The sequence below is a fragment of the Ursus maritimus genome, unplaced genomic scaffold (genome assembly GCF_017311325.1).
Source record: "Ursus maritimus isolate PB19 unplaced genomic scaffold, ASM1731132v1 scaffold_26, whole genome shotgun sequence".
In the NCBI taxonomy this organism is placed as follows: Eukaryota; Metazoa; Chordata; class Mammalia; order Carnivora; family Ursidae; genus Ursus; species Ursus maritimus.
Genome location: NW_024425119.1, coordinates 2,209,656 through 2,280,361, shown reverse-complemented (window position 1 = coordinate 2,280,361; position 70,706 = coordinate 2,209,656). Strand labels below are relative to the sequence as shown.

The 70,706-nt window shown below is 47.4% G+C and overlaps 1 protein-coding gene, 1 long non-coding RNA gene and 2 pseudogenes across 4 annotated transcripts; 1 reads left to right on the top strand and 3 right to left on the bottom strand.

Annotated features, from left to right (window-relative positions):
- Positions 1 to 40,334: 40,334 nt before the first annotated feature.
- On the bottom strand, positions 40,335 to 46,941 carry FBXL14 (F-box and leucine rich repeat protein 14). 3 transcript variants are annotated; one of them, XM_008704900.2, is made up of 2 exons: positions 45,597 to 46,941; positions 40,335 to 40,536 (listed from the first exon to the last, which is right to left on the bottom strand). In XM_008704900.2, exons 1-2 carry the CDS (start codon positions 46,793 to 46,795, stop codon positions 40,473 to 40,475), a joined length of 1,263 nt encoding a protein of 420 aa, XP_008703122.2. In that variant the 5' UTR covers positions 46,796 to 46,941; the 3' UTR covers positions 40,335 to 40,472. The 3 variants fall into 3 exon arrangements, with proteins under 3 accessions (XP_008703122.2, XP_040497938.1, XP_040497939.1); XM_040642004.1 differs by having other exon boundaries at positions 45,602 to 46,941; XM_040642005.1 differs by having other exon boundaries at positions 45,644 to 46,941.
- A 105-nt stretch (positions 46,942 to 47,046) lies between these two features.
- On the bottom strand, positions 47,047 to 51,018 carry LOC103675762 (annotated as a pseudogene).
- Positions 51,019 to 53,402: 2,384 nt separating this feature from the next.
- Positions 53,403 to 55,518, bottom strand: LOC121105446 (annotated as a pseudogene).
- A 418-nt stretch (positions 55,519 to 55,936) lies between these two features.
- LOC121105348 lies at positions 55,937 to 62,354 on the top strand. The gene is made up of 3 exons (XR_005837797.1): positions 55,937 to 56,250; positions 56,897 to 57,080; positions 62,028 to 62,354. It is a non-coding gene; the product is annotated as an uncharacterized LOC121105348 (long non-coding RNA).
- The last annotated feature ends 8,352 nt before the right edge of the window (positions 62,355 to 70,706 follow it).

The following is a 70,706-nucleotide window of genomic DNA, read 5'->3' as shown; positions in this document are numbered from 1 at the left end:
CACCCCAAGCATAGATATTTTGATCATCACATCAATGGGAATTGAGGGTCCCGGTTTGTGGAATGATCCAGGACGGGAGAGCACACATGTTCAGGGTTGGCTGTCATGAAGGGAGGGAAAAGTGGGACAGTCTCAGGAGGAGAGTGGATTCTGATGGGGTCCTGCAGGTTGAGATAGGATCAAGTCCCTGGCTGGGAGGGATGGGGTCTTGCTGATCCCATCTCAAGCAAGTCCGTTGGTTTAACTAAGCAGATGTTGGTATAGTCCCTGTGTTTGGAAACCACTCAAATTCTTGACATGTTGTATTTTCTTATTCTTAAAAGGGTAACCTCTGTGGTATCAAATCTAAACTAAGTTTTAACTATAAAGGGGAAGATGAGAGTTGAGAGTTTTCCTTTCTCTCCTGGGCCAGGTCTGGCTCGCACCGTATGGCCGCGGAAGGAAACACTCCGGGGTCTCCCGCTCACACGTCCCCGTCCCAGTCCCCGGGGGCCAGCAGGTAGCCAGATTGAGTGAGGGAGGAGGGGAGCGTTTATAACAAGTAGTGGGTAAAGGAGAGCTCCCTCAAGAGTGCCTTCCCATTTACAGGCCTTCCGGTTCAGACAGTTAAAAACTTACTGTCAGCCCTCCCAGGCACGTCTGCCCTTGCAGGGACCCACTCGCTTTCCCAGCTAAGAGCCCTTCTCCAGAAGGGAGGTGAGGCTGCCTCTAGGGGCTTGGAGTGGGTCCTCTCCTTTGTCAAAACCCAGAGATTACCCAGCCTCGATCCTAAAGTAGTTGTTCCTGACCTAATCTTCCGGTTTCTCTGAGAGAAAGGCGTCTCTCTCAGAAGTGTCAGAAACAGAGCCATTACGAAACACGGTTTCCTACAGATTTTGTGTACACTTCCTGAAATTCACAGAGAGCTTTCACATTTCCCAGAGAACATCCTCTTTAGCTCCACTGCGACTTCAAAGACAGCCCAGCCCTGGGGCGCCTGGGTGGCTCAGTCGGTTAAGCATCCAACTCATGATTTTGGCTCAGGTCATGATCTGAGTCTCTGACTCAGGTCTTGAGATCGAGCCCTGTGTCGGGCTCGGTGCTGAGCAGGGAGTCTGCTTGAGATTCTCTCTCCCTCTCCCTCTGCCCCTCCCCAGCACCCACAGGCGCACATGCTCTCGCTCTCAAAAAAATTTTAAAACAAAACAAAAACCCAGCCCTGCACGAAAGCCTACAAAGCCCCCTGCAGCCTGGCTCCTGCCTCTCCAGCCTCATCTTGCACTTCTCTCTGTCACGCCCAGTTCCTGCCACACGTGCGTGGGCATGATGCGGCTCAAACCCTCTGAGCTCATTCGGGGCCTCTGCACCTGCTGTTCCCTCTGCCTGGACTACGCCTGCTCTCTCTGCACCCGATGGCTCCTCCCCACCCATTCAGGTCTCCGCTTCTCAGGGAGGTCCTGCCAAGCAGAATTGCCACCTGCCCCCTGGCACTCTCTGTTTCCTCCAGAGCCCTTCCCACCGTCTGCAGTCTCCTGTTCATCTATTAGTTCTTGTTAAAAGTCTGTCCCTGCCCCATGTTTGTCTGGCTCTGCACTGCATCCTCAGAGCTAAAACAGCATCTGAACAGTGTCTGAGCTTAAAAGATGTCCAATGTATATTGTTATTGCTGATGGAATTTTATAGCATGTTCATTGCAAGAAACTGGTCCGTTTTGCCTAATAAGTACGCCATCCTGTACTGATTTTCTGATGACGATTGAATTATTCATATAACAAATATTGATCCAGGCATGCCCCAGGTGCTGGAGATGGAAGATACAGTTTCTGAACTTCAGTAGCTTTCCTTCTGGTAACTTCTACAACATGCAAGCAGCAAAAGTGCGGTATTCCAAAACCTCTCAAGTCTTTTATCCTCTCATATCCTGTGCTTCAGACCCATCCTGTGATCGTGGACGTCACAGGCAGTTTGGGCATGCGGTGTAGGGAGGGAATGCGGAAAGAATGGGGAAGCCGGAGGAAACCATCCAGGCCCAGGGGTAGATCCGTGACATGAAGCCCCGACCTGACCTGTGGCTCAGGCTGGGTCCTCAGCTGCTCTCGAGGGGAGCTGGCGCATTCCTGCGTGCTGCCGTTACTGCTAGGACAGTCTCCACCCCGTCTGTGACCACTCTGGGAGATGGCGAAGGCGCTGGTTTAGGAGTTCCCTGGGTGCCTCACATCCCAGGCACTCAGTCATGCCCCTTGCTAGGCTGTCATTCCAGACGGCTGGCACCATCTAGAAGTTACTAGATCTCATCTCTCTGGTCCCAGGTTGCCTCGCACAAGCACCCAAGAAAGACACATCGAGTATAACTTGAAAAGAACTGGTAGGGAAAGATCTCCAGTTCGCCGCGGGCAGTTGCCCCCTCTGATGCGTGATCTCCGAGTTCCCCGTCTCTCTCACTGGCAGCGGCTTTCCTGGTTTCCTCAACCCCCTCCGACTTCTCCGCACCCACACTGGTGGCTGTAAACAGCATCTGGGCGCTTACCCATCCCACATTTTCATCCCCTGCCTGCTCATCCCTCCTGACCTTCACGCTGCTGTGCCCAGTTGCGCAAGCAGCGTCTCCTCCAGGATCGAAGACGCGTCTCGGCCTCCCTTCTGGCCTCTTCCCACAGCCTTCTCGGCCTCATCCTTCTCGTGCCATAAACCCCGGACTCATTCTTTTTTTTTTCCCCCAAGATTTTATTTATTTGGGGCACCTGGGTGGCTCACTTGTTAAGCATCTGCCTTCGGCTCAGGGCGTGATCCCGGCGCTCTGGGATCAAGCCCCACATCGGGCTTCTCTGCTGGGAGCCTGCTTCTTCCTCTCCCACTCCCCTTGCTTATGTTCTCTCTCTCACTGGATGTCTCTCTCTCTCTGTCAAATAAATAAATAAAATCTTTTTTTTTAAAGATTTTATTTATTTACTTGACAAAGAGAGCATGGCCAGGGGGGCAGAGGGAGAAGCAGACTCCCCGCTAAGCAGGGAGCCCAACATGGGGCTCGATCCGAGGACCCTGGTATCCTGACCTGAGCCGAAGGCAGATGCTTAACGACTGAGCCACCCNCCCCGATTCATTCTTTCTCTCACCACCCACATCCAACCATCAGGGAATCTTGCCATGTCTAATTTCAGGAGATACCCAAATCCCTGCCCACTCCTCACCTCCCCCACCTCGCTCCTGGCTCATTCCACCAGCAACTCTCAGGGATTACAGGGATGCACTCCTTACTGGTCTCCCTGACGAACCACCTCAGATCCTGCCACTCCCTCCCTCAGAGCCCTCTGATGGCCTTCCGTCTGGTACAGGGAGAAGGCAAAGTCCTTACAATGGCTCGCTAGCCTGGGCGACCTGACCCTCGCTTCCCTCTACGACCTCATCTATTCTCTCCCTTCACTCCAGCACAGTGGCCTTCTTGCTGGTCTGTGAGCCCAGCAGGCACGCTCCTGCCTCCTGCCTCCTGCCTCCTGCCTCCTGCCTCCTGCCTGGGCTTTGCTGTTCTTCTGCCCGCGCTGCCCCTCCCTCCTCTCCCTGCTCCCTCTTCCCCCTTCTCCCTCCTCTGGCCCTCCATAATGTCTCCTCAGCAAGGGTCTTCCTTGGCTTCTCTGTATAAACTACAACCCTCGTACCTATTTCTGACCCTCTTCTCTGTGTGTTTTTTCTCCATAGCACTTATAACCACTGAACATGCATAGTTTTATACATTTTATGTATTTGTTCTCTTGTCTGCTCCCTCTCACTAGAATACCGACATCCCAAGGGCAGGGATTTTGTCTGTTTCGTCCAGTGCTGTATCTTGGGCACTTAAAACCATGCCCCACACAGAGTGGGTGAAGGGACTGAAGGAACGATGGGGGTCTCCTGCATTGACGTGCAAGAGTCTGCAAGTGGAAGAGGGGGTCCTGCCTCTGCTCTGTGGCTCCCCATTCTTCTTCCCCTGTCCCTCACCAGATCCCAGAGGCAGGGCACCCCGGGGGAATGTGTGGCCCCAGGACATACCTCTCTTTGTTCTGATGAGATTAAGATGTGCTCACTGAAAAATACGGAGCTGTTTTCATTTTTTCATTCCATCCATATTTTCATGGAAAAACAGGGAGAAAAATAAAAATGTGAATTCCAAGTTAGAGATAATCACTGATAATATTTTGGAACATTCCTTTTCAGTCTTTTCTGCACACATGTGCAGGCACATCTGTGTTCACAGACGTGCGTGCTTCTGATGTGCTTTCTCCCCTCCCGATGGCGAGGCCTAGCGGACAAGGATGGGGCCCGTTCCCATCTTCAGTGCCTCTCGGGGCCTGGCCTGTAGCAGGTGCACACACCTGGATGAGAGGAATGACGAACAGGTGCGTGGTCTGTGTGGAGCCATCCCCGGGGTTTCTTTGCCTTTTCGTCTCATGAGCGGCAGGCCCAGCGTCCCATCTTTACCAGTTCTGTTGCCTTGTGGTTCTGAAACAGTGTTTCTGAACCTCTCCGCTGTGGGTTATTTTGGACCTGATCATTGGTTGAGGAGGACTGCCCTGTGCATCATAGAAGCGTTAACAGCATTCCTGACCGCTCCCCACGAGATGCCAGGGGAACTGCCCTCCCAGGGCTGTAAGTAAAAGTGTCCTGTGGGGGCCAAACCTCCCTTGGTTAAGCACCATTGCTCTAAAGTGTCTCTACTGTTTCCCTAGTTTTCGTGTCCCCTAAATCCTTTGGAGTTGATATCCATCTGTGCCGCTGCCCGAGTGCGAGTTTTTATGCATCAGATGTGAATTATGGCCCCAGCTTTCCCACCAGCTCTTTGTCCCTGGTCCACACCCCGCAAGGACACCTGTCACCTTGCTCCCACACGAATCATGCTGTTGCCTCTCCTGCTTACAGTTCATTTCCCTGCTGAAGAGATGCCTTTACTCTGTTTTCCAGTGCCCTTGGCAATCCTACCCTGACCCACCTCTCCAGATCTCTCCTGTCCCTCCCCTATATCGCAGCCGAGCTGGAAGCCCTGCTTCTTAGTGTTTGCTCGTGGCCCTGGCTCCTCTCAGATCCCTTCCCCTACTTCTCTTCCTGTTCATACCTACCTGTTCCTTACGGTGCAGCTCAGATGTCACCTCCCTGGTCCCCTCGGCCAGCAGTGATCTCCCTGTGGCTCGGAGCTGGCTCCCCAAAGAGCTGTTACGGTTCAGGGAATGTTCGTGACCATGGCCCTTTCCACTCTTTGCCCTACATTGTAATTACCTGTGTTCACACCTTTTTTCATCACCCCTAGCTGTGTGGTTGGCTAAGCTGTCTTCCCGCACACAGCTAGGACTGTACGCAAATCACCTCCGAAAGGTGAACAGCCATCCTGCTGATCAAACGGTCCCCAGGTTGCGTGAGGTGACCCGTAGCGGAAGGGGCTTTGTTGTTTACTGGTCGTTGTTTAGCTAGAACACCAGCCGTCTAGACTTCACCTTCGAGCAGCGGTGATTTTCAAACTTTGAAAAGCCTTCATCCTCCCTGCTTTCTGTCCCCTGTCCAGTAGAAAGCACATGGCCTTTGGGGGGGCAAAATGAGCCGGGGTTTGAACCCTGACCAACCTCACGCTGGCTATTTAGTTTTTCTGAGCTCCCCGTTCTTCATCCTTTAAACAGTATTAAAGGGTTAATAACGCCCAACTCGTACTGTTATTGTGGAAATTCGGTGTGATAACGTATGTGCATCGGGGCGATTCCTGGCACTTAGGATGTAGTCGGTGTTAGTACCTTTCTTAATTCCTCACTGAAAAAGAAAAACGGGTGCAAGAAATTGTCACTGAGATGCTCCAAATACTGGCCAGAGTTTGGTCCGGAAGAACTGGGTGTTTCATCATTTGATTGGTCTTGACCTTGAGGAGACAAAGGAGACCTTAAAAACACTGTTCAAAGCTCTGTAGCTCCTGGCTCTTGGAATCCTCCTTGAGGATCTGATCTAAGAGGTGGGTTCTGAACGCTGGAGATGATGCCTTTACTCACCTTTGCTGCTCTCTTCTCACTGATGGGCCCAGCACTTGGCATTGTTATTGCTTAATAATACTGATAAATTAATGAGCGGGAGGCTTCTACCGAGGTCATAATCCCCAGTTTGAGAAAGCTGGTCTTGAATTGTCGTATTTCATCAATACTAAGATACATTTTCATAGATCTGAGATTAGGAACCTTAAAATCAGTAGGTGTCATAGTTTAATGCGAGAACTTTTCTTTCTTAATGGTACAAAATAATGGCACGTTTTAGAATCTGTAGCATCTAATAAGTAAGATGATGTCATCGATCACTATTTACCAAGCTGACCTGTTGTCATTTCCTGGTGCCTGCCTTAGCATTCCTTTGGAAATGTGCTTCTGTAATTTTGCCAGATAGGATAGTTTGAGTGTCGCCTTGTGTTGAACATCTCCCCACTGAAAGCTGAAATTGAGATAGGAGATGGTAGGCAAAGAGCAGGTGTCCCATAGGGCCTGAGGCCTGGTGCTCCAGGACGTTCAGCCCCGCAGTCACTGGGGGTCCGAAGTCTGTGCTTTCTGCCCCTGTGTTATCAGGGAGTTGGGCAGAAGACACCTTGGACAGGTCTCCTTGTTCTTCTTCGTCAGTGGGTTCCCAACACAGCCCCACCCTGCCTAGCCACAGACTAGCTGTTAGGGTTGAGATGGTGTGTACGAAAGTGGTTTATAACCAGTGTAAGGCACTGTTCCTACCTGTAGAAATGGAAACGTGCAGAGTAGAAATGTGACCCAGACAGAGACTTTTTAAATCCACCGACAAGACACAGCCCCGGGTGACTCAACAGTGATTCATATCTGGCACTTGTCTTCTTATTTCTTTATTTCTAGGAAAGAGTCTTTGAAACTTTGTAGAAGCCTGTCTGGTGAGGTGAAATAGTATCCCAAAGGATCAAAGACAAGTTACGTCCTATAACTAGACTGCACGCTTTTTTCCTTTTCTTCCATTTTGTTTTTTCCTGTTTCACCGCCTTGGCATTGGAAACTTTGTCAGACAAAGTATCATTAACATTAACACAAATCTGGGGCGTCTGGGTGGCTCAGTCGGTTAAGCGTCTGCCTTCGGCTCAGGTCCTGATCCCAGGGTCCTGAGATCGTGTCCTGCTCGAGTCCTGCATCGGGCTCGCTGCTCATCGGGGAGTCTGCTTCTCCCCCCCTCCTGCTTGCACACATACACTCTCGCTCCCAAAAATAAATAAATAAATCTAAAAAAGAAACCATTAACACAAATATCTTTCTCATGAAAGAGTAGGTCTGATCTCTTACGTACGTGCTGAAGAAATCAGGCAGGTTCTGCAGCCCAGCAGGTGCTGCCTCAATCCCGGCCCCGAAACTCACCGGCGGTGTGAGAAGCACACGGGGGTGACCTTGAGCAAGTTAGCCCCAAACCCGCTTGACCTCTGTTTTCACGCCTGTTAAAACCCGTAAGAGGCCCTGGTGAGGATTTCACAGAATGCATGGAAAGCACTTCGCAGGGCCTTGTGCACAGAAGTCCCGGAGTAGCTGTTCGCTCTAATTATGCTCCTGGACAAGGTTGAAACACGCTGTTGCGCAGTCGCCAGCGACTTCTCCTGCTGACATCATCCAAAGCTTGGTTGTGTCTGGAAGGAAGGGACGGAGTTGGTGTTATTTTCATAGTTAGGCACGGCTTTAACGAGCTACCCAAGCATGTCAGTTCAGCAGTCATCGGACCTCCGCACCATCGCATCACGGGCTGTAACCAAATCAAGGGAATCCGGTCCAGAGCTTACCAGACAGCTTTAAATACTTTCTTTCCAGTGAGATTCTTGAAGCGTACCGTTCACCATCCCTGTGCTGAGGACTGGTCTTCAGTGGCATCCTCCTTTTATCCATAAACATTTGCGCTGGCTGCCCTCGGGGGAGCTGTGGGGAGATGGTGTGCCACTGTTAACTCTGGTCCAGGAGGGAGCGAGCTTCTGAGAAAATACCCTGAACTTCCTTCCACAGTCCGTCTGTGTTAGGGTCAGCCTAAGTCTCAGGGCCCAGACTCATACGCTTTATACATTGTGTCCTGTTTCTTCACACGCCGCCCTATATTGCCACAGCCGAGCGGTGGGGATGCTTCCTACGTTTCCTTTTTAATCAACTCTATTGAAATATAATTGGCATACAGTAAAATTCACTGGTTAAAATTCACTGGTTGTAAGTGCACACTTAGTGAATTGGGACACCTTTGCAACCACCACCCCAATCCTATTTCTCCTTCCTGAGAGAGCCCCCTGGACCCCTGTACAGTCTCCACAGGCCAAGCCTTCCCCCACCTGAGGCAAACGCTGATCTCATTTATGTCATTCTAGATTACTTTTACCTGTTCTAGAATTTCACATACATAGAACTGTACCAGAATTCTCAATTTTTTAGCTCTTTGGTGCCTGGTTTCAGCACAGTATCTGTGAAATGGGTCCATGTCGTTGAGGTATTAGTAGTTTGTTCCTTTTTATTGCTGAGTAGTATTCCATCAAATGGATATGAGATAATTTGTTCATTCCCTTTTGATGGATATTTGGATTATTCTAGATATTTGCTTAATATAACAATCTGTCTTTTATTTATTTTTTTGAAGATTTGCTTATTTATTTTAGAGAGAGAGTACACGAGTGGGAGGGGCAGAGGGAGAAAGGGAGAGAATCTCGAGCAGACTCCCAACTGAGCGTGGAGCCCGATGCGGGGCTCGCTCCAAGGACCCTAGATCATGACCTGAGCTGAACCCAAGAATCGGATGCTTAACCAACTACGTCACCCAAGTGCCCCAACAATCTGTCTTTTAATTGAGAGTCTATTTATATTTAGTACCATCTTTTAACTTTTTATTTTGAAATCATTTTAGGCTTACAGAAATGCTGCAGTCGTAGTTCAGAGAATAACTCCATGCCCCTCCCTTAATTTCCTCTCGCGATGACAATTTAGACAACCGTAGAACAGTGATCAGCAATAAGAAAGTCACATTGCACTATTAAGTCATTCGCAGATCTTATTCCAATTTTGCCTTTTTCCTATTGTCTTTCTCTGTCCCCAAATCTAATCCAGTGTCTCACCTCCAGTCAGTGACACTCCCTCAATGTCTCTTATGTCTTTCATGACCTTGACGTTTTTGATGTGCCCATTTATAGAATGTTCCTCCCTTGGTTTGGGTTTGGGCTTTTCTGATGTTTTCCCAGGATTAGATGGTGGCTACACATTTCTGGCAGGAATACTACAAACACGATGTTGTGTCCTTCTCAAAGCATCGTATCACAGGATACATAATGCTGGTATTTCTTACTACTAACGATGTTAACATTTGATCATGTAATGTAATTTTTGATATGGTTTGGGTAAAGTCTACCATGTTGCTATTTTCCATTCATCCCCTTCCATTTTGTTGTCGTTTGTTTGTTTTTGGTGGGCCTCTAAGGCTAACCACAAGCATCCTTAACTTATCAGGGTCTATCTAAATCCCAGTTGTACGTCTTCGTAGTCCACAGATGTGATAAAGTTACAACAGTGTAATTCCATTTACCTGCTCCCATCCCTTAGTATATTGTTGTATCTTTGCCCTCGATATATGTTATAAACTCCTATTTACAGAGTTAGTACTTTTTCCTTAAATAGTCAGTTGTCTTTTGGATAAATTGTGGGAAGAAGGAAAACAAGTTTTTTATACTTATACTATAATTTATCATTTCAGGTGCTCTTCATTCTTCCCTGCAGATCCACATTTCCCGTCTGATGGATATCCTTTAGCAATTTTTGTAGTGCTGGTCTGCTGAAAGTGAATTCTCTCAGCTTTCATTTATCTGAAAATGCCTTTATTTCATTCATACTTGCTTTTGAAGAATAGTTTTTCTGGTTATAATTTTTTTTTCTCCTTCGGCACCTTAAAGATGTTTCGTTGTGTTCTATCCTCTGTACTTTTTAATGAAACGTTGGCTATCTTTTTAAAACATTTTGTTCCGTACATAATGTGTCTCCCCTACCATTCCCCACTACTTTCAAGATTTTATCTTTATCTTTCAGAATTTTGACTGTGATATGCCTAGACATGGCTCTTTTTATGTTTATCCTTCTTGCAGTCTGGTGAGCTTCTTTAAGCTATCAGTTAGTGGTTTTTATCAAATTTAGGAAATTTTTGGTCATTCTTTCTTCCGACATTTTTTTTATATGTGTGCCCCTTTATCATCCTTTTATGGTGATATTTTAATTACTTTTGTATTAGACTGATTGATAGTATCACTCAGGTTCCTGAAATTTAGTTCATTTCTCTTTAATCCTCTTTTCTCTCTGTTCTTCAGATTAGGTAGTTTCTATTGATGTGTCTTAACATTCACTGACTCTTTCTTCTACCATCTCCAATTTGATGTTAAGATTATCCAGTGAATTTTTCATTTTAGTTACTGCTCTTTTTAGTCCTTAAATTTTCACTTGGTTCTTTTTATAATTTCCATTTCTCTGCTGAGATTCCCTTATTTCTGTATGACGACCATATTTTTATTAAGTTCTTTGAACACACTTTCCTTTAATTATTTAAATATAGTTGTAATAGCTGCCTCAGAGCCTTTTTCAGCTAAGTTCAACATCGAGGCAGGTCAAATTTGATTTTTTTCTTTGAAGATTTTATTTATTTGTTTGAGAGAAAGAGAGAGCATGATTGAGGTTGGGGAGGAGCAGAAGGAGAGGGAGAAGCAGACCCCTGCTGAGCAGGGAGCCAATGCTGGGCTCAATCCCAGGACACTGAGATCATGATCTGAGCCAAAGGCAGACGCTTAACGACTGAGCCACCCAGGCACCCCTCAAATTTGATTTATTTTGACTATTTTGTCTCAGCTTTTTCCTGTTTATTTATTTTTGTCTAGTGGTTTTTTGACTGGATATTAGGTGATCATATGTTTTAAAAACTCTGGATTTTGTTAGCGTTCTCTGAAGTGTGCTGGTTCTTGTTTTGGCAGATGGTTAAATTGCTGGGTGATCACTTTGTGCCAGTGTGGGTTTGGTTGAACACTTGGCTAGTGCAGATCTGTAGAAAGCACACACTTTAACTTGGCAGCACTCAAACCCGAACTTCATCTGTCCTGCAGATCTTGTTAGGGCTTGGTTTTAGACTTTATTAGATTGGGTGTAGAGGAGGCCTCCCTGTAGGGCATGGCCCTTACTCCTAGGGCATGTGTCAGCTGCATTCTAGGGGTGTTAAATACATATATATAAAGTTTTATTGAGATATAATTCATATACCATAAGATTCAATGATTTAAAGTGTACACTTCAATGGTTTTTATTACATTCACGGAGTAGTGCAACCATCACCACAGTCAGTTCTAGAACATTTTCATGTTTCCCAAAAGAAACCCATACCCCTTAGCAGTCACTCCATTTTTCCGGTGTCCCCTATCAGTCCCAGGCCGCCACAGTCTGCTTTCAGTCTCTATAGATTTGTCTCTTCTGGACATTCCATAAAAATGGAATATGCAATATTGTGGTGTTTTGTACTGGATTCTGTTGGTTAGCATAATGATTCCAAGGCTAACCAATGTTGCAGCATGTCTCAGTACTTCATTTCTTCACGCAGTGAACACTATGCCATTGTACACATTTTCCACCTTTTCTTCTTTCATCAGTTGTTGGACATTAGGGTTGTTTTTACGTTTTAGCTCAAATGGATAATGTTGTTGCCAACATTTGTGCACCAGTTTTCGAGTTTCTCGGGCAGATACCTAGCAGTGGAATCGCTGGGTCGTTTGGCAACTCCGTGTTTAACCTTTTGAGAAACCGGCAGACTACTTTTCAAAGTGGCTCTACCATTCTGTGGTGCCACCAGCAGTGGGTAAGTATTCCGGTTTCTTCACATCCTCATCAGCACCTGTTATTATCTGACTTTTTTATTGTAGCCATCCTAGTAGGTATTGGTATAGACTGACTTACGTTCTCCTCAGATTCACATGTTGAAGCCATACCTTCCAATGTGATGGCTGTGGGGCCTTTGGGAAATGATTAGAGCCAGATGAGGTTGTAAGGGCAGAGTTCTCATGATGGGATTAGCATCCTTATAAGAAGAGACAAGAGAATACACACACTCTCTCTTTGCCTTGTTGAGGACACGGTGAGAAGGTGGCTGTCTGCAAAATAGGAAGGGAGCCTTCACCAGAACTTGACCATGCTTGCACCTTGATCTTGGACTGCCAGACTCCAGAATGGTGGGAAAATCATTTTCTGTTGTTTAAGCCTCCCAGTCTATGGTAACACTAAGACATGCATGAAGTGGCATTTCATTGTGGTTTTAATTTGCATTATTGGCCATTAGCATATCTTCTTTGGAGAAATGTCTATTCATCCTTTGCCCATTCAAAAAAATTGGATTTTTCGTCTTTTAATTATTGAGTTGTGAGTGTTCTTAGTACCTCATAGCTTACCAAATATTATATTTGCAAATATGTTCTCCTGTTTTGTGGGTTACTTTCTCTTGGCTGCGTTGTTTGCACCACTGAAGATGAAACTTTGAAACATACTGAGTAGCTAATACAGGTCTCTGAGGCATCCTGTGTTAGTTATTGATAGAGGAAGCGACCTGAATGTCTTTAGAGAAGCCAGTTAAGCTGTGATAAATTGCCAAAATATAAATCTCTTATAGAGAGAGAGTATTTTATGTTATTTTCTTGTATAATAAGTAGAAAATCCTGTAATCGTCACTAACTGAAATTGTTAGGGGTCCAGGAGTTCAGAAGCCTAGGGACTTTCCTGGAACTGATGACTTGTGCGTGAAAGCCCCATCTGACAGTTGGCTTGTTGAAAGGGAGTGTTGGCTGAGTGAGGCACCTAGCGGTTAGAGCTCAGGGATCTTAGGAATGTCCAAATTCCACAGTAACTTGAGCTTTATATCCATAGCGTCTTTTCATAATTTTAGACGTTTATAGGAGAGTGAAGGTCCCCTGAAAATAAAAGCAAACTTTTTGGAATGGAAACATGTGTCATTACGTGTTGTGAGAACTCTTCCCTCTCTTCTCCCAAAATACTACATGCGGTGTGTCTTTTAAACGTGAATTGAAATTAACTTCATTTTGTGTTTCACGATACCTCTTAAGATAATTATCTTAAGATAATTGGAGCGAATTCGAGATAACACAAAATTCTAATCAAGTATTACCATCTTGTTAAATATCCTGAAAAGCATTTCCAGGAGTCGTATTTCAACAGCATGGCCGTCCGTGGGGATGAGTCAAGTCTCCCACACCGGCCTGTTCTTTCCGTCCGCCAGCACGCTTGTCGTTCACGGGAGTCATTTTCCCAGAGCAGGTGATAACATGATAATGCTTCACATGTGTGTGTGACCTCAGGCGAGTCACGTCACTCTGCCGCTTGCCCCTCCGTGGGGTGCTAGGAATGCTTTGCGGGGTGGGGACTGAAGATGAGGCACACGGGTCCTGACTTGGAGAGGTCTGGCCGTGGGAGCTCGCCATCTGACCTCAGGCCGCTCCTTGCCTTTCTGAGTAAGAGCTGCTTGAGGAGCTCTGTGGGCTCCACGTCCCTGCAGTGCCGGGAGGATCGAGGACGGGGTATGTGCGAGGGGACCTTGAAAACGGCCCTCCCGGCCTCGGCTGTGGGGGATCGTCGGAGGGGCGGTGAGGGCTGGTTCTGGGGGGTGGGGGAGGCCCCCTTGTTGCGCAGATGGCCCACGCGGGAAGGGGCGGTTCGAGAACCGGGAGGCCCCGGAGGAGGAATGTGGGAACTTCCCGCTTGGGGGCTTCCACGAGGTCTCCACGCTGATGGACGACGTGGCCCCGGATTGCTTCTGTCCAGCCCTGTCCCCCGAGCGCTCGGTCTCACGCGCGGCTTGCACCGGATGGCTTCTGCGGCCTCGGGAGGTCTATGAATCCTGCGTTCTTAACTCGCTGTCATCTCCGCCGCGGGGGCTTGTCAGCATCTCGGCGTGGCAGATCCCTTTAATCCTGACGGACGTTCTCCTCGGCTCTTGCCCCGGGACACATTTCCTGCCAGCCACCCCGTAGGAAACCGACGTACATGCCTCGGGCTGGGGATTCGGGAGGGTAGGCGAGGTGAGGGAATGAAATGAATTCCTGCGGACAGCCGGCTTCCCTCCGACATACTCTGCGCTTTCTTCAGAGGAGATCTTTCTCCAGCGGGGAAATAAAAACCCTTTTGAGGACAGATAACGGGGAACTGTGGCCCCCCGCTGCGCCAGGCTGAGCGTGTCTTCTGGAAGGGCTCCTGCTGGGCGCGCACAGCCGCCGAGAGCGGGGGTGGAGCTCTGCGCCCGCAGAGTCGTCCCCGCCCCCCGCGCAGGGCCCCGCGCTGTCCCCGCGGAGAGGCCGGCCTCGGGCTGGGCTCCAGTTCGGGGACCAAGAGCCCCTGCCTGCCCAGATGCTCACCTGCCTCTGGGGCGCCACCCTGGGTCCCCTGGTGTCCTGGTTTTGGCACACACACGATTAACCCTTGGTGGTCACAAGGCCTTCGTCTTACAATGCAAGTGTTCACGCGTGGGTGGCTGGGGACCAGTGGTGTTCAGAGCCGTCCATGCTGGCACCCCGGAGCCGAGCGGCCACCGCACGTCAGAGTCTGAGCAGGCCGTCCAGCCCTCCAGTGGCTTCTGACTTCCCAGGCAGACCTGCTGCCGGCCAGGAGGGTCGCCACTTGGGTAACTCTTGGCACCTCTGTGTGGGCCATACAATCAACCCTTCTTTCTTCTTTCTGTGCCCTTTGGTTCCTTTTCCTCACCATCCTCTTCAACGTGGCAAGCACAGTTGGCTACTAAAAATGCCAAAGGTATTATAACAAGAGGGTTTCTTTTGATGAGGATTATTTAATCCAAGAACTGTTTATTCACTGTCTATTTGTGGCATGGTGCTCTGCTAACTTGGGCCGACTAGAAACATGACTGAGACATGTCTCTAAGGAGCTTATGTTCTTTCTTTTTTTTTTAAGATTTTATTTTTTTATTTATTTGAGAGAGAGAGAGTGAGCACAAGCCAGGGGGAGGGGCAGAGGGAGAAGCAGACTTCCCATTGGGCAGGGAGCCTGTCGCAGGGTTCGATCCCAGGACCGTGAGATCATGACCTGAGCCAAAGGCAGACACTTAACTGAGCCACCCTGGCGTCCGTAAGGAGTTTAAGTTCTAAAGGAGGACTTTTTTTTTTTTAAGTCACAAATTACTATATCAAGAGGCAGAACTATCTATTAACTCTGAGACCTTGGGAATGTCACCCAACTCTGAGCTTCAGCTTCCCCATCTCTAAAGGGAGTTATGAAATTTCACCTCCAGGAATTATTGTGAAGTGATTTAAGAATGAAAGAAAATATTTTTCTTTCAATTTATGTGTATCATCGTTCCAAATGGCTGCTAAGTTGTTGGAACATAAAAGCTTATTATGTTCTTTGGATTTAACTACTTAAGAAATGGAACTATTAGGTCTTTTCTTTTTTTATAAAAATGATTTTATTTATTTGAGAGAGAGAGTGTGGGAGCATGAGCAGGGGAAGCGTCAGAGGGAGAGAGAATCTCAAGCAGACACCCTGCTGAGCTGGGAGACCAACGCGGTGCTCAGGGACTCGATCCCAGGACCCCAAGATCATGACCCAAGCCAAAGGCAGTCACGTAACCAACTGAGCCACCCAGGCGCCCCTGCTATTGGGTATTTCTTTTGGCCCAGGCACCCCACGAAAACGTACTGAGATGCTAAGCTTGACATGAATCAAGAGCTTATCGACTCTGAGATGCCTTTGGTCTTACCCTCTCGTTTTCTTCCTGTGTCGCAGAGAAAGACAAACACTGCCAGTAACCTAGGATGCAATGCCTCTCAGATAATCCTGTGGAACACAGGAAATGGTCCAGCCTCTCCTGCTTTGCAGTTTCTTTTGTATTTTCCATATGATCTGACGGATTCGTCCATTTCTCTTGCCTCCAGGTGCATTGTTTGGGCTGTAATCAGCATAACTTTGTAGGAAGTAACTTAACTTTTCCTACCTGTGGGTATCCTTCTTAGGTCCCCCAAAGTTTTAGATTATTGTTTTGCAGTAAAATTTGGAATTTTGGTCATTCCTCCAGTGGCAAACATTTAATGTAAAATTTATATTCTGTTGTTATGTTTCCATGCCTTTCTATGTACCAGTAACTTTGGGTTTCAGTGCTGAATCACGGTGTCATCGTTTTGAAGACATTTAAAACGGCAGTTAAACTCAGAGTGGGTGGTACCAACAATGCGTATTACTCAGGCCAAGTGACAACAACATAAAAACCATGACCAAGTTCTGCCATTCAGAGGCAGCAACGATGATGTCACGACTGCATAATTGCAGCGTTGAAATGTGTATGGTTGGCAGCATTGACATTTGCGTTCAGATTTCAGAGTTGTTCGACTGTGATAAAATGTACGCGAGAGTGTCATCTTGAGTGTGGACTTTCTTTGACTGATGCTGGCTTCCTTGGCTTGTATACTTTGTTAAGAAGGATCTCGAGGCCAAGGGTGGGTTCGGCAGGAAAGAATGCCGTGATCCTTTACTGATGTCTTCTGATCGGTGTCTGGGCAAGGTCACAGGAAAGGGGCCTGTGTGGGACGATTTGCCCTCCCAGGGTTTGGGGATGGAGAACATTTAGAAGGGCCGCTATGATAGGGGTCAGGTGGCACAGTGAGGCTCCAGAGGGGGGCACAGAGGCAGATTTGACGAGACTCGCCACCTGCGTAGTCGCGGGCAGTGACTTGCTGAGCTTGAGGTCTGGCTGACTGGAACATGGCTGGGCACTCATGTGAGTGACTGCATTAAGGGCTGGATCAAGGGGGCGGGGGCGGAGTCACTTTCACAGGCTGAACCGGAGGTGGTTAGTCTATCCAGGAAGTCGTAACTATGGCCCTGGCTCTCCTTTCAAGAAGTTGGCCAACGAAGGCCAGGACCTGAGGGTAACTGGAGGGGGCAACAGAGGTAAGGAGAAGGTGCCAGTGGGTGGGGAAGAGTCATAAGATGCTCAGAGACCAGTGGGGGCGGCGGAGCAAGGTCCCGGAGGCCTCGGGAGGGAAGGGGTGAACCTGTGACTGTTCACACCAGCGGAGCGCGGGTTCCAGGTAACGGCAGCTCGCTGTTCCTTCTGTTTTCTTCCTTCTCACCCCAAGGTTATCCGAGTCTCCCCATCCTTCCTGTGGTCACTCTGTGCTTTCTTCCTGGACTCTCCTTCCGCTTCCTCGGGCTGCTCGGCCTCCCTCTCACCTGCCCGTGGTCCCCGAGGACACAACTTCTCTTACTTGGAGGCTGAGTGTTCCCCTGAAGGCCCCCAGAGCACCCTCTTGACCTTTCTTGGCACCCAAAGAATCTCTGTGTGACCCTCAGACGTTTCCAAACTTTCCTAATTGATTGGGTCCTTTTTTCCTTCTAATTGAGGTTTTCCTGGCGTTAGCTTTCCACTAGGTTGTTTTCCCCCTGGGACTTTTTCAAGCTTTCTGACCTCCCTCTGGGCCGCCCGCATGACCCTCCCCGTTAGCGTCCCACCCTTTCACAGAGTCACACCTGCTTCCGGAGCCATTATCTTCTCAGAATAACTGTTAGTGTGTATAAAGCCCAGTTACATTTCAGTTACTCTAGTTCCAGCCCAACGACTCATTCTCAGTCCCTACGGCAGTGGACTTTAATGGCTGAAAGGCAGGCAGGAAACCATCACATCCAGCACTTTCCCACATGTGTTTCTCCCTAGAGGTTAAGAGATATTTGGTGGGGAAAAAAAAAAAGAATTGTGTGATTAAATAAGTTTGAGAAATGCTGGTTTTGACGAAATTAAACACTTCCCCCCCCACCACAGAACTTTAATGTGTTCATATGTAATATGAATCCCTCAGGCGGGGGAGTGTTTCCCATATTTATTTGACTATGAAACCCTCTTGTCCCAGCACATCACTGCCCCAGTCCATTGCCATATTTAGTAGATGAGCAAACTCACACGGACTGAGCATGTGACATCACTGAGACACCACATCGTCTTCAGTGGACTCCAGTGACTAATTCATGGCCACTTGGTGTGATGTTTACGAACCTGTATGCATTCAGTGAAGGTTTGCACGCCGCTGGGACACCTGCAGAAAACTGTTCTGAACTTTCCCAACTGAAAATGAGAATTCGCTACAGAATCTGGCGAGCTCATAGCCAGTGTAAGACCTTTCACTAGGGACCCAGGAGCGGCTGGACCTTCACTCCTGAGTGTGGAATTCCATGCCCTTCCTGCCCTTGGGCCTTTGCACATTCCCGCCCCACTGTTGGCAGTGCCCTTTTGCACCTTCTAAGCCCATCAGACGACCACGTTTACCACTGGAGTCCTTCAGAGGGCCCCTCTTTTCATGCCTCCCTGAGCTCCCTGGGCAAGGTTGCTTTCTCCTCAGAGCTACCGAAATCCTAACAAAATTGTCCCCCCAAATTCTAACACACAATCTAGCACATTCGTTTAAGGCTTTGGTTTTCATTTGGTCCTTCACCAGACTGGGGCCCTTGAGGGCAGAGACCCCTTCCCATTCACTGCTGCGTCCGTAGCAGCTCACCGTGCTTGACCCAGAGTAGATCTTGGTGAACTTGGTTAGACGAATGACGCTTCTCTCGTGAGGCTCACCAGTCAGAGGAAGTAGCAGGAAAGCCGCCAGCGTGGGAAATCCATGGGAGCATTTCAGAGACAAATAGCTTTCGAGGAGACCCTTGGAGGAAACCATCAGACTGGCAAACAAGAGAGGGAAACGCTCTTCCAGGCGCAGGGGAGAGTGGAAAAGGAAGACGGTGGAGGTGTGGCAGGGAAAAGGAACAAAGAAGGCCGAACAAATTCTTCTCCTGGATAGAGTGGGGAAGTGAGGTAGGGCCGAGGAGCAAAGAAGAGCTGTGATCTGGCAAAAGAGAGGGTGGGGGGCTGTGAAGGCCCACCTCGCAGTGCGGGGAGGTGGTGGGAGGCCTTGTCAGGTGGGGAGGCTGGTGCCCATATGGCCTGCAGCTGCCGGCTGGTTCTCTGGCCAGTGTTTCACCCAGATGTTCGCTCAGTGCCCAGGCCAGACTCTGGCCGGCTCTCAAACATTCAAGTAACGGAAACCATCTCAGAGGATGGTGTATTTTTAGCCGGGGACTCTGGCTGTGGTAGGCGATGACTCTGTCATCAGATAGTTACTGCAGCAGCACGGAGGCTTGGATGGCCGAGTTAGATTTGAATTCTAATTCTGACCTCCCTCCTGACAGACCGCGAGGTGCTGGGAAAGTCACCTGACCCTTTCTCCTAGATCACACTTTGCCGTTTGTACCGAGGGAGAATAGCAAATGCCCATACAAAGGATTGAACTTTAAAAAAAACGAATAGAGGACATTTTCCAGCTAAAAGAGGCTACAGCAGAGTGTTAATAGTAGTTCTCTCTAGGTGATAGAGTTTGAAGTGTTATTTCTTCCCATTTCTTATTTTCTAACATTTCTAAAAGTAAACAGGTAATAAAGTAAAACCCAAAAGTTACCTTTAAATATGGAAATGCTAATTAATTATAATAAAAAACTTTAAGACATGTAGTACGTACTGGAACAGCAGCTAAGACCTGCTTTTTACCTGACTTTGACATTGACTTAGTATTCGACTGTCACTTAACGTCTCCATAGCTTTTCTGTGTATTACAATTTAGACTGCCAGCTACTGGGGCTCCGGGGTGTCTCCGTCCGTTGAGCGCCTGACTCTACACTTACCTGACAGGTTCACAAACCTTATTGTGTTGTTGTTTTCTTTTTTAGACACAACAACGAAATTGTTAACATGCACAACATAAAATTCACCACTGAGAAGTCTATGGTTTTGTGGCTTTAAGTACATGCACGCTGCCGTGCCACCGTCCAGCCCCGGAACTCTTTTGTCTTCCCCAGCTGCAACTCTACCCATTCCACACTAACTCTCCAGTCCCCTCTCCTCCCTCCAGCCCCTGGCCACCACCATTTTGCTGTCCGCCTCTGTGAATTTGACAACGCTGGGTGCTTCATAGAAGCGGGTCTTTACAAGAATGGTCCTTTTGTGTCTGCATCAGTTCACTTCGCATCGCGTCTTCCGAGTCTGTCTGTGTGTCGTCGCATGCACGCGCCACGTTTTGTTTATCCAGTCATCCATCGTTGAACGTGATTGTTTTTAAAGTTTCTCTAGTTAAGGTTTTAACACCTGATAGCGTTTCTCTTCCCCATTGGACTGTGAGCTCCTCGGTGATTTTATTCATCTCTGTGCCCCTGGTGCAGCGCGGTGGTCAGTAACGTGCCGAATGAACGCATAAACGGTGAGCCGGCTGGTGCTTGGATTTGAATATCTGCCCAAGAATCAGATCCAGCTCTTCCCCTGAACCTGATGTTCTGGATGAAGGGAGTTACAGACCCTTACTTCTCTGAGCTTCGTATCTATGACACTGGGACGTTATACTTGCTACTCGATCATTTGCCTGATTCAGCACTCTTTGAGCTTTTCAGGTTAAAGTTGCTATTGAAACACCCGGGAAATTAACACTAACACTTCCCACGCCCCCCCAGAACTCTTCTTGAATTTAAGAAATTCAAAAGCGGTTCCATTTGAAACTACTCAAGACTTGCCATGGATTTATGTTTTAAAAAAAATCTATTGTTATATGAAAAGAAAATAGCTTGGAATACGCCCAAGCCCATGTCTTTCTTTCCGCTTCTGTCGTAGCAAGGGACTCCCCCGTGACAACTCCTCTCCTGGTTCATGTGCCACCAGACTCGCCTATGACCTCTTGTCTCTCTGAGCCCATCCTGTGCTGAGATCCTAACTTACATCGAGTCTGCCTTCATCTCTCTTTTCTTTTCCTAGACGATGTTTTCTCACTGCATCTAACCTGTTGTCACTATCAGGGTGATTCCCAAAACATAATCTCTGCCCAGACTTCTCTCCCGAGCTTCGCTTCTGCACTCCAGCTGCATCTAGATATTTCTATCTGAGGAGGTTCATGTGTCTGACACGAAACCTACGTTTCTTCCCATGTGCCACCATCCTCCCCAAGAATTCATCTTTCCTCCTCCTTGACCCCCAACATCTCATTACTTACTCAGCAGATCTCTGTTGCACCAGATGGAACTAAATGACAGGTGCCAGGCACCATTCTCCGCACATAATTAGCAGGTTTGTCCAACAATTCACAAAAGGAAATGCCAAGGCTCTATTCAGTTCTCTGGCCTCTATTTCCTCGGCTGTTCCGTCGTATTTGTTTCTAGGGCTGCAGGAACAAAGTATCACAAAGTAGGTGGCTTAAAACTGCAGAAATGTATTGTCTCACGGTTCTCGAGGCCACAAGTCTGAAACCAAGGCATCAGCAGCATTGGTCCCTCTGAGGCCTGAGAGGAAGAATGTGTTCTGTGCCTGGGTCCCAGCTGCCAGTGGCTTAGCGACCATCTTTGGCGTCCTCGGTCTGTAGACACACCCCACTCCTCCACCTTCATATGGCAGTCTCCCTGTGTCTCTGCACACAGCCTTCTCTCAGTGCATGTCTCTCCGTCTGAATTCCCCCCCAACCTTTTTTAAAGGTTTTATTTATTTATTTGAGCGAGAGAGAGCGCGCGGCACACATGCATGTGGGTGGGGGAGGGGCAGAAGCAGGTTCCCCGATGAGCAAGAAGCCTGATGTGGGGCTCCATCCCAGGACCCTGGGCTCATGACCTGAGCTGAAGGCAGACACTTAACCCATTGAGCCACCCAGGTGCCTCTGAATATCCTCTTTTTATAAACATACTGGTCATATTGGATTAGGACCCACCCTAATGATCTCAGTTTAACTTGATTACCTCTGTAAAGATCCTATTTCCAAATAAGATCACATTATGAATGAATAAATGGATGGATGGATGGATGGATGGATGAGTTGGTCTCAGTCTGCCTTTCCAACCTCCATGCCATCATTCCCATCCAAGCACTTTGTCCTCTGGCCCGGTGTTTGGCTTCTGTTCTCCCTGCTATTTCCTTTCCAGCCCCCTCGAGTTCAGGTTCTAGCCCTTGGCTAAAGCCCATCTCAAGTTCATGTCCTCGCTGCCCCTGCCACACTAATGTCTGCCTTCTCACCCTGGTAGTGCCCTGCTGGTGCCTCGTCCAGCGCTGTTAGCTTCAGCTTCGTGCGACAGTGACGTATCACAGAACGCTGCCCCTGTTAGAAGCCCTCGTGCAGAGGGGCCAAGACCAGGATGTCTGCATTTGACCACTTGGGGGCCTTTTAAAACCCGTGACCGATCCCTGAGCCCCACACTTCGAGAGTCTGACCAGCAGGTGTGGGTGGGGGCCTGGAATCTATACTTCCAAAACTGCTCTACGAGATTCTGATACCCAGTCAAGTTTGAGAACCACGAATCCAGTCCAACCTCCTTATTTTACTGACAGGGAAACTGAGCTCCCAAATTGTTGTACGACTTGCCCAAGGTCGCGTAATGAGCCGCGGAGCCTCCAGTGATAGGGTTCTCTTACCTTCTCAAACAGACTGACGCTGCTGAGGAACAGTCTGCACCTCTCTTGTGTTTGTAACCAACGTGCTACCGTCAGCGTACGTAAGCCAAGGAATTCACAGTGATGCTATCATCGAGTGCCAGACTAGTGGCCATCCCGGACGCTCCGAGAGGATGGCTACCAGCTCTGTCTCGGCTTACCTGGCATAGTGCCTGGCACATAGTAGGGTGCTCAGTTAATACTGGTTGGGTGCCGGGAGCATCTACCAGGTACCGGGTACTGTCGTAGAGGTTTGCACACATCGTCTCATTTCACGGATCTCAACTATGACCCTGTGAAGTCGGTTTTAATACTCCCATTTTACAGACGAGGAAACTGAGGGCCAGAGGTTGGATAACTTGTTCAGGGTCGTGCAGCCAATAATTGACGTAACTGAGTTTTAAACCCCAGCTCTGTCTTCAGTGCTCAGCTCTTTTCAGAAGCTGTAAGTCACCCCAAACAATGTGCAAAGGTATTTCAAAGCCCCCAGATGTTTAGAAACCTCAGCTTAGTTTTCAGCTCTAACTCAGCCTTCCTGCCCCACTTGTACGCTTCTATGAGCGTGACTCAGCGCTATCAAAAGCTTTTACAAGTGTTTCATCCGCTTTCCCTTGCTTTTCTAAAAATGCTTTTAGAATACCCCTCCCTTTGTAGGGCAGAAGTGGCAGGACCAGGGCAAGCAGAGTTCAGAGAGTGTCCCAGCATGACCTATTCTAATACCAGGTTTCAAATAGGAGCTGATGACTGGGAAACCCGAGGAGGGGTGCGAGTGGGCCCCACACACCCAGTCCCCGGCCCAGATCACATGAGCGGTGAGCAGGTTTCATCTGTACCAGAGGCATCGCGTGTCAGAGACCCTATGTCTAGAAATGGCAGGGCTCTGATCCAAGCTGTCAGGCATGAGAGGGAAACCTAAGTAGCCACATCCCGGAGATAGTTTCAGCTTTGTCATCTGAAATGTTTCTGTTATTTTTTTCTTTCCAGTTTGATGTTTTACTTGGATCTTGGCCTTGAATCTATTCTCCATGTCGACAATTTCCTCGTTCTTTGTGGCCTCCTTTCCATTGCTTCCGAGACCAGTCCTTTCTGGGACTGTAAGGTCACCCCTCCCCGACCCAGCCTCAGGGGCGTAGGAGTGAGTGAGGGGGTGGGGGCTGCACCCACAGGCTCTTTCTCAGAGCGGCCGCCCTCCACTCTAAGAGCCTATGTCCTCCTACTTCCAAGCACACTTCCACCCTGTCCTTGAATTTTTCAAATATGTACATACATTTGTTTCAAATTCTTACTTATCCTTATGTCTTTTAAAGGGCCTTGAACATAATTACTTTAAGGACTCTGGTCTTGTAAATAACCAAGGAGGAAGCTGGGATGGAGAGCCCACTCCAAGAGGGGTCCCAAGAGGCCATGGATGGGCCTGGGGAGTGCTGACGGTTCTTTGCACGAGGGTAACAAATTGCCTGACTACTTGGGGAAACCAAATGAAGTGAGGGGGTCCCAGGGAGTGGTGTTTCAGCGTCCAGTTGTGTAATACGCAGCTACTTTTATGGTGAGGGACTGGGAAGCCATCGGCTGTCCGAATTATCAGATCTACCACCACGAGGCCAATATATATACACTATAGACAAAATCTTTTTTTTTTAAGATTTTATTTATTTCGCGAGAGAGCAAGCAAGCAGGGAGAGGGCCAGAGGGAGAGGGAGGGAGAATCCCAAGCAGGCTCCACGCTCAGCACAGAGTCCGATGTGGAGCTCAATCTCACGACCCTGAGATCATGACCTGAGGGGAAATCAAGAGTCAGATGCTTAACGGACTGAGCCACCCAGGAGCCCCTGTAGGCAGTCTTTTTACAGTAAAACCGAAAACACCATCCAAATTCCTTGGTAATACAGCACTAAACTCTTGCTGATTAAATCTTACTGGAGTTTGTAGACCATGAGCTGGATTCTAATTTATTTTTATTGTAGTGATATGTGTTTAATGGAATCTGACCTATATTACTTCTGCCAAGAGGGAATTCAGAATTACCAATTGGAGTTAATGTGGTACAAAGAACCCCAAACTTCTCATTCTCAGGATGTGAACAGGAGTGAGTCTTTAATGAAAGCATTGAGTCAGTAATTTTTGTGGCTTAATATTGCCACATGCAGTTCCGTAGGCTCAGCATAGATTCTCTGAGACAGGATGCTGCAGTAGAAAGCAAGAGTTAAGCACCCAGAAAGTAGATTGGCCCCTAACGCTGCAACCCAGGGCAGTTTCCCTGACTTCTCTGCGCACCCATTCTGTTGCCTAGAAGATGAGGGGCCAGGCTAGACAGGTGGTTTTCGAGAGAATTCTCACTCAGGAACTAGTGTGGAAATCCTTTCCCTCTCCAAGTTTCACCTGCATAAATGTCTTTATTTCTTGAGCTTCAACATGCAATTTTAGTAGAAAAGCAGAGTTCTAGCTCTTAAAAAAAAAAGTTTAAAACCACTGGACTAGGGGCGCCTGGGTGGCTCAGTCGTTAAGCGTCTGCCTTCGGCTCAGGTCATGATCCCAGTGTTCTGGGATCGAGCCCCGCATGAGGCTCCCTGCTCGGCAGGAAGCCTGCTTCTCCCTCTCCCACTCCCCCCGCTTGTGTTTTCTCTCTCGCTGCCTTTCTCTCTGTCAAATAAACAAATAAAATCTTTAAAAAAAAAAGTTTAAAACCACCGGACTAGATCGTCACCATCTCTGTATCTTTGTGGCGCGCTGCAAGGTCTACCTGGTAAACTGTCTTCCACCGTGGACGGCACTCTCGTGTTTTTAGGAAGGTTCTCTACGCCAAAAGCATGAGTCAGTCAGGTTCAGCACGTAGGCAAGCTCATGTCTTGGGACCCTACTACCAGAGTCCAAGCCAGAAGGTTCTTTTGGACAGCAGAGAGAGGGTTCTTAGCACTGCCCTAGACAGGGCATAGGCAGCAGTTTCTAGAACAATCAGAAGAGACAAAGTTCTTTAACACCTCAACCATCCTGGTTGGACTAAGGCAAGCCCAGTGCAGAGCTTTGGAAGAGAACACGAGGTTCCACGTCTCCAGACTTCCTAAGCTGCATAGTACAGAAGTCAGTCACTGTGGCCCTGAAATGGGGACCAAGAGAATTGAGTCCCATCAAGTTGAAAGGTAATTTGAGAAAAGGCAATGTGGGGTGTGATGATGGGACAATTGTTTCTTGTTACCATCATGGCCTCCTCTTGATGTATGCTCTTTCCGCCCCCAGTGATTCTTCCTTGACCCCTGCATATGACGACCCTGCCCTTGGGAACCTTCCCCCATGCTGAGTGGCCATCACTGCTCATTTGCCTGTTCCTTTCGCCTCGACTCCGGCTCCTTCCAGCCCTTATCCCCAGTCCTCTCAAATGTTCATGATAGATTCCCCAACTCATGGATGTGAAATGATCCAGCTTAGATTGTAAACCAGGAACTTATTCCTTTGGACCAGAGAGAGAGAAGAGAGAAAAACAGGAAACAACAAACCCAAATGGAGTATGTGAGAGGCAGACATACATGTTCCATAGTTTCCATTAAAACGAAAGCTCCATGGGGAAGGGAATTGCAACTGTGAAACGTGCAGTGGATTTCTTTCACATATGGGCACTCAGGAAACATTAGTAATGGATGATAATGATTTGTCAAGTGACAAAATGTTTCAGGGAAGGAACAGGGAAGGAAAAATAGAGACATTCTTATATCTCAGTGGGGAATTGCCAGGCAGGCCATCCAGATGCTTTTTCTTTGGGGGGTTGTGAATTCCTTGTGTGTCCGGCCATCACTGTGTAACCTTAGTGTGTTCTCTCAGAAATATATGCAGTCGGGACGCCTGGGTGGCTCAGTCGGTTATGTGTCTGCCTTCGGCTCAGGTTGTGATCCCAGAGTCCTGGGATCGAGTCCCGCGTCAGGTTCCTTGCTCAGCAGGGAGCCAGTTTCTCCCTCTGCCTGCTGCTCCCCCTGCTTGTGCTCGCTTGCTCTCTGTCAAATAAATAAATAAAATCGTAAAAAAAAAAAAAAAAAGTCCCTTGCACTGGACCACCAAATCCAGGGGTCCTGCCCCCTTCCCAGAGGAGGGCGCCAAGGCATGAGAGGTTAGGAGAGCCACCACCTCAGAGGCGAAGGGCTGCTGGCATATACAGGTTGGGGGCAGGTGGCGGTGGAGAGGAAAGGTGGGGGCCAGATCACCGAGGGTCATGGGTGCCTCACAGAGTTTAGAGTTTAACGTAGAGGCAAGAGTCATTGCAGAATTGTGACTGAGGAAGTGATAAAATCAGATTTGTACATTAGAAAAATCACTGTTGGAAATTGGCTCAAAGTTACAAATGAGAAGGACTGATTTAGGGTAGAGGTGGTGGGGGTGGGGGTGGGGGGACAAACACGTGGAATCTAGAAAGTAGGACTGACAGGCTGGGATGCTCCAGTTGGGCACAGGGTTTAATAAGAGAGCGAGAGGAATCGTACATACCTCCCAGGCTCATTGCTTGGCCAGCAAGGGTGCCTTTTATGGAGGCTGCAGGTTATTTGGGCAGGTAGAGTATGTTTGGTAAGAAGATGTTTAGTTTCATTTATTTACTTTCAAAGATTTTATTTATTTGTCAGAGAGAGTGTGTAAGCAGGGGGAGGCGCAGAGGGAGAAGCAGGCTCCCTGCAGGGAGCCCGATGTGGGGCTGGATCCCAAGACCCTGGGATCATGACCTGAGCCGAAGGCAGACGCTTAACCGACTGAGCCCCCCAGGTGCCCCAAGAAGACGTGTAGTTTTTGATGTGCTGGGTTGAGATGTCTGCTGAGTAGAGATGTCTAATAGTCAGGCCTGTGGGTCCAGAGGTCCAGACTGACTATTTCAGGATCATCCTCATTCAAATGACACTTAAGAAAATGGTTTGGAACCTCCCAGTCCGCAAGCAAGAGCTAGGATAGCAAAGGTAAGTTCTGGCTGTGTCTGGGAGGCAGTCTCTGACTCCTGGGCCAGGTTAGGTCCTTTGGATTTGAGTCCCTCAGATTTGGGTCCCTCCTCCCTCAACCTGTACTGGGTTCTTTTCCTATCAAAACATTCATCCCCATTATGGTAACTACTTACTAATTGTTTCTTTTCCCCACAAGGCTGTAGCGTGCGAGACTGGCACCAAGCTTGGTTCATTGCTGTGTACTCAGCCCCTCTTGCAATCTGGGCAGCTAGCAGAAACTCAACACGTACTTTCATGCCTGTCAATTGAATGCCATCCCAACCACCTGCCACTAGGAGATCCTTCTAGGGAGAGGAAGTGAGGCAAGACAGAGCCAGACGTGCTGAACCAGAACCTCATACAACATGGTGTGGGGATGCACAGGAGAAAGTGGAAGGCTCTACAAAGTTCATTGGAGCCAGGCCTTGAAAGGTGAGGAAGAGTTCTCTAATTAAGCTGGGAAGGAAGCACATTCTAGGCCTGGGGGTAGAAAATATGTAAGGGCACAAAAGAGTGAAGAGGTTGCATGTGGCCAACATAAGATGCTAGGATTTGGAAGGATGAGGACTGGCAGGAGCTGGATCTTGAGGAGTCACTGGAGACCCTGCAGGCTTATGGTTCTGTAGCAAGGACTTGGGACTTGACTCTTTAAGCAACAGGAAGCTAGTGGAGGTTTCTAAGCAGGATAACACTATGGGCAGATTATAGTTTTAGGAAGAAATCTCTGGGATAGAGTAGAGAGATTGCGAACCCTTCCCCGAGAAATGCATTTTTGGCAAGCACCCAGGTGATTCTTCCACGGGTCTTCCTGAGACCACCCCTGAAGAAACAGTGGCAAGTTAAGGCTGGGGGCAGAAGAGGTGCCTTGGAGACAGGCACAGCGAGTCTGCTGGGAGCTACTGGGGGCCATCCCAGCTAGTCAGCCAAAGGAGTCTTCAGAATCTTCTTCTGTGGGGCGCCTGGTGTCTCAGTTGGTTAGGGGTCTGCCTTTGGCTCCGGTCATGATCTCAGGGTCTTGGGATTGAGCCCTGTGTGGGGCTCCCTGCTCAGTGGGGAGTCTGCTTCTTCCTCTCCCTCTGCCCCTCCCCCCCACTCATGTGCTTGTTCTCTCTCTCTCTCTCAAATAAAATCTTTTTAAAAAGAAAAAAAAAAAGAAACTTCTTCTGAGGCATCCAAAACTCAGGACCTCAGAGGTCCCAGAGCATCAGTGATAATAAGCCATGTGAAGCTTTGGAGTCCTGCCACGTGGATGCTTTTGTGGTTGGATGTGGGCAGAAACTTTGGGGACATGGCCAGTAGGACCCTACCTTACTTCAGATGTAATCTGATCACAGCCCCTGGTGCCCTGATGACCATTTGGGTCCTAATGTGAGCATTATTATGCCTGGAGGAAAGGTTTTGGTAGGAATTCATTGGAAAAGCCAAGGGCCTTCTTTACCAGTCATCTTTGATGAACTTAAGAGTGTACTTCAAAAGTACTTTTTGTCCAGTGATGACAAACAAATTGCTTCTGAACTAGATGGGAAAGATCTAAACACATCCTCTAAGCACAACAGTGTCAAAAGTATCTCTGCTTGTCTTTATTTGCCCTAAAAAATCTGTTCAAACAAACATGAACAGACTTGGACTCTAAGAATAATATTTTCTGTGGACATATATGGACAGATAAGAAAAACCCCAAGGGAGAAAAAACTTCTATTAAAATAAAAATAAAGATCCCCCCACAGCTTTATCCTTTGCTTACTGGGGTTTCTTTATTCCGCTTTGAGATAAAAGTACTTCAGTTTCTCAGGAGATGCTGATTAGGCGTTGAAAAAAAGAAAGTATTTTTCCCCGTCTATCTATCTATCTATCTATCTATCTATCTATCTATCTATCTTCCTTCCTACCTTCCTTCCTACCTACCTACTTACCTATCTCCGGCCCTGAATCTGCCAGCCATAAGCGTAGACCTTTCTGCATGGCGTGGGTTGTGCTACTTTGAATAAACACTAACCCTGCTGCTCAGGATCCCTGGGAGAAAAGCCCTCCTCCTCATTGGTCAGTGAGAATACTGTGCTCACAGCTTCTACCCCGCTGAAAAGCCCCATCTGAAGCTCGTGGAAGGCTCTCTGGGACCCGAATCTCTCTCTCTCTCACACGCACACAAGCACACGCACGCCACCCCCGCCGTCTGGCACACTGTGATCCTTGCTCCTGGGTTGCTTTTGGCTGCTGTCCATGCTCTGTGTCAGCATCTGGAGCTGACAGTCGTGGGAGCGCGCGGAGGCACCTGGCGGTTGGTCGGCGGGAACACGAGGAGTGGAGAGTGCACACTGGAGGAAGGGCACAGTGTTACCGTCTCCGCGGCAGTATCTTTGGGGAACTGTCTGTGCTTCGATCCTGTGCAATTATCACAAAGTGGTATGCAGGTTGGGGGGAGCGCCTGGTGGGCTCAGTCAGCAGAGCATGTGACTCTTGATCTCAGGTTGTGAGTTCGAGCCCCACGTTGGGCATGGAGATTACCTTTTTTTCCCCAAGATTTTTTATTTATTTGAGAGAGAGAGAGAGATCGTGAGAGAGAACATGAGAGAAAGCACAGGCACGGTGAGGGATAGAGGGAGAAGCAGACTCCCCGCGGAGCAGAGAGCCTGAGGTGGGACTGGATCCCAGGACCCCGGGGATCATGCATGACCTGAGCCAAAGGGAGCTGCTTAACTGGCTGAGCCACCCAGGCGCCCCCCCCAAAGAAAAACTTTTTTAAATAAAAAATAATAAGATGGGCACCTGGATGGCTCGGTTGAGCGTCCAACTCCTGGTTTTGGCTCAGGTGGTGATCTCGGGGTTGTGGGATCGAGCCCCAGGATGGGCTCTGCCCTCAGTAGGCACTCTGCTTAGGATTCGCTTTCCCTCTCCTTCTGACCCTCCCCCCCGCTTGCACTCTTAATCTCTCTAATAAATAAATCTTAAAATAATAAATAAATAAATAAATAAATAAATAGGGGCACCTGGGTGGCCTTTGGCTCAAGTCACGATCCCAGGGTCCTGGGACTGAGCCCCATATTGGGCTCCTTGCTCAGCAGGGAGCCTGCTTCTCCTCTCCTTCTGCTGCCACTTCTACTCCTTGTGCTTGTGTTTGTCTCACTCTCTCTCTCTGTCAAATAAATAAATGAAATCTTAAAAAAAATTTTTTTAATAATAAATAAAGTTTTCTGCAAGTTGGGCAGGAACTCTGGACTTCCTCCCTTCGCAGGGTCTTCTGGAGAGAAGGTCCCATCCTAAGAAAGCCGCTCAGCGGACGGTCGCCTTGCCTGTGGAGCCCGCGGGCATGTGTGTTTGTGTCCACACCGAGCTGCACACATGACAAACTGTACACAGTGCCTCAACACAGCCCAACAGGTGTTTTCTGTTTACATTTAACTAGCTTTAACAGCAGGAGGAAACCTTAAATACTTCCTTTCTTCTCACAAACCCTTTCTCTAATAAAACAAAATTACTGGAGATGAAGCAGAGAATAATTCAAGTAGTCATTTAAATCAAGGACCTGGTTTGGCTTGGCCTCCCTTGGAGACTTTTTAGCTTGTGCTAATAAAGGCCAGGCAGGCTAAGCTGACCTGAGCGGAAGGCCCAGAGGCTGGGGGGGAGGGGGCAGTGTAGGCCACTGGGGCTCCTGGAGCCCCTCACTCAGTATTTTTGTCCCAGTGAAATCAAGCTGAAACAGACATGGAGGGCAGTCTGGAGGAGGTGGGGGGGAGACCAGGAGGAGAGCAGTTCTGGTGTGGACTAGGATCAGGCGGCCACTCTCTGGGGAAGCTGGAAGGAATTTAGTGTCGTCTGTACACAAACCTCAGTGTGGCCTCCTTATCTGCCGCTGGCTGGTTCCTCCTGGACTGAGGACTCTGCAGAGCAGCAACCCCCAACTTACTTTTTTTCTTTTCTTTTTCCTAAAACGCACACGAGGCACACTCCCGTGGGCATACCAGATTACAGGCTGCGGCACAGATAAATCAGGCTGTGGGTTGGGAGCAGTTCCCAGTGAAACTCCACTTCGTTCTGTCCCACTCAAGAAAGCAGACCTCCGTACAAACGAGGGTAAGATGTTGCTCTGTATCCTGAGCCCTGGGTGCAGGATTCCGGCCAATAGTAGCTGCCAAATAAATACTAAGTGAAAGACAGCCTTGAATCCACACTAATTTGTATTTTTGAAAAGTCATTCATAAATTCTAGCATTTTAACTATTAGTTAGCAATTAATCCCAATAAACCAGCAGGATCTTGTGATTGTGAACGACTGTTACGTGGGTTGGTCAGAAGGAATATTTGTTAGCATTTTTATAGGCTCTTAAAGTGGTTTTAGCTCTATAACTGATAAAGCCAAGCACAAGCTTTATCAGTCCTGCCACTTGCCTGTCAGCACTATGTAGATAAACTCATAATAGTTCCCAGGGAGGAACTTTTTAAGAGATTCTTCANNNAGACCAGGAGAGAGAGATTCTTAATGTTGCCTGATTAGCACAGACCCTTTGGGGGCTTAACGTAGGCTGGCAAAAGGTTAATTTCAAGATCATATACAAATCAAAGATAAGATTCTGTATCAGATCCAAAGCTGGGGCATTTGTCACCTCGCTGGTGTTGGCAACTCTGAAAGCTGGAGTTGGGTCCAGAAGGATACAGCCCACTCTGTCCCCTCATACATCTCAGGGGAGGGAAATGGCATTAGATGAGGGACCGATGAGTGACTTTGCCTTGTCATCCAAATGTTTTTATTCCAGATGATATTTTTAATAAGGATTTTTTTGAAATAAGGATTTATGTATCCCTTTAAAGAATGGCCTTAAATTGGCAGGCATACTTTAGTAAAAATAATACTTAAACTGTGGCGTAGAGATTGCCATCACCAGTCTGGATGATTCTGGGGAGTTCCACAGCTATTGGGAGGTACCGGGGCAGACAGAACAGGGCAAGCAGGGGAAGCCAGGGTCAGGTGCACGGCGATCCCAGGCAGAGACTGTGGTTGCTGAGTGGAGACTGTTAGGCATAGAAGTGGTGATTTAGGGAGTTAGGGGAGCCAGATGATAAGTGTGCCCATAATAATGGAAAAGGAGTGAAGAGGAAGAGTTTCAGAAACATGAAGCAATACAACACAGGTGACCTGAGTAGGAGTCAAGTGTAGACTTCAGTTATTAAGAGTGTTGAGAGAAGGAGCTAGGGAAGACACTAGAGAAGGAAGGCTCCATTTCTGCCTGTAGGTTACCCTGCCTGGTGCAATCTGGAGAATATTTCCTCCCTTCTCCCTGGATTCAGGGGCACTTCCCAACAATTTTAGGAATGCCAGCTAGACACAATGAACTTTGGACCAATAACATTTCGACCTCAAGATATAATTTCCTTTTCTCTTTAGGCCTTAAACATAATTTTCTTTTCATTAATTTGAAAGCCCATACTTTATACTTCTTTTTTTTTTTTTAAGATTTTTTATTTATTTATTTGACAGAGAGAGAGACAGCCAGCGAGAGAGGGAACACAAGCAGGGGGAGTGGGAGAGGAAGAAGCAGGCTCCTAGCGGAGGAGCCCGACGTGGGGCTCGATCCCAGGTCCCTGGGATCACACCCTGAGCCGAAGGCACACACTTAACGACGGAGCCACTCAGGCGCCCCCCATACTTTGTACTTCTTACTTCTAATTATAGTAATCTTGTTTTTTGAGTGGAAAATGAAGAAAGTTGGTCTTAGGTTGGTTTTTACATACCTTTCTGATCTAATGAGAGTCTGAAAGATGTTTGCATCCCAATGTACTAAAATCTTCAACCGCCCTGAAAAATCTGAGACGCATTGTCATCACTGTTTTATCAAATTGTTGCTTTCAAATTGCTATTTTACTCTTCCCCAAACTGGTTTGGTAGGAAGAACGACTTCTAAAACAACTGATACTTTGTTCGATACAGTATGTTAAAAGAGTGGGGAAGTATAAGAATAATGATGAGTATTAAACTAATGTTGGGGCGCCTGGGGGGCTCAATCGGTTAAGCATCCAACTCTTGATTTTGGCTCAGGTCATGATCTCAGGATCCTGGGTTCGAGCCCCGCGCTGGGCTCTGCGCTGGGCATGGAGCCTGCTTAAGAGTCTCTCTCTGACCCTCCCCCCTCAAAAAACTTAAATAAATAAAATAAAACAAAATGAAATAATACTAATAAGCCAAGGAAAGAAGCAAACAGGCATTCTGGGTAATGATTCAGGAAGGGTATCTGGGAGAGGAAGCTTGGGAACAACTCACCTTGTAAGGCAGACCTAGCTCACGGTTTGCTCCTCGTTTAAAGAGTCAGGCCCCCTTAGACTCTTTAGAGTTAGTCCACTGTCCCCGCCGATGCCCTTGAATGTATCACTTCACCTTGCTGAACAAGTTCATCTTCATCTAAAGCAGGCTGAAGATTATTCACTCCTGGAGAAAGCTGTCACAACATTTTGATAACCAGCAGAAGTGATCCGGCAAGGCTGTCTGTTGTTATTTGGGGAGACGGGCCACCCTTACTTGCTGTCTTTAGGGACACTGGATGGGCCCCTCCTCCCACAACACCCAGCAGAAGAAGCGCGAAGGGCCACGTAGAGTACCAGGATGGTGTTAGTATGAAGTGTTAAATGTGATGTAGCCAGCGTAACAATTGTGCTTTTATCCATCTGGTTCTCACTTGCTTAAGGTTTTTCTGCAGGAAAACTGAAAAATCAGTAAGGCAAAATACATCAAGAAGGCATTTATACTGACAAAAGCAGACCAGAGTTGGTTTTTTTGTGGTGGTGTTTTGTTTTTGTTTTTGTTTTTGACCAAAGGTATTTTAGGGACTTTGAAGAAAGGACCTAAAAATTATTACTCAGCCTGGCGCTTATTTTGCAATATGTGCTGACTTCTAACTTTCAAAGCTGAACAGCCTAATCCTTGATCATCCCAGAATGAGTTTAGGAATTTGTAATCATTTCCTTTTTACTGGGTATTTGCATACATCACTAACCAGCTCAGTTGAGAAAGAGGAGCAGTCCCTCTGCTGAAACAGAGTGATGAGAATTTAGGGCCAACCTGAAATGTTCATTTATCAATTAGTCCTTAATGAGCATTTGTATAAATGACTATGCAGAGAAGAAACTCCCTTCCATAGCATACACTTTCAAAGAGGCTAATAAGAATGGTTAGGGTTTTATATTTTTATCCATGGTTTGCATTAGGGCTCTGTGTTGAGGGGAAGGGTCAATGTATATAAATAAGAAGAAGGATATCTGGCAAGATTGGGAACATGACCTCTTGCCCTCCAAAGCCTGGGAAGCCCTAGTGAATGCTCCCAATCTAAGGAGTGTATGGACACGGTGTGAACTCTCCCCTCTGCATACAGAGTGGGGGTTAGAGGTTAATGAATGAGTGCTCTCCTCACACACGAGATCCTGTTCGATAGTGGTTTTATAAATAAGGGCTTAAATGGGGTCAGAATAGGACCTGCATATCGCTTCCAAACTCTCTAAATCTTTTTGAAGTGATGGCGTTCAGAGATGACACCCTTCCACCAGGGAAGGGAGACGTGAAGCTCTCGTGCTTGGGCAACTGGACGCTGCTACTGGTTCAATATGTCTAAAAGCAGGACCAAATGGAAAACAAAGCGGGGGTGGGGGGGTCCTTGCTGCCCCCTATTCTTCTCTAGTAATCCCTTAAAAAATAATTGCAGACCCAAACCTCTGGCCTCCAGCACATTTTCCACTTGATTAGAGGCCTTTGTGAGGTAGGGAAAGGGACCTGCAGCCTTGTACATTGTGCTAAGGCCTGAAATGTCCAGCTGGGATTTTTTTCCATCAAAAGGGGATTTTAGTAAAACCATTATCAGGGGCTTAAGAAGAAAAGCTGTTGAGCTGCAAGTGAGGGGGGATTAGCATTAGCAGGCTTGTTTTGGGCAACTGGTGGAAGGGTGGGAAGGTGTTTGCAGCCCTGCACACAAGTGCTCTAGTTTCGCTGCAAGTTCCTGGCAGGTGCAGAGGCAGGAATGAGTAGGGGAGTGGGAGCTCAGGGCTTGGGAATGATACATGGGGGGCTTCCCCTCTGGGGATCAAGTGCAAGGCACCCCCAATCCAGGAGGATTGCAAGAGAATGCAGGAACCCTGCCAGATGGTGTGTCAGAGGCTGGAGCCGGGCTTCCTTACAGGCCGTGTACATCCCTGTCACCTGGCACACACCCCACCCCCACCCCCACCGCTCTCGGTGTCCCTCTGCACTGTCGGAACTCGAGGAACCGGGACGTGGCTGTGCTGGATTAACTTGGATGTCTGTGTGGACACCTTTACTTTTGTGTGGCCGGGACTGAGGGCACGTTAGGAAAGCAGCAACCATGGCGGCCCGGTGGGCAGATCGGTTGTCAGTCTGGGTGGGCTGGCGAGATCTGCCCTGGGAGCCCTCTACAAGCAGGCTTTCGGGGGGTTCTCTAAAAGCATCTTCTGGGGATCACTAGAGCTGTGGGCTACACCTTCTTTGCCCAAAGAGTCCAGAAGCCTGAGCCAAGTGGAGCTGGTGGGCAGTGGCCACTGGAGCCAGCTGCTGCCTGAAGGGCCTGTGTGAGGGATGTCACCCCACAGCGGCTCTGGAAACGCCTGTTTTCTGTGTCTCCCTGGGTGCACTGTCGTCCTAGCTTGTTTTCCCTGTGCAACCAGGACGGTGGCTGGAACGTACAGTTCGTCCTGCCTGCTGGAAGCACGCAGCGGGGGCGTGCAGGGGGGCGTGCAGCGGGACCGTGCAGCAGGAGCATACAGGGGAGCGTGCGGGGGAGGTGGGGCGTGCAGGGGGAGCGTGCAGCGGGGGCGTGCAGCAGGAGACTAGGATGGCTGTGGGGGATGCGCAGCAAACAGCTACCTGTCTGAGCAGGACAGGGTCACGCACTCGGTGCTGTCACCTTCCATCACGTCCTCAGTCACACCGCAGGCCAGCGTGGTGGCCTGTGAGTTGTAAGTTTTGTCTCAAGTCAGACGCCAACAACCAAAGCAAGAGGCCTGTCTTCTTGGAGACATGTGCTGGTTCAGGAGAGCTGCTCCTGGAGGCCGCCGATCGGTCCTTCTAACCGCCATCTGTAGGAGCCGCTGGTCGTTAAACAGGTCATGCTTTCCCTCAGTGTTAGGTCATCTGCCTTGACCGTTCTGAGCCCTCAGCCTGCCCCGTGTCTTCTCCTCCTCGGCTCCGTGTGCGGGGATACAGGCTCTCTATTCCGGCTGCTACGACCTCTTTTCCTCACTTGGGTTGCCGCCCCTGAATCTGGATTGGGTCTGGTCACTCACAGTGGCATCTTGGAGCTACGATGCCCATAAAGCTGCCTGGGAAGATTTTCTGCGTTCGTAAGACCTTCCTGAATGGTGCCGGGAACGGTACTTTGCTTCCTGGATGGGCCCCGAGTTCCAGAAGGTTTTCCTTTCTTTTGTCTCATTCTCTAACCAATGACCTCTGTATGACTGAGCTAATAAAGCTGTGCCCTGTCCGGTGACGACTGCGTGGTAGCAGTAGCCATAGGGGACATCCGCCTTTCACGTTCCACATGTGTATCCCGCGCCTGCGCCAACCTCAGATCCAGGCGTGGATTCCCTGAGGCCAGACTGTTGAGCACCAGAGGGCAAGACCCCGAGGCCTGGCCTCGCAGCCCTCAGCCTGCCCTTATTGTGTCATTTTATGGAATCTGGCCAAGTTGGCTTAGAAGTTCTTCCTCTTTAATTTCTCCCTTTTCCTAATGTCTGTTTTCCATAGGAGGAATTTAGACATGTCAGTGACTTTACTTCTCTATCAGGCTCTTAAACATCTTCAATTTCAAAGACTCCTTTAGATTTTATGAAGATGTCTTCATCTGGGCAATAAAGATGCTCATTTTATAATAAAAATAGGTACTCCTAAAATTTTTTAAATATTTTTGTTTTTCCCGAAATGCGCTCTAGAATTTTTCATTACAGATGATATGCTTTCTATTTTTTTGCAATAAGAAAAGCCTGAACCTTTATTCTTGCTGTTCAAATTATCTTCGTGTAGGATTGTAAAATTTCACCCCATTTGTTCTCCCAAACTTCCCAAATATGGCAATGTAACAGGATTTGTACGAGATGGTCTTTAAGAAAAATTAGAAATTGATGCTTGATTCCCACAGCCTCCAAAAGCAAAGCCCTCACAGTGAGCTAAATCAGGGAACCTTTATGAGGTCACATCTGTTACCTTGCACCTGGGCTCCTTCGAATAGCTTCTCTGCTGTTTTAAAATTCAATTTCATCTTTTTGGCAACATGAGATTCCTCCTTTGTCAACTCTCAGACCCTGGGGAAATTCTTTGGGTCGGGGAAGGTGGTGTGGGAGGTGACCAGAGGGCATTTGTCTGAGGGGAGGCGGTCTGGGCGCCCCACTAGAAATAGCCTCCAATTGGTAGACAATGCTGCCGCCTGCTGACAAAACACAGGGCTTGCAGACTTCGAGGATAAATGACTTTCATCTTGCCACTTTCCCTCTTCCACATTGGAGAACAAATACCCCTCGTTTGCATTAACAGTACTTTCTCGTTCTGCCTTATAGTGGGTCTTAACATCGTCCTCGTAAGCTTGGGGGAAAGAAAAACACAAGGTTGGACTCCCAGCTAGACCTGATTCATAGCTGCATCACAGTGGGGAAGGTCAGTCTTGTGTGAGTGGGAAATGTTTGTTGTTTTTGGTTTTTGTGGGGATGGGAAAGGTCAAGGAATGATCTAGAAGGAGTCAAAATTGATTTTCCACCCCTGCTTTTCAATACAGGATAGTGCTTGACTTCTGTCTCCTAACTTGCATATACACATTTTTCTTTCTTTTCTAAGTTTTATTTAAGTAATCCCTACACCCAACATGGAGCTCGAACTCACGACCCTGAGATCAAAAGTTGCATGCTCTTCCTGCTGAGCCAGCCAGGTGCCCCTACATGATTTTATTTCTAAAGTAAGCAACAATGAGGCTCTTACTCAAGTGAATTTCTGCAGTTCCTCTTGTGATTCCACTGAAATTTAGACCCTTGTGTGTGGGAAAAAGATGGGGCAGCTGTCTTCCTTTGGACCACGCTGTTCTGACTGCCGCAGTTGACTCTGAGCACAATGGGAGAGCATCTGGCTCAAGTGCACAGACGTCAGTGAGGACTGGAAGAGCCAGTCATCCATCGATTCCGGACTCAGAGAATGTGGAGACCTTCCCTGCTTCCTACAACCGCAAACTCTGAGCCTGATAGAGCTTCGGAGATCGGAGACGCTGGCCATACCGTCTTCACAGATTCCTGAAACTCACTAAATTGTATGCATGTGAAATGACGTAGAAGAGCTAGAAATTGTCACTTTTTGTCTTTTCCATATTGTTCGCTTAGGACACACCTACCGGTCTTTTTTTTTTTTTTTTTTTTTGGTTCACAGCAGTGAGCTTTTGAGCTATGAAGCTAAGGTTTGAAACAGTCACAATGGAAGTACAAAGTAGGTGTCTTCCATCTCAGAACATTAAGAATCTGAGGAGCTTAACAGTTGCGATTCCTCCCTTATTTTATCCATCTGTCCAATTTTAGCCTCGGTGATTTTACTAAAGATTCTAGGAGTATTATGACTAATTTTTATGGTTCCTCCCTATTTAGAGACGATTTCTCAAAAAGCAAAACGGTAGCAGGTAGCTATTCCTACACAAATGTGTACATAGAAATGCCAGCTTAAGGGTAAGGATCTCCTAAGGAGAAATATTATTTCCATATTCATTTCAGATGAGGAAAACAGTTCTTTCCAAGCCATGTTGAGTTATCCTGTGCTATTTATAAGAAGTTCATCTGGTCTCCAAGAGTGGTTTTCCCACAGTCCAGTTCCAGGGACTTGCATCCACGATAGGAGCAGTAACTATTGAACAGACAGCTGGGGCCTGGGCCCCATCCTTCTGGAGTGTGGATTACATAAACTCAGGAGTAATAAACACTAACAGCGTGCCTGATATTAACAAATTAGACCCTTGTACTCTTTCTGGACAAGAGGGATTTTTGTAACTAAAACATCTGTTAAGTCAAGCCTTTTTACCTTTGAATGGAGAGGTGATCCTGCAACTCGATTCTGCTTGAGGAGGTTTGGGTGACAGACATTTGCAGTGCGCTGAACACCGTAGGTCCTTAGCTTCGAGACTGCTGCAAGCACAGACTTACAGCATCCGTGCTTTGCGTCACTATTTGTGACAAAGCAGTGCTTGGGAAACTTGCTCAAGTCCTCTGAGGACAGCAGGTGATAGGTTTGACACTGCTGGCTGCTTCCGTACCCTATAGCCCATTTACAAAACTGCTTCTTGAATAATCCTATACATATGCTTGCAAAACATATCTAAGTTTACATAAAGTGATGCATATTAAGTAGCAGTAGTAACTTTCAGCACTTGGGTTTTGTTTTGTTTTTTTCTACTCCCAGTGAAAATAGGCTCTGGTTTAGCTAAACCTTTCTGAAGCCAAGGGGTCAGGGTGGTGTTTTGCAGTGTCTCAGGGGAAGATCAGAGAGCTACCTGCGTGTTTATCCCCCTCTGATGTGGTCATGAAAGTCTGAAGCAGTCCTCATTCTGATATGTGCTCCTCACATCACCGAGGCAAAAGCCTCTTTCCCCATTTACAAAATTAAATGTACAACATCAACCAGATTTGTGAAAACAAACATTGTGAGACAGAAATTGAACACTACGTCATGACTCAGTTCTTCCAGCAGATTGCGTTTGCGTCCCTAACACGGTCTCACCCGGGTTTCTTTGAGGCTGCAGAAGGACCTCGTTCTTCTCTTCTTTGTAACAGACACTATTTTCCACCACCACAAATAAAAACGAGCTTACAAGGATATGTGACATTTGTCCTTTAAACAATTAAAGCCGAAGAGTAATGAGAGAATAAAAACGTAAGACTTCTTTTTTTTTTTTAAGAAAATAACGTGCACTTTTCTGGTTAACAAACAGCAAGCAGAGGAACTCCACTTCTGTTTTGTTTTATTTGCAGGGCTGTTGAGCACAGCCCACGCTAGTGCTGCACAGCTCGGATCTCAAGCTTACTTTCTCTGGCACCTTAACTGGAAGACTTGACTTTACATGGTACCAAATGTTCTGGGTTGGTACAGGCAGCTCCACCCGGCAAAGTCAGAGCAATCCCTGGAAAAGAGGAAAAGACTGGAACTGATCATTTGTGGACATTTAAATGTACTCACTGTCTAGAAACGATTCGTTTTCTCTCCAAGCCCTAAGAGTACATGCTTTTATTCTAGCTGTGCACTTACCTTTGCTAAGTTCTAAATTATTAATAGTTGCCAGTGATCCAAATAGGAGTGCCTTATCTGTTTGATACCATTCACTTAGCAAAATACTTTAACTTGCTACATCACATTTGAACAAAAAGTGAGAAAGGTGGCCTAAGCATAGGCCTGGTTCTGAACATAGCTTTCTGGTGTCCGATTCTGTGCTCCGCAATAGGTCATCAGAAGGCCTCACCCCTGCCTCCCCAGGGGTCCCGTGGGGCACAAAATTTAGGTGTTGCCCTCTGCTAAATGGACAGAATGACCTGGAAGGGGAGTGAGGTGAGCTGCAGGGAAGAGAAGGGCAACAGAGAGGACGAGCAGTGTGTGACTTACTGGAGCCCCCTCTCCAGCAGGGCGGCGGAAGCAGAGGCCAGGGGACCCCCTCACAGGGGACTGGCAAGAGACCGTTGTCAGAAGCTGCTTGAGGCCTCCGTTTTGTTTTACAAATCCGATCTTTTAATCAAGATGTGCTTGTTCTTTGGAAACACAGTGGTCCCTGGGGGCCACTACCTTTCCCTTCTGAGAACTCGAGTTCACATTTCCTAAGTCAGAAGTGAAAAAGGTTTTGCTTATTCCAAGACCAGCACGTCTCTAGTAAGCACAGCAGGAAAGCACCAGGACTTAGGGGGGAGGCCATGCTTCAACTTCAATTTACACATCAAGTGTCCTTTCTTCAGAGAAAGTTCTTACCTTTAAAAGGAAACTCCAATAAAAAGAAACATTTGCTTTTTCAGATCTTTGTTGTTGATTTGAATCATGAAAGAGTATGATTAATTTGAATTTTCTTAACTATTTAAAGACATACTGTAAGTTAGGCAAGCATCCCTATCCCTGTTGCCAAATGTAGGGTACATGGGGCGGGCCCTCCCCTGCCTTAGGCCTGAGGAATCCCACTGGAGGGAGTCCACAGCAGGGAGACTCAGCCAGCACCGGCCAGCACTTCTGGCGGAGGCCTGTCAGGGTCCTGAGGGGACTGCAGAAACTGAACCCCACTGTGGCATTTACCATCTTTTCCAGACAGGCTTTAAGGGCTACCGCCCAAAGAAAGGTATACAGAGCCCTCCCCCCACCACCACCCAAACCGTTTCCATGAGGTTTATTACTTCTAGGTGATAAAGTTTACACTAAGCTCCCATTTTGGTTTTTCACTTCTGAAGTTGCAGCAAATACCCGAACCAGGTTTTTTCCTGCTATTCTAAAAACTGCCCTGAAGTGCCGTTTAACTTCTGTAGCACCCGCCAAATATTATCATTTTCTTTAGTGCTTTTAGTCTTTAAAAGCTTTTCTTTCCATTCCAGTAGGTATGGTGGAGACTGGATCCACCCATATTCCTTTAAGTGGTGCCCTGCGGCCTGTGCTTGTCCACACGCTGCTCAGACAGCTACCACTCATTTCTGTGAGGTCACCTCACTGGAACTCAAGGTATGATCAGTAACTGAACCTTCTCAGAGTACAGAAGGGAGCTGGACTTTGGAGCTGGCCCTGGTGTGCGTCCTGGTTTCCCTCCGTTAGTGGCTGGCTGGCTTCAGGAGAGTACTGCCAATCAGGATACCTGTTTCAACAGGTTGCTTTGAGGACCGAGAGGAGAAATTCACAGGTACCGTGCAAAGCACACCCCAGGTTCTCAACACATATTCATTTCTTTCCATCCACAAAGGTTGAGAGATAAACAGTTAACCTTGGCTGATGAAAGTAAATGGTTTATTCATTGCTTCCAGAGACACTCCAGATAATATTCTTAAGTATACCCAGTTCAGGATGAGGACAGTAGGCCCGTGATCTTAACTTTCAAACATTAATTTATCGACCTTTAGTCAAGCTTATTAATTTAGCTTTCCAAGTAAAAAACAAAACCAAACAGAAAAGTGGAAACCCCTTCCCGTTAGTTGGTAGGATTATTTTGTGTATTAAAATGAAGAATGTGAGCACAGAGGTTAAGACTTAGGAGGTGCTCAGATTTTATTGACTGAATCCGTACAGTCATGCAGTCTTTTGGAGGAAGAAAAACAGTCCAAGAACTTACAGCTTGTGGAACCTTCATGCGGTATAGTGCCAAATGCTAAATTAGAAAGCTGGCCCTAATTCCAAGTCCCGACTTCTTACTACGGTTCACACATTTTTTTTTCCAGGCAATAAGCACTGTAACCTAAAAGGGAAGAAAGAGATCCACACCTTCCCCAAAGAAAAGGAAGATGGATCTAGTGTCAGGCTCAATTAGACCCAATTGTGCTGGCTCTCCAAAAAGGAACAATGCAGCTTTTGTGATATGCTCCAGCAGAAAGCTTGGAAATTTTACAAAACAATCTTACCCCAAGAAAACTTGGGTTCTAGCTCTTCCTGGAAAGAGGTGTCTTTGCAGGAAAGTTTTTACCGCTCTTATTAGCTCTTGCTGGGTATCTGTAATTTTTTTTTTTGGTTAAAAAAAAATCTCAGAAACAACTAAGACCTATGTGAAACCAGGAATGTGAATTACTCCACTGTTTTGAGTACTTATAGCCTGCCACTTCCGCAGCCAGCCACAGGGGTGTCGATTAGTTAGTTATTGTCTACCAGAGGGAACTCCGCTAGAATTGTTGGTATTCATTTATCTGCCCCGAATTCAGCCTAAGAGCCCTCACCACAGTGGATCTGAGTGGCGAGCTTCAGCACTGGAAGTGCTTAAAATGCAAATGTGCAAGAACTCCTGGCCAACCTCCCCATCCCCCAGGAAAGTGCTTAAATACAGCGGGGCCTGGAGGAGAATGTTAAAAAGAGGGGCCGAACTGCCTTCCTCCTTTCCACCAGGACCCTCACTCACACTGTGAGATTCAGCACGCATGACTGAGCAAGTGAGCGAGCAGGCAAGGACAGCGCTCTTTTAACTTTCCTGAACAATGGCTTCAGTTCCCTCCACCCTTCACCATTTCACATCCTCCCCACACCCACTCAAAGTGGAAGAAACCCGTCTTTTCTTCCCCACTTCCACATCTCATGACCCATTTTTCAACAGGACCCCTGGATCTCATTTCCACCCTGGGGAAACTGTGACTCTTACAGATCTAGTTTTTTAAAAAGTTCCATTTTGTTCGGTTTCTTTCAATTTCCATGTTGTTGACAGTTTAAGACCAAAAATTATATAAATCTCCAGTCCAGTCACATTTCTAGCAACAAAACATTTAGATGTCAGTGGTAAACCTTATACAGAATAAATTTATAACCATGAGCTTAACTCACACCACACAGGATGCACCGAACTCTATACCTTATCTCCTCTTAGAGTAACAAACAGCACCTCCTACTTTGGCGTGCACCCAAACACACACTGCCTTCAAAATAATTCACAGATACAAGGTTTTTTGTTTTTGTTTTGTTTTTTTTTTTCAAAAACATACTTCATATTTCCTCTTTTATTATATAAATATCAGTTTAACCTTTTACTGTAAGAATATAAACGTTTTAAGAGGATCTTTGTTATTATTTATACAAATTCACAAACAGTACAATTAATTGATAAAGGTCTCTGGGTTTCTTTAACTCCATGGTCTCGCATGTTGCTGTGGAGGATTCTAAAAAAATAAACAAAAACTCCAACAAAAATATACATCCTACTCAAAAGCGATTTTTTTTAAAGCCACAAGTCCCAACCCCCACCAAAATAAAGAAAGCCATCTATTCCTCCATTTAAAAACAGATTTTTGTAAAACCCACAAACTCCCATTTTATTAACAGAACAGAGATAAGACATGAGTTTCAGTCTCCTCCCCTTCACGTTACAGCCCCAGGGGCTCCGTAGGCCAACTCTGCTCCTCTGCTTCCAACAGGAAGCCTCACCGTGTGACCTTTTTGTGGGGAAACTAGGAAGAGGGTGAGGGTAGGGCAGAATTTGCATATATAATAATCATTTTCAAGACACAATCTGCATCTCAAACAAACAGAAGTTCAACTCTCATTTCTTCCACACATTTGTGCTATAAATTAAGTCAAGATTTACGAACCCCGTTGGGCCCCCAAGTCCCAATGGGCAAGGAGAAAAAATTATAGCCAGAATGTGGAAGTGGGACACACTGGATGGATGGGGTTTGGGAAGAAGCCAAAACAAAAAAGACGTACAAACCCAATGGGCATCTTTCCAGTCTAGGCACAAAAATGTTTCAGTCTCAAAATATCTCTCTTGTAGAATTCCAGGGCTTCAGAGAAAAAAGTAAACTAAAACGAGGTAGCCAGACATATATATATGTATATATATATAATTTATATATATATAATATATAGACTATATTCAGCAGAAAAAAAAAAGGACCGTGATTTCAAATTTCTTCAAAAAATAAAAACACGAAAAAAAAAAAAGACAATTAAAAGGAAATGAGCGTGAACAGCAGAGCACTGTAGGAGAAGTGATGAGAAGAGCCTGGGACTAGTTACAAAGAGGAAGGAAGAAGGGTGGAAAGGCCGTGCTAGTTGGGTTTGCTCTTTATACAAAATAAAAACCAGATCACAGTATTCAAATGAAAGCTTAAGTGAAGGCAGGCATTTTCCTCAACTCCCCAGGGTTTTAAGGACTAGTCACTCCCCACCCCCTCCCCCATTTCCAAATGTAAAGCAGTGGGGATACAGTAGCTCAAACAGTCCTCCATCCCCCTGCAGAGAGGAGTGGGTGGGTAAGTAGCTGAATCCATCTCTCCATCGTCAGGGGAAATAAGAGAGGGGAGCAAGGGAGGGGCAGCAGAGGAACCCCAGATGCAATGGGAATGGGCGTGTAGTGGGCCGAGGTGCAGGAGGAGGGAGAAAATGAGCTGAGGCTTCGTTTCACTGCCCCCATCTCATCCGCTACAATGATCTATGTGTAAGTGTGCATGTCGAGCGAGGGGGGCGGGGGTTGTGGTGGGGACCGGAGGATGAACAGGGCGGGACAAGGGGAGCAGGTGCTGCTGCCCTCACCTGACCTTCTCACTGTCCGTCATCTGCCAGAGTCCCAGGTTGAGTACCTTGAGGCAGGGCAGCTGCGTGATGCGCTCCAGGCCGCGCTTGGTGATGCGGGTACAGCCGTACAGGTCTATGCCAGTGAGCTGGCTCAGGTGCTCCGCGATCAGCTCCAGGCCCTTGTCTGTGATGCGCACACACTGGCCGATGTTGAGCGTGCGCAGCCCGTGCATCTGCCGCACCATGCGGTTAATGCCATCATCGCTGATGTGGCAGGAGCAGAGGGACAGGGACTTGAGGCCGTCCAGGCCCTGGGCTATGTAGGCCAGGCTCTGGTCCCCCACCTTGTCACAGAACGACACATCCAGTCCTGAGAGGCGCAGGCTGCCCATAGCCAGATGCATGATGCCCGTGTCACTGATGTTATCGCAGGAGCGCAGGTTAAGGCTGCGTAGGCTGCCCATGTGCGACAGGTGCAGGAGGCCCGCGTCCGAGATGCCCCCGCAGAAGCTGAGGTTGAGGAGCCTCAGGCCCGTCAGCCCGCGGGAGATGTGCTTTAGAGAAAGGTCAGTGAGCTTCTGGCAGTCCTGCAGCGTGAGCTGCTCCAGGCCCAGGCAGCCCTCGGCCGCGCTGCGCGTCATGCCGGCCAGGTGCCCGATGCCCACGTCCGAGAGGTGGCGGCAGCTGCGGAGATTAAGGCTCTTGAGGCGCTGCAGGCCCCAGGCGATGAGCAGGAGGCCGGTGTTGGTGATGTTGCTGCAACCCCCCAGCTCCAGCACCTCCAGGCCCTTGAGGTACTGGGCTATGCGGCCCAGGCTGCTGTCGGTGATCTGCTTGCAGAGGCTCAGGTTGAGGGCACGCAGGGAGCCGATCTCCTGCACAAACGCGTGGCCCAGCCCGTTGTCAGTGAGGTTGTAGCAGCCGCTTAGGTTGAGGCTCTCGATGTTGGCCATGCCCTGGATCACGTAGCTGAGGCTGCGGCGGAGGCTCAGGATCTGCACACGGCGGATACCCCGGGCCTGCAGGCTGGGGAACAGCGACGGGTTGGCCCGGCGCAGGTGCAGCTTGGCCTCCACCCCCCGCCACACCGACTTGTGGTAGGCAGCGTCCCGCCAGGCCGTGCACACCTGCGCCGCGCGCCCCTTATCCCGGACGTCCAGGTAGCCGAAGATCATGGCCAGCAGCTCGGGAAACAAGCACGAGATGTGGGTCTCCATCTTCCTCCTCCCCCCTCCGCGGCGCCGGGGGGAGGAGGCGCGGGCCCCGCCGCTCCTGTCCCGAGAGGCGACAAGAGCGGTTCGCCCCGGCCGCTGCCGCCGCCGCCTCGGGCCCAACGGACGGCCCCTCCCCGCCTTCCGGCTCCGGCCGCCGCCGCCGCTCCTCCTCCTGGTCCGTCCGTCCTTCCTTCCTTCCTGCCGGCTTCGCCTCCCTTCCCTTCCCTCCCCCCGCCCCGGGCTCCGCTCGGTCCTCACATCCCGGGCGGGGAAGGCGCCCTCTCACTCACTCCCGAGCCCGGCCGGGCCGCCGCCTCCGCCGCCTCCGCCGCCTCGGGTCTAACCACGCCGCACTCGGGCCGCGCCGCTCCGCCCGCGCCGCCCGCTCCGCCGCCGCTCCCACGCCCCCTGCCGCATCCTCTGCCTCCTGCCACTGCCGCCGCCGGCCGCCGACGCTGCTGCTCCGGGCCGGCGGGCCGGCCGGGAGGCCCCGGGGGCTGCGAGCACGGGCTCCGGGCGCCGAGGAGGCTTCCTGCTGCCTTTGTCTCTCGCCCGCTTTTCAAACCTCCCAGCCCGGGCCGCCCGCACTCCGCCGCCCAGGCGGGGGGACCTGGAGGCCAATCCGGGCCACCGGGCGCACGTTCCTTCTCCCCCCGCCGTCCGCGGCCAGTTGGAAGCTGCCGGCCCGGGCACGGAGGACGCCGCGGCCGGCGCGGCCGGAGCGCGGCTCGGCGCCGGGCCCGGGGCGAGCAGGCGGGCCGCGCGTTTGGTAGAGTCCGGGCCGGACCCCTCTGCCCGACTGCTCCTTCGCGCGTCGCCTCCCGCCGCGCTCCCCCCGCGCGCGCCCGCGCAATGGTACGAGCCTGCGCTGCCGGAACTGTCGGAGCCGTTACCCTGGAAACCGAGTTCTTCCTAGTCTGGGCGCCCCGATTTTTAACCCTGTAGGCGCCATTTGAGAGCAGCTGTCAGCCAGGCTCTTCCCCACCCTTCTCCTTTTCACCCCGGAGCCCGCTATTGAGCCATTCCCTTTCTGGGCCACGCCCCAACCCCATTCCTTCTCTTTTTCTTTGCTGCTGACGTCTGCGCAGTCGTTTCCCATAGTTTACCCCTACCGTTCCTGACCCTTCCTTTACACCCTTCTCCCTTTATTATCCCTGCAAGACCCTCCTCCCAGTGGTAGTATTCAATAATCATCACTCCAACTCTCCTTTTTTTTTTTTACTGTTCCTAATGTCCCTTAACACGTCCCTGTTAAAACACCCCCAGTCCTCCCGAACGGAGCTGCTTCCTACGATTCCTTCCCGTCTTGTGCCTCAAATTACGGAGAAACTCGGCTTTATTCATCACTACCTTAGCTTAACACTGACCCTCTCCAGCCCTCATTCTAGCATTACCCTTTCCTGCTCCCTTCTAGCATCTTCTGGTTGTTTGCAGACACCGCTGTGGTACTTTATACATCAAAACTTCCCTCCACTTCCGCACTTTGTTGCTGAACTGTGGACTGTCGGGAGCGCCACGGATGCCCTCGCATCGCCTCAGCCTGCTTTGCGCTTAGAAGGGAGCAGCAGTCCCTGAGCCTTGCTTTATGATCTTTTTCCTTCTCACCCTAGCCTCTTGAACTAAATATAAATTGTACGGACAGTTGTACTGAGAGTATATTTGTATGTACTAACACGAGGATACTTTTTAAATAAAATACAGTGACTATTGGACTTGGTTTAAGACGCTGCAAGCAAATGTCTGTGGGTTTATAAACTGGGTTTTATGGAACCAGAGCAGTGCTCTCTTTTAGAATGTGGCTCCTGGGTCTTAAATGCCCGCGCAGACGATAGGATTTCAGCGTTTCCTTTTAACTATCCCCAAACCAAGAATTTTTGGATCAGAGAAAATGACCCTCTGTATTCTTAATGAACTCATGGACCCATACAACCTGATACAGGACAACCTGATGTATTTATCAGAAAAGGAAAATGGTTTTATTGATTCTTTGAGGACCCAAACAAGATTTTGAATGGGTTCCCTATTCAGTCTGTGAGATTAATTTTTGGCCACCTCTCTTTGCCCAAGAGACCAACTAGACCAAGTACGTTCAGATTCACTAATAGGCAGAAGATATTTTAGACACCCCCCCCCACCTCTCCTGTTCCTAAATCAGGAAATGCAGAAGCAAAAATTCTTACAAATTTGCTACCTCACCCACATTACACCTGGTGTGAGGCCCGTGGGTTTTTACAACCTTTCTGAAATAACAGACTGTACTTTAGTCACCTGTACTGTTAGACCCAGATGTGCTGCGGCAGTAAGATGTCATAACTCTGGGCCATCCCCGAGCTAATCCTCTTCTCCTAGAGCGTATCTGGCCTTCCATTTGTCTCCGTGACTTAGGCCTAAACTTTTACCTTAAACTCCACAGGAAAGTCACTTTCGTTGTTGTTATTCTGAGGATGTAGATGTGTTTGTATTGATGTTAAAGTATGAATCCCAAACACCTCAATCCTACTGAACACAAAACAAAGTGCTAGACCACACAGGGGCCGGGGGAGTGTGTTTGTAGGCTGGGAGCATGACCTGAAGAAAAGGAGCTCAGTGGTTTTCCTCCTCTAGACAGGCCATTGTTCTCAAGTCTGAAGAGTCATTCAGAGGTGCCCAGAGCACTTTCTCTGGGAGTTGGCCACTTGATCCTACTTCTAGCAAAACTTTTTCTTGAGTTGAACTCTGGACTTTTATTAATACAGAGCCTTTTGTTTAAGACATTCAAACAAAGTTCAAGGATTTCCAGTAATATGATTGTTTTCATGTTCAATAAATAGGTAAATAAACATCAAGAGGCGTCTCAGGAAATGAACGTTAGTGAGAAAAAGAGGTGTGGCATCAAAGAGCCCTGTGCTGTCTGGAGACAGGGTGACTTTGCCTGGCTTTGAAAAAATGTGTCCCCTTTCTGGCCCTCAGTTTCCTCATGTGACACGGGTACGATTTGACTGGATAATCTTCAGGGGCCTTTCCAGTAGTAATGCTCCAGGAGACCATGAGCCTAGATTAGTCCTGGTGTCTTCTCTACCTTGGAGCTTATGGATTGTTCCTAAGTAGGCCAGAGATTAAGAATATTTTCACATTCAGTGGCTTCTTGGGAGTTTGGGTTAACGTTCAGATTTGGGACACAAAAATGGATGGAGGGTATCACGGAGCAGAGACCTGATAATCCGAAGAAGACGGATACCAATGTAGAGAATCCTGTGAATAGCTATTCATTTTCCCCCACTTTCCTGAATTTTATTAAAAAGCCAATGATGGTAAACCTCTAGAATGTAGTCGATTTTCTGGGATTCTTCCCTCGAAAATGTGACATTGGATTTCCAAACACTTGCCAGAGCCATACATGGTTCCCAACTGTACTGAGTAGGTGAGAAGCTGAAATCCTGCAGTGTTCCCAGCCTGTGGTCTGTCTTTGGATCGCCAGTAATTGCCTGAATAGCTACTATGGCTTCATGAATTTTTGCCTATAGCTCTCCGAGGTCTTCCATGTGCAGCAATCACAGAATTTGAGCAGCTTCGTTAAGAACAGCATCTCCTGTTTTAAAACCAAGAGTGTGCTTGTCTAAAGCAACAGGCAAGCCCTCTTTTGTTTGATTGGCTGTAGCGCTGTAGGACCGCATCCTGTACCAAGATGCGAATTGCGCTAAGCATTACCATGTAGTCATCCTGACTCGGAATCTGAAGAGGGTTAGCCAAAGCCATTACACCAGCCTTAAAATCAGGATCATTTACATCCAAATAGTTCAGTGCCTCTACATTGCTGGTATTTTTTGTGTTATCATGTACCAAGTCCTTGTATTTTTCAGCATTATCTCCAAACTCAAGTCCTACAGCTAAACCAAGAAGCCAGTCGATTGTTTCCTGCCAATCTTGAATCTTGAAAGGACAGTTAACATCTCTGAGATACTTTTCAAAGAATTTGGGCCAGTCACTACTGTGGAGTTTCTTAAATTACCTCCGCCTTCAATCTTGTAGTGTCTGATTTTCTGGTCTTCAAGCCAAACAATCAAGTTTCTAAATTCTGGTTCATCGTTGCAGTTGAAGCCAGCAGGGTTGTGGTAGTCGAGGGCCATCAGTTTGCCTTGGAGCACGGCCCCTGCTTCTTGGGCTAGCTGCCTGGGCTTCTCCTGGGAGAGGGGAGGCAAGGAGGAGCGGGCAGCGCAAAGTACTGGTGGCGCTGGATGGCTGTTCATGTTTTAAGGACTTGTTGAGATTTTTGTATATGATTCAACAAGTTGCAACCAGAAAAAAGTTTTTTCTGAATGAGCTTCTGTATAGAAGCAGAAATGATAGCCTTGTGTAGGAAGTGTCTCCAAAACTTTACCAAGAATTCTAAAGGAACTGGGGCGCCTGGGTGGCTCAGTCATTAAGCGTCTGCCTTCGGCTCAGGGCGTGATCCCGGCGTTCTGGGATCGAGCCCCGCATCAGGCTCCTCCGCTATGAGCCTGCTTCTTCCTCTCCCACTCCCCCTGCTTGTGTTCCCTCTCTCGCTGGCTGTCTCTCTCTCTGTCAAATAAATAAATAAAATCTAAAAAAAAAAACAAAACAAAACTCTAAAGGAACTAGATTTTCAGATAGGGTGTGTTTTTCACCTGGGTGAGGCCTGGGAAAATTGAGAGGCCCAACCCAAATATCAGGCTTACTTAAGGGTGTGTATACTTCCTCATTCAGAGAGGGAAGCTCTGGCAGGAAAGATCAGAAGAGAGCTGTAGCTTTTTAAACTCTTTCAAAAAAATGTAGATCCAAAGCTAGTGACCCAGAGCCTATCTGATAGGTATTATTAGATCAAAGGAGTTAAAATATTTTGTGTGTGTTTTATTTATTTTTTTAAAGATGTATTTATTTATTTGAAAGAGAGAGAGAGAGAGTGCAAGCAGGGGGAAGGGCAGGGAAAGAGGGAGGGAAGCTGACTACTGGAGAGTGGTGAGCCCAACCTGGGGCTCAATCCCAGTACCCCGAGATCATGACCTGAGCTGAAATCAAGTCAGTCGTTTAAGCGACTGAGCCACCCCACACCCCTTGTGTGTGTTTTATATTAACGCTAAAGTATCCATGGCACAATGTCTATTATGTAACTGGCACCCTGTAAATGTCGTTGAACTGAAATGAATGAGAGCAGTAATAACATAATATCTTCATGAAAGATTTCAGGCATATCAAAACTTCTCCAAGAGTCTGGACAACCAATAGCAACGGATATCTGAGGTTTATAAATGGTAACTTTCCAACTACTTTCCAACTTCAAGATTTCTTGACAGCAACATTCTCTTCTTTTCTAGTATTACTAAACAAGAGAGTACCTTGGGGCACCTCTTGGTTAGAGAATATTAAAGATAACAGAGGGCGAGGACTTCATTCACTGATTGCAAATAGAAGACTTAAGCAGCAGCAAAGGAACAAATAGCCTGATTTTAAAATGGGCAAAGGACTTGAATAGACATTTCTCCAAAGAAGATATACAAATGGACAACAAGCATATGAAAAGATGCTGAACACCAGTAATTGTTAGGGAAATGCAAATTAAAAAGCACAGTAAGATAGCACCTCACACCTATTAGGATAGCTACTATTAATAAAACAAAATAAAAAAGTGTCGGTGACAATATAGAAAAATTAGAACCCTGACATACTGTTGTCAGGAATGTAAGATGGTTCAGCCCCTGTGGAAAACAGTATGGGGGGGGGAGTCCTCAAAAACTTAAAAATAGAACTACCATATGTATGATCCAGCAATTCCACTTCTGGGTTTATAACCCCCCAAAATGAAAGCAGGGTCTCAAAGAAATATTTATACACCCATCTTCATGGCATTATGTACAGTAGCCAAAATGTGGAAGCAACCCAAATGTCCATCGATGAAGATGGCATAAGCAAAATGTGGAATATACATGCAATGGAATATTACTGAGCTTTAAAAAGGAAGGAAATTCTGGCACAGGCTACAGCGTGGAGGAATCTTAAGGACATAATGCCAAGTGAAAGAAGCCAGTCACAAAAAGACAGTGTATGATTTCACTTATATGAGGTATGTAGAATAATCAAAGTCAAAGAAATAGAAAGTAGAATGGTGTTTGCCAGAGGCTTGGGGGAGGAAGAAATGGGGAGTTGTTTATTGGATATAGGGTTTCATTTTTTGCAAGATGGTAAGTTCTGGAGATTTTTTGCACAATGTGAATATACTTAACACTATTGAATTATATACTCAAAAATAGTTAAGATGGTGAATTTTACATTATATGTATTTCACCGTAATTAAAAATGTTTAAATAGAGCAAACATTTTGAAAAAAGATGTAAGTAAAAGGAAAAAAATAGGTGAAAATTGTTCTCCTATCAACAAATTGCCAGGATTACCCAGAACTATTTGTTTACTCTTCCCAAATTATAAGTTTGCTATATCCTAAAATATGGGCTTTAACCACCACAATAAAAAGAAGGGCTTGGGGCCTGGGTAGCTAGAGCCCTCTCATTAGGGTGACTGTGCACTTTATTTTTTATTTTTATTATTATTTGGGGGGGGAAGGGGAGTTTTCCAAGGAGTTTATTTGGGCAGACCTGACGGCAGGGAGTCTTTGCATCTAAAAGAAGGTGTGGGGCCTCTTGGTGGCTTGTGCTGGCGCCACAGGACCCGGTGGGGCAGCGGGGACTTGATCCGGGAGCAGCAGCACGTGCTGGCTGCAGGCTTCTCCACCTTCCTGCTCCGGATCCAGTGGGCGCCCAGGTCCGGGTAGTACTGGGTGACAGCGCCCCCAGTGGTCAGGTGCCGGGACTCCCCGTACAGGCCTTGTATGGGTGCAGCTCTGGGAGTCAAAGCGCAGCCAGGCCCCGAAGTTCCAAACCCGCCAGGGGGGATTTCTCCAACACCTGTCTACACTCGGCAGTTTCCCCTGAAGACTTCTGCATCTTCTTCGGCTGAGACACAAAGCACCAGAAGGGGGACTTGGCGACGACATGATGAGGGGCAAAGATTTGCATGCGATGGAGGGGCAGAGTGCGGCGTAGGGAGGGCGGGGGGCGGGGCGGCGGGATGCGGGCAGGCAGCTTGGCCAGGCCTTCAGGGCGCCGTCCCCAGTCTCGCCACCACCCACGAAAGGCGACTGTGCGATTTGTTGTCCGAACTGGAAAAACTCATGAGAGCAAAAGGGGGTGCTACTAATGATCACCGCCCCCCCATGAATGGTCATTCCCTCCTTCTCTGGAAACAGGTTGCCATTTGTAATTTGCAACTTTTGAGCATTAAGTCTATTTATTTTATTTATTTATTTTTTTAAGATTTGACAGAGACAGAGCATAAGCAGGGGGAGCAGCAGAGGGAGAGGGAGAGAAGCAGGCTCCCCGCTGAGCAGGGATTCCCGCCCTGAGACTCAATCCCAGGAGTCAGACGTCCCCTGGGATCAGACGTGAGCCTAAGGCAGCGGCTTAACCGGCTGAGCCACCCAGGCGCCCCGCAGCATTAACTCTAATGTATGTTTTCATATTTTCAGCTACCTAACCAAAGGATTAGAAATACTTGGATAGAATAATCTCAAATATCAGCTGTCGTTTGTTAATATTAACAAAAATCTTAGGTACTTGTTACAAAGCAGATAGATACAGCAACTCTAAAAAAAAATATAAATTGTGTTGTAAATAGAGCTATTTCCAGGGCAGTGAACACTTAACAAGATAGATTTTCAGCCAGTCTGTGTTTTGGGAAAATGTTAAAAGGATTTTTGTGCACTGCTCTGTGCTTTGAGGTGGACAAAGACGTGGAAGTGCTGTTTCTGCCTTTAAGGCTTTAGGACCAAGCAATGCGCTCGAGAGCACCTGCCCCTAGTGGTGTGTTTGCACGTGTTCCGGTGCCGCCGGAGTGATAGAAATAACATGTTTCGGTTTAGGGGGTCACCATAGGGAAGCCTAGAACCGATGAGTAGGGTTGGTGCATGAAGGTCGTTACATAGGCTGGAAACTTATTTAGAGAACAGGCTGAAGTTTTTCTTTACTTGTTTAGAAAAAAAATAAGATCACTCTATTACTAGCAGCCCTGCTTTGTCATACTTTCTTATGGTTCTTCCATCTTGAGGCATCAGTTAGGTTAATTTTAAAAATCACCTTTTCAAAGAATTTTTGGCTTTTTTTCCCTTCAAGAACAAGGAAACTTTAACTCTTACTTACCTTGAAATGGAATTCAGTATCTGAAGTCAGGAAATTTGAGTTCGTGGCTTGGACTTTCCTACTATTTTTACAGACCAGGTTGCCTTGAAAAAAAAATGTTCTTGGGGTACCTGGGTGGCTCAGTCAGTTAAGCGTCTGCCTTCAGCTTGTGTCAGGATCTCAGGATCCTGGGATTGAGCCCCTCATCAGGCTTCCTGCTCGGTAGGGAGTTTGCTTCTCTTTCTCCCTCTCTCCCTCTGCTCCTCCCCACTGCTCATTCTCTCTCTCTCAAATAAATACATACATAAATAAATAAAATCCTTAAAAAAAAAGAAAAAAAACGTTCTTAACTGGCAGTCTTTCTCCTCATTTGCCCAATTCACTGCTCTCTACCAGTAGAGTTTGATGGCACACATCCAGGCAGGAATGGAGAACAAGAGCCATTTGGTGTTCTGCCTGACCCCGCAAAAGGCCCAGGGGCGAGGGTGGCTTCCCTGTGTGTCTCCCTTGAGTGCTGGGACATGGGGGCTCCTTAGATCGCCTCTGTTCCCAAGGCAGCATCGTGAGCTCAGTCTCCACCAGACTCGGAGTCCGAAGTTGGGCATTGGAATCCTAGCTCTCCCATTACAGACACATGGCCTCCGGCAAAGTGACTGAAATTCTTTGAGCTTCAATTTCCTCATCTATAAAATGAAAGTAATTCCTGTTCACAGAACTGTTGTGCGAACTCCCTGAGGGGGGAAAATTCACAGGACAGGACGGGCCTAGTGTGGAACCTGGCATAGAGGAGAGATCTGCTAAATGCTATTTTGTGTTTTCTCTGATAAATGCACTGTGGGGGAAAAAAAGCCACACAGGTGTGCCCCAAATTGTATAGATATACATTTGCTGACAGTTAAACATTTTTTTAAATGTTATTTCCTGTTTTTAAGAAATGTGCGGGTTAAAGGAGCGGAAACATAGCAAAAGTGCCAAAGCGTAATAAAATGATCTTTCAGTTAGAGCCAGCCATCTATCTCTCGGCAACTCATTGTCTCCCGCGAAAGTCAGGAAGAGCGGCATCGTCCTTAGTCCCACACTCCTCTGCCAGGGGGACATCCGACTTGTGGCCTTCAACGCATAGGACTCTCACACTCTTGCTTAGAGCGATGGTTCTCAGTCTGGAGCATGCAGCGGGATGCCTTTGAAGCCTTCTGAGTCATGAGGTCTGGGGTGGGGCTGAGCGTTGGCATTTCTAACAAGTTCCCAGGTGATGTTGACGCTGCCGACCTGGGTTCGCAACACCTGCCACTGGTGAGCAACTTCCTGCTGCCCAGTTCTCTTTCTCCTGCTTTAAAACTTCTATTAAATTAACTTCCCAAACGCTCTCCCTTGTCAGTAAAATAAAAATATAGAAAAAAAATGTTGCCCCCACTTATCTTTTATCTTTTAGATCGTAAGCTCATGATGACTGCATTCCCACCCTGCCCCCAGTGATAGGATGAAAAAAACACAGGTTTTGTAGTCAGACAGATTCTAGTTTAAAATCTTGACTCTATAACTTACTAGCTCTGTGACTTGGACAAGTTATTTAACCAGTTGGAGCCTTGGTTTTCTTGTCTGTGAAATAGGACTAGTGATTTTTGCATCTTGGGAGTTTTGGGGAGACTTGAATGTAACCTCCTAGTACAGTTCCTGACCATGATGAGAATATCTAATATTTATGGGGCATTCATTGTGCATTAGACTTTCTATTAAGGTCTTTACACATATGGACTTACCTGTTCTTCACAATAGCTAACCTATACCCCCTATGAAGAAAGTTCCATTTTACAGATGAAGAAACTATGGCACAGAGAAGTGATTTGCTCAAGACCAAACAGCTAGGGGAACTGGAATTTGAACTTGGTCTAGATCTGGAGACCACATTCGAAGTCATTGTGCTTTGCTGCCTTCACAGTGTAGGCTTATCGTTGCACCTTGCTGGGATCCAGTTTCTACATGACACCACAGAAGGAGGGGTCCGAGAAAACAGTGGTTAGCAGTGAATGAGATAGTGACTGCACTGTGCGCAGTATTGGGCCAGGGCCAGGTGCGACGTCCATGCAAAGCACTTGAAGACCCTGGTTGATTTGCTAGCCAAGGTAAGTCAGTATTTGTGTGCATGCGTGTGTGTGTATGAGAGAGAGAGAGAGTGGATGTGTGAGTGTACACGCTGTGGGTAGATAGCTGATCATCCATTTTACACCTCCAGGCCCACAGGTGGTTGCCTGGCTGGCTGGGCCTCGCATGGTCCCCAAGGAATGCACTTGTGTGTAATTATGTCACCCTCTAGTGGCTACTTCCCCGTTAGCCCTTTCTCCATGGAACAGCCCACTCGGTGCTTTTTCCAAATGAGACTCCGTGAGCAGAATGTGAGGGAGACTTGGGCACGCAGGGGCCGGGCTGAGAGAAGAGGAGCGTGGCCCAGGGCAAGAAGAGAGTGGGGGGTGTGAAGAATGGAAAACGCACTACTGGAAATAGCGACTAGTCCGCTCCGGCGGGGAGGAAGGGGAGGCGGGAAAGGCAGAACATTCGGAGAGAGGGGAGGACGGAAGGATGTTGGTCTTGAGTGAGGCTCCTAACGTACGGTTTTCACCAAGTACCATTTTGTATTTGTGGGACCGGACAGTTACTGCACGCAGAGCTCTTTCCAGAGCTTCAGTACTGAGGGCTGAAGTAGAGCGGAGAAGGAATATTCTTGGCCAGTTTCAGTTCTCTTTTCCAAGGGAAGTAAGCACAGATTGTGGGGCTAACAAAGGCTGGCTACATTCCAGGCTTTCACCACCCTGGAATGGAAGGCTAACTTTCCTGCCTCTCCATAGCCTGAGGCTGTGGTTCTTTCTGCGGTGAAGGTCATCCTCATGGGTTTGTCATATCTTGATAAATATTTCAAAAGGCAAGGAGGCATCAAGATCAATCCTATTCAGAACTGGTTTGTAACTCCACATTGGGCCTGGGACTCTGCTGTCTAAAGCCTTATTGAGCCAGAGTTTGAAGGTGATTCCTATTTTGAAAAGGTACTGGGGCCGAGCCAGACTTTTCTGGAAAGTTCTATGTGGACGAACAGAGCATTTACATTTCTTACATAATGCCAGACCCAGAGGAGTCTGAGGGACCAGCTCTGGCCCTGTTGCAGAGCTCACAGCCAGCCTTCCCTTTTCTACCAAGAGGGTAGGGTTAAAGGTTTAGAAAATAACCAGAATTAACTCTTCACACCCCAGAAGAAAGATGGTTAGGAGATAAAAATCAGATCTTTACATCATGTGATACTGCTGTTTTCCTGAATACCAGTCATTCCTGAAGATGTCAGTAACACCAAGCACTGGCTTTTCCCTCTTCTGGGAGGGACGGGAAAACAGTACAAAAACCTTGTCCAAATGTTTTCTAAATTTGGAACAACTTCTCTCAGTTTCAAGGCCTAGAATTCAGTGAGGTTTTTTTAATTTGTTGTTTACTTCTTATTTTTAAATTTCACTTACCATTTAAGGCCAAAGTGTTCAAGTAACTTACTCAAATAATCAGTGGCTGCTGTTGTAACTATCGAGAATTCTTTGATTTAGCTGGATGAGGGCACAAACTGAAATTGGACTTGTCAACATTTTGGCACAATGACAAAACTTATTAATTAGATGACACCTTTCCTTTAAAGCTCTGAGAGCGCTGTGTGGACATTTAATGGCAACACTTTGTTTGTTTGTTTGTTTGTTTTGCAAATGGAGAAAATAAAGCCTAGAGTGAAGAAATGATTTTCTCAGGGTCGCGGGGACAACGAGGTTGGGTGCATCTTTCCTAGGACCTGCAGAGTATCTTTGAATTCTTGACTCAGGTGCACACGCAGGATTGCCTTTGTACTCCATGTGTGCAGTGGGAAGGATACTCAGACATTGGCAGGAGTACATGGAAATTTGATCCCTTATGCTACTAAGGGGTGAGGATTGCTAATGGATTTAACTTCAATAAGGGAGGACCAGCGAGCGTTTTATTTTAGAGTGATTATGTGTGTCACCCAAGCATGTTAGTGACACAGTGCTGTGGGAAAATGGAAAACAATCTTTGGGATCCTCTTTCAGTTTAGTCCTCCATTTTTCTGATTTTAAACCTATAAATTTTAAAAGTTTGGCACCATTTGAAAAAGAATGTATAAACTAAGAAATGTAGCTGACAGAGCTAAAATTGAATTAGCTGGCATTATGATTTCATCGGCAAGGTGCCTTAGTCTGTAACGCATCACTATAGAGACTCACGTTTGCTTTCATACGCTACATTTAATATCCTGATTATTATAATTTTCAATACAAACATAGATTTATTAAACACATTCTGGGGGTGCCTGGCTGGCTCAGTTGGAAGAGTATGCGACTCTTGATCTTCGGGTCGTGAGTTCAAGCCCCATCCGTGGCTCAGTTGGTTAAGCATCTGCCTTCAGCTCAGGTCAGGAGCCCTTGCTCAGCAGGGAGCCTGCTTCTCCCTCTGCCTGCCACCCCCCTGCTTGTGCGCCCGCGCTTTCTCTCTCTCTGTCTCTCTGACAAATAAATAAATAAAATCTTAATAATAAATACATTTTAAAAAAGAAAAAAAACCTTCTGTAAGGTGTCCTAAACTGGTAGAAAGTTGTAGCTACTACATGAATTACTATGCTAACTGAAGTTTTTCTGTGTTCTATAGCGTAAGATAGTAAGGGCTTAAAATTTGAGCACTTCTAATCCTTGACCAACATAAGAATCATATGGTTAACATTAGATCATCTTAAATTATCCACAGCTCTGGGAGAAAGCTGGCTGTTCAGTTCTGGTGTGTGGATCATGTTCCAAACTGAGGGTTTTGTTTGGTTGGTTGGTTTTGCTTTTTTAAAAATATCAAGTTTTATTTTTATTTTAAAGTGTTTATTTTTTAAGATTTTATTTATTTATTGGAAAGGGAGAGAGAATGAGCAGGGGAAGGACAGAGGGAGAAGCAGACTTCCTGCTAAGCAGGAAGCCCGATGCGGGGCTCAATCCCAGGACCCCGAGATCACGACCTGAGCAGAAAGTAGACAGACCGCCAGTTAACCGACTGAGCCACCCAGGCATCTGTACTTTTTTTTTTTTAAGTTTTATTCATTTAAATAATCTCTACACCCATTGCGGGGGCTCTCAAACTCATAACCCGGAGATCAAGAGTTGTATGCTCCTCTGACTCAGCCAGGCAGGCGCCCCTCAAGTTTTATTTTTTATTCTGTTCGTTTGAAGTCTAAGACAAGGGACACCTGGGTGGCTCAGTCGGTTAAGCGTCTGCCTTCGGCTCAGGTCATGATCCCAGGGTCCCAGGATTGAGCCCCGAATCAGTGGGGATGCTCAGTGGGGAGCCTGTTTCTCCCTCTGCCTCTGCCTGCTGGTCCCCCTACTTGTGCTCTCTCTCTGACAAATAAATAAATATAATCTTTAAAAAAAATGAATTCTAAGACAAAGCTGGAAAGGGAGAATTGAAGACCTGAAAATAATATTGCCTGCTGTTGCTGTTTTACCATGGAAAAGAAATGGCTCCCCCCCCACCAAAAAAAAAAAGTTGGCGGGAATTAAGTTTGTGCTGTTATGCAAGAGAAGGCACCCAGATTACATATAAAAGTTAAACTGCTTTCACACCCTGTTCCTAAACATAAGAGATGCAAATATGTGGCAGCAGTAGGTGGGAGCCCGAATGTTTTCTTAAACATTTCTTAAATGTTAGCGATCCTGAAAGACTTCTAAACAAGCAGAAAATTCTATTCTCAATGAGTGTCTGTGTGCCTAACTCCTGCTTGGGTGGACCTCCTTTTGCCCCCCTCCTGCGCACAAAAAAGAATAAACTCTCTCTAAACATCGAAGTAAAATCAACTACAATAACACAGCTTTTAAAAGGCACGTCAGAGATCCGACTGAGCTCTCCTGCATTTTTCTGTAGCGTGTCGATTTGACGTGCTCGTGGCTAAATGGTTCCTGATCTGGGTGATGGTTTCGTGGGTGTATACGAATGTAAAAATTCACCAAGCTGTATATTTAAGATGTGTGCATTTTTCTCTATGTTTTGTTTCAATAAAAAAGCTGTTTGTTTGTGTAAGTCAGAGGGGGTTTAATGGGTCAAGGAAAGTTTACTTCTATGCATAGAAATTGTCACAAGTTCTGTTTGTTGAACAGGCTAACCAAACAGGTAGAGATTCTGCGGCAGCTGCTGCCTAGAATTTAACAGGATGGGAACTTGGCGCTACCCCTCAACCCCACAGCCCTGTCTTGCCTGTGATTGTCACTCCCTTCCTGGACCCTCCCCGGCCTGGCTGCGCTCAGGGGAGAACGAGGGCGAGGATTGCGTCCTCACCTGCGGGCCTCCGCTCCGGTCCTTCAGCCCCTGGTGCAGTGCGTGCCGTCAGCACTCAACAAACACTGCGTCTAACTCTGATCATTTTTCTTTGGCTACTATATGTTGGGGGTGGGGAGTAGAGTGGGAGAGAGAGGGGGAGAGGAAACTGTTTCTCTAACAATGGATCAGTGAATGAATCCGTGTTGTAGGAAACAACCTGGGGGCGGGGCAGGAGCTGGAATAAACACACAGACATTCCTGGTTTTGCCTCAGTCACTGAGAATTGTTTCCTTAACATCGGAAAAATGCAAGAGTTTTAGCGTTTGCTGCACGCCGTTCTGTGCTGTTCCCTGCTGAGCCAAACCGGGTCACATCATACTTGCTATGTTACGCTGTGCTGTTTTCCATGGACTTTTTGGTTGTTGATATTGGCCTTTTAGGGTTGGGTGTGCGGTTTCTCTCACACAAACATGAACGTGTTTACCACCGAAACGTTCCTAGGGGTCTGGTCATCTTAAGCTGGAAGTTGTCTTCGGGATGCGTTTTTACATTCCTGTTCTTGCTTCCATCTGTGGGAGCTCTCCCGTGGCTTTCTGTGGCTTCCCGTGGCTTCCCTTGGTCTGGTGGATGTGCTACATAGGAGTAGAAAAATGCAGCTTCTCTGAGGCAGCCAGGAAGTCCGGCAAACCACGGTGACACTGTGTGCCGTTAACGCCCATTTGTCTGTGGCCCATCAGAGCTTCAGATCCAGCTGCCTGCCTGTTGCTGCCACCCCAGACAGTGACATCCACAAGGACAAGGCCCTTTTCGAGAAGATCAAGGACACTCCTCCCTTATTCGTGTTCCAGTGGCGGCAATCGGACAAGATTCCTGCTAATGTCTCCTTGATTTCAACTCGGGGGTACTGGCTACTGGGCAGTTTTTGCAGAGAATCCTCATTAGAATTTCCCTCTCTGGGGACGCCTGGGTGGCTCTGTCGGGTAAGCGTCTGTCTTCAGCTCAGGTCATGATCCTGGAGTCCTGGGATCGAGTCCTGCATCAGGTTCCCTGCTCAGCAGGGGGTCTGCATCTCCCTCTGCTTCTGCTTCTCCCTCTGCTTCTGCTCTCTCTCTCTCTGGCAAATAAATAAATAGAACCTTCAGAAAAAAAAAAAAGAATTTCCCTCTCCATCAATTTTTTTAAACTCTTTTATTTAAAAGGAATTTCTTTTTTTTTAAATGGAATTTCTAAATGCTCTTGAAGCCAACAGCGTTGTTTTATTTTGCTGATAGAACCCAGATGGCGGGAGAGTTGTTTTTTTCCGTCATTTGACTCCCCGCACACGCCCTGCGTCACCTAGGCGCAGGAGGCGGATGTCAGGATGGTGCCACGGCCAGAGCACGGTGAGGTTCGGAGACTCAGAAACATGCCTTCTGATGCAACACGTCTGTTGTCTGTGTCACTTCACCGCATATCTCGTTACAGGGTTTCTTTTGGCAAAAACACATTTTTGAGCGAGGGTTAGCCAGGCAAAGCCAGGGCCCCCTCGGCCAGTTGAGTTTGAGGACCCGTCTGCCTCGTCCGTCATTAGCAGCATTGTGGGTATAGGGCCTCTCCGTAGAATCTTTATTCATGGAGAAGCCGAAAGAAGCTCAAACAGCCCAGCTGCATTTCCAGGTCCTGAGTGGTATTTGTAACCCCTTTGACTTCTCCACTGAGGAAATTGGATGCGGCTGTCACAGAAAGAGAAGAGATATGGAACCCCACAAGGCTATGCTTGCAGCCACTTTTATTCCATTGAATTGAACACATAATGAAAGGCAGGCAGACCCTGGGAGGAGAGGGCCGAACCGGTGCTAGGAGTCATTCCTACGGTTCAGTCCCTGGAGCTGGTGACGGCTGTGGGCAAGATACCTGAGGGCCCGTTAGTTGGCCGCTGGTGGAGAGAGGCAGGCGATGACATCCCCTTCTGTGGTCCTCCTGCGAGTGTTCTAATCTTGAAACTAAACAACCTGTGAAAGAGGAAATACACATGGCTAATAAACGTCTAGAAGTGTGTACCCTCACTAATAATCAAAGAAATGCAATTTCAAATTGGATGGCCATTTTTACCTATTATGAGCAAAGATTCTTAAAAGTGACACTATCCAAATATCTTAATCAACTTTTGTCACTTAAAACTAAAACCTAGTGTAATGTCTTATTAGGCTTTACTTTCTTTGAAGTTTGGAAATCTTAAAAATACTTTGCTTTGAAAGTGCAATCAATGAGCCAATCTCACCGGATTGGTTGGCTGGTCAGTAGATGCCCGAGATGTTAGGGCTGCACAAGACGTTAGGGATTATACAGTTCAGCCTTTCATTACGTAACTGAGAAATCAAGGACCCAGAGCAGCTGTGTGACTTGTCTAGGGTCACACACTTAGCAAGAGCCGGGACTGCGTTAGTAAAAGATGATGGACTGTTATTTAGATCTTGCTGTAGGTAAAAAAGCTTAATAGAAAATTAACCTTTTTTCTTTTTTACTACCTCAAGGATGTTGGGCTTTACTATCTATCGAGACAGACAAAATGTCTTAGACCTCCAGGAACAGGAATTTAAGCTTTGTTACCCTCACTCAAACTGTCCTCATATGACTGAGTGGCTGGATACCTCTCTATATTTTTAATGAGGATAGCAATTTATCTACAATTGAAGTTCTTTTTAAAGAAGAGTTTATTTATTTATTTGAGAGAAAGAGTGAGAGAGTGAGCATGAGCAGGGGGAGAGGTAGGTGGAGAGGGAGAGGCAGACTCCCCACTGAGCAGAGAGCTGGATGCGGGACTTGATCCCGGGACCCTGGGATCATGACCTGAGCCTAAGGCAGACGTTTAACAGACTGAGCCAGCCAGGCGCCCCTACAACAGTTGAAGTCTCTTTGATAGTGTTAGAAACCGCTTGAGCAACTATAAATAAAAATGGGGTGTTTACAGTCCAAAAAGGGGATTTTCTTTCCGATGGGCGTGGAGCCTGATGCTGGGCTCGATCCCACAACCCGTAAGATCACAACCTGAGCTGAAACCAAGAGTTGGATGCTTAACCGACTGAGCCATGCAGTTGCCCCCAAAAGGGGGTTTTTCTAAAAGTACAGAGATGAGTCTAATACAAGGTAGAATGAGGGTTATACGAGTTTGTGTTAGTTAAGCTGATGCCAGCGTCTGTAATGAACAAACACCCAAATGTCAGTTGGCTCTTAAGCCATCAGCGTTTGTTTCCAGCCCAAGTAAAAGGCAAGTGCGTGTTCCTTATGGGCAGGCAGTTCTCCAAGTGGTAATTTTGGGACCTGGGCTTTTTCTGTCTTAATGACTCTGTCCTCAGCCCTTACTTTGAAAGCCTCCATGCTTATCTGGAAGTGGTAGACATCATTTCTTCTAAGATACCATTAGAAAGAACTCAGTCACATGATGACACGTTAGTGCAGTGGAGGCTGGAGGAGGTCTTCAAGCTGTATGCGGCTTCAGTGACTTTCAAGTGAGCTCTGCCACGAATAGCTTTGAGGGTCCAAAGTGGGAAGACAGCAGATGGGGGTGAAGTAACTTTTTGGGCAAATATATATATATATTTCTGTGCGTGTGTGTGTGCATACATACAAACCCAGGAATGCAGAAGTTATTGATAATTATTTCTACTATTTTTTTAAAGATTTTATTTTTAAGTAATCTCTATACCCAATGTGGGGCTCAGACTTAGAACCCCGAGATCAAGGGTCGCATGTTCCACTGACCGAGCCAACCAGGTGCCCCTATTTCTACTATAAACTATATATTTTTTGTTAATTTCAATGCATGTATTTCTGCTGACTAATTCTAGGTGGTAAATGCACTTCAAGCTCTTTGTTTTTCCATAGTAGTGACTCTTTTTGATCAATAACATGTATTTGCAAGATGGCCAGATCCCCCGGCTATCAGACCTGTTCCAGGCACCTAATGGAGCCTTGAAGATGAGCATAAAAATAGTGGGCTCTCCCCAAAGCCACACAGAGATATACCATCATCAGTATTCTTTATTTCAATTCAGTGGCGAACAAAGGCAAGTGGTCTGAGGGCCTGTGCTGGTGGTTGGTTCCCTCCACTAACGTTTGTCGTTCTCATGGCTGCATAATGCAGAGACCATACCTCCTCCCCTCCTTCCACTCAGGATGACAGTGTTCTTTTTCTGCCCCTTATCGTGTTTCTGCTGGATTAGTCCTCCCAGCTGGGCTCCCAGCCCCTAGACTCTCACTCACTATCCTCCATCAATCATTATTGCTGGCAAACTATCAACAGTTTTCCTAAATACAGATCCGATGATGCCTCTCTCCTGTTTAAATGCCTCGGATGGTTCGTGCAGATTACAGAATGAAGCCCAAACTCCTGGGTAGGGCCACGGGTCTTCCATGGGCAAGGCCCAGTATGAAGGTCCTGCTTCACCAACAATTAATGACTTGTTTTGCTTTGAATTTTGGCTTTGGTTCTCTCTCTCTTTCTTTGTTTTTATTTTATTTTTTAAAGATCTATTTATTTATTTGAGAGAGAGAAAGAGAGAGAGAACGTGTTCTCACCAGCACAAGTGAGAGAGGGGCAGAGAAGGAGAATCTTCAAGCAGACTTCCTCATGGAGTGGGGAGCCCAGTGCAGGGCCCAATCTCCCGACCCATGAGATCACGACTTGAGCTGAAACCAAGAGTCTGAGGCCCAACTGACTGAACCACCCGAACCACCCAGGTGCCCCTCTGTTTTCATTTATTTATTTTTAATTAATTTATTAATTTATTTATTTTTAAGATTTATGTATTTATTTGAGAGAGAGCACACAAGACGAGGTGGGGGATTTAGAGGGAGAGGGAGAAGCAGACTCCCTGCTGAGCAAGGGAACCCAATGTGAGGCTCGATGTGGGCTCGATCCCAGGACCTTGAGATCATGACCTGAGCAGAAGGCAGACGTTTAACCGACTAAGCCACCCAGGTGCCCCTATTTTTTAATTTATTTTTGAGTAGGCTCCACTCCCAGGGCAGGGCCCAGCTCGGGGCCCAAACCCGTGACCCTGAGATTACGACCTAAGTTGAGATCGACAGTCGCACGCTCAACCAACTGAGCCACCTAGGCGTCCTTCTCTGTTTTTTATAGTTGAATTTTGTGCATGAAAGTGTTGTGTGATGTTCTTATCACTCTCAAAATTTGTCCTGTGTTTTCAGGCCTCTGCACTTTTGCCCATTGAGAGGGTCTCACTCTCCCATTTCCACTTGTGGGAATTCTGCCTGTGCTCTTAGGGACAAGTCCAAATACCACTCTATCATGAAGCATGCCCTCCTTTGGAATTAATTACTCTATCTTAGGACTAGTACTTGGAGTCAAAGGGTAGCAATCAGAAAGCAGCTGGTACCTCCCTTACAGCATGTCACTGTGCTAAATATTGTCATCTTGTGCATGTTTGCCTCCCCCTACAAGATTGTGAGAATTTCTCCTACTCTTTGAGTAGGACCTAGGAGATGCTCAGTAACGTCTATTGATGTGAATTGGAGTCACGGAAAGAATTCCATTTACATTACTTTCGGCATTTTCGTGGGGTCTGAACTTTTTCCTTTTCTCTTGAGTAGCAAATGCAAAATAGCTACCCATTTAGTTCTGATCACGAAAAATTGCTCCCAACTTCATTACGTTGTCTCCTTTTCCTAATGATAACTCCGAAGACGGTGAGTGGAGACCATCATTGGAATAGAAAAAGTGTATCTCCCTGGCCAGTCGGTGGGGTGTTGGTCCCAGCCGTGGGTTACAGTTAGCCGCCCTTACTCAAGTGCCTGTAGTAAGTAACATGTTCCCTCTATCACGGTAGCCCTCATTGCACCAAACTTAAATAAACTAATAGATTTCAGATGGAGCTTTTGGTTTTGTAGGAGTCCTGATTTGTTTTCTAGCTTCCGCTCTAGACCAGCACCATCCGTAAACTCTCTGTGACGATGGAAATGTTCTACTGAGAAGCCACGTGTGGCCAGTGGGTACCGTACTGGGTTCCTGGGAGAGTAACATTGTATTACTTTAGTATAATCTCCTATGTAGTCCTAGGTGTCAAGAGGCCTACAATGAATATTTGGTAAATGATGAACTTTTTTAAAAATTTTATTTATTTATTTGAGAGAGAGAACGAGTGGGGGCAGGGGCAGAGGGAAGAGCAGATCCCTGCAGAGCAGGGAGCCTGACTTGAGACTCCATCCCAGGACCCTGAGATCGTGACCTGAGCAGTCGCAGACGCTTAACCGACTAAGCCGCCCAGGCGCCCCTAAATGATGAACAGTTAACATCCATCGACTGACTGCCAAATGCCGGGTGCGTGCCAGGGGTCGTTTGTGCGTCATCTTCGTTTTCACAGAGCCCTGGCTGAGACGGCACGGACCACGAGGCGCGGCCTCCATCGCTGCAGCCTTCACCAGGGAAGCCAGTGGGCAGCCACCGGAGCAATTCAGCAAGACGGCTGGAGCTCTGGGAAGGAGGCCCGGCAGGGCCATAAAAGAAAGGAAAGAATCTCGGTGGTGAACCCAAAGCCCCTTTAACGTGCCCCGGCCTGCCTGAATTTGGTGATCGTGCTTTCTCCCGAAGCAGCCTCAGAGTTCCATTCTATTAAATTCCCCAAATCGGAACCTGTGAGACCCACAGACCCGGTCTGAAGCCTGCTGGCCGTGACCCTGTGGTGGCCGAGCTGTGAAGGTCTGAGCCCTGGGGCAGGCGACCCACGTGGCCAGCTTGGCTTCTCAGCCGGCAAAGAAGGAGGTGAGGCTGCGTCTGAGAGGGACCAGCCGCTTTCTGTCGATGTTTTTCATTAGAAAGCTGCTTTGGCACATCTTCCCTTTGAGGATTTGGGAGCTCTTCCATACACCATCTAAGGGTCCATTTGCAACAGGAGCAACGGCTCGCGGGAGTCACAGAACTTAGAGGAGTCGCTGACGGTCTGTCCTTTCCCACTCTGCCTTTGGAGCCCAGCCAGCCAGTCTGTGCCCTGCCGTTGTCCACCCGCACCTGACCCAGGATAGCTGGGGGACAGTCCCTGGCACTCACCACTCAGGGCCTCTGGATCCAGAGCCGCTGTTTCCGCTCCTCTCGCCACGGCAACGTTCACCTCCCAGTTGTTGATAAAAACGAAACAACTATCCTATTTTTCCAAGTGGAAATTGCCAATTTTTGAAGCCTAAGTTTGGCAGCTTCGGTAAGATTCCAACACAGCAAGAAGACTAGAATAAGGGGAGGCAATAAATTCTCATCCAAACTTAGTTCCTGGGATGGAATGACAGAATTGTTTAGAAAGAAAGAAGAGTTAGCATAACTGTGTTCAAAAAACTCCATATGTGCAAATCCAGATTTATGAATAGTTCAGAGTGATTATTCATGTAGTAAAATGACTTGTATATGTAACATATATAATATATAATACACGTATTACAGTTCCTTTAAATAACAGTGGCATACTTAAAAGCCTTTGGGCACCTGACAAGCAAAATGAATGTGTGAAAGAAACAGCTAGGAGAAATGCAGCGGAGAGCAGTGGGGATTTGGGGAAATTAGGGAGGCATTCCTAGTCCAAAAATTTAAAATCATTGTGTTAGCCAGAGAGATTTTGTTGTCTGCCAGTTGGTGAGCCTGCTTTTTTAAATAGTAAGATTTCCCCAGGTCTTTTTACAATATGCTTCAGTTTGCAAAAACAGGACCGCACAAGATACATTTTTATTCTAATTAGCCCTTGGCATAGAGAGGTCATCCCCCTGCCCGGATGGTGATCCAGAATTCCATTTCTTTGCTTCATTCACCCTATCCAAGCCAGGGAATTTGCAGGAGTGGGTGGCAGTTTCCCAGGAAAATATTTTTTCCCATAGAACCAGACTCAGTGGAAATAAGGTTACTTGGAGAAAGATGAGACCGCTTTCCCGTCAACTCCCCAACTCTCTTGAAACAAAGGCCAAAACCACGGCTGCCGTGCTTCTAAAGCAATTTCTTACAGCACACTGACGGGTGGCCATACCTCTCTGCCTTCTTTGCTAGGCCATCTTTTGAAATTAATTTATCAGGATTTAGGAAAAGGAAAAATTCCTTTCTTATCTGCTGCACAGACTAAGATTTCCGGGGCGCCTGGGTGGCTCAGTACATTAGGCATCTGCCTTCAGCTCGATTTCAGGGTCCTGGGATGGAGCCCTGCATCAGGCTTCCTGCTCAGCAGGGAGCTTCTCCCTCTGCCCCCCTCCCTAGCGCTCTCAAATAAATAAATCTTAAAAAAAAAAAAAAGAATAAGACTTCTGATGAAGTTTGCTTGGTCCCAGTGAGGAGGCAGGGGGCTGTGGAGACGTTTTTCCCCCCCTAAGTGTGACAGACAAGAAGGGGTCAGCTGGGATGTACCACTTTTGGGAACTGTGCAGGGCCTGGCGTCTCGGGGGTTTGCTCTGCCGGGTGCGTGGGATTGCTCTCTCCGAGTGTGAGCGACCACTTTCACACTTCTCCAGGCACTAGGAGCTGCAGACTTGGGGATTGCTTTTCTCTGAAATATCAAGAACTAGATTTTAGTGTGCGGGCCTCAGGACCTATTTCTGTGCCCCTGTCACCCTGTGCTGTGATTATGTCCGTTTTGCTCCCGTACTTCCCGGATTGTGAGAAATTTCTCATTGTGAATGGCAAACACAGTCTCAAGGAAGGGCAGTTTTGCATTTTTCTTGAGGGCCAGATTAAAATCCCACTGCTCTTACCCCCTCTAATCCCTTCACCCCCCATCCCCAGGGCATTATTTCTCCGGCAAATGAGAGAAAGAGAAAAGACACAATTTGGGAGATGAGTAATATGCTGGAAGCTGGGATACCCGCTCCGAAGAACCCTTTCATTTTATTTCCACCAACCATCGGGAAAGTAGATCACACAAAAGAACGCTCTGCCTTAGGGCTGAGAGGATTCATTGAGAAAAGCTTGGAAGGAAGAGCTAGAGAGACTTGGAGACAGAGAGAGCCCCTTGGGAGGAATAATTAAGGCAGGCAGGGGAAGGCTATGTTAATTGAGCTGAGAAGAAGGATGAGCATCTGGGGATCTTTCAGGAGGTTACAGGATTTTCTGACCAAGTCTCGGGTACATAACTGCATTCATCTTTGGTCACTACTTTTAAAGGAGAAAAGTATGAAAAAATCCATATAAGAGAAACAACTAGCTATAGGACTAAATGGTAAAAATTGAGGGGAAAAAAAAGCGTGTGTTGGGCGGGGCAGAGGTGGTTTTTCCAGAAGATGGTTTTGTCAGATCCTGATTTCCTGGAGTGAGAAGAGAAGAGACAAAAAGCTGAGCCTGAGCCGGCCCCTGGCGTGGTCATGGCAGCCGCTCTTACCTAATAGTCAATCCAGGCCATGCGCTCCACGCACGGAACCTATGCGATTTGCGCTGAACCCCCTCCCTCCCCAGC

Excerpts from the sequence above, each read along its gene's own strand:
- FBXL14 (XM_008704900.2), bottom strand. The coding sequence starts at position 46,795 with ATGGAGACCCACATCTCGTGCTTGTTTCCCGAGCTGCTGGCCATGATC. Across the intron at positions 40,537-45,596 it reads ACGGACAGTGAGAAGGTCAG|GGATTGCTCTGACTTTGCCG; the intron begins GTGAGGGCAGCA and ends CCTCTTTTCCAG.